This window comes from Aegilops tauschii, chromosome 6 (assembly GCF_002575655.3).
Source record: "Aegilops tauschii subsp. strangulata cultivar AL8/78 chromosome 6, Aet v6.0, whole genome shotgun sequence".
NCBI classification, from domain to species: Eukaryota; Viridiplantae; Streptophyta; class Magnoliopsida; order Poales; family Poaceae; genus Aegilops; species Aegilops tauschii.
In genome coordinates this window covers 454,065,737-454,137,825 of record NC_053040.3, presented here as the reverse complement: position 1 = coordinate 454,137,825, position 72,089 = coordinate 454,065,737, and the positions used below count along the sequence as shown (strand labels likewise).

The following is a 72,089-nucleotide window of genomic DNA, read 5'->3' as shown; positions in this document are numbered from 1 at the left end:
TGTGTTTCAGCATCAGAAATAGAAATATCGTTGGGATTCTCAGGTGTGTCAACAATAGGTTCACTAGAAGCATGCAAAGTCCTATCATTTTTCTTTTTCTTCTTTTTAGAAGGACTAGGTGTATCAACATTATTTCTCTGAGAATCCTGCTCAATTCTCTTAGGGTGGCCCTCAGGATACAAAGGTTCCTGAGTCACTTTACCCCCTCTAGTTGCAACTATAACAGCAAAGTCATTATTCTTACTATTCAATTCATTGAGCAAATCATTCTGAGCTTTAAGTACTTGTTCTACTTGAGTGGTAACCATTGAAGCATGTTTACTAATGAGTTTAAGTTCACCTTTAACTCTAGGCATATAATCACTCAAGTGTTCAAGCATATCGGAATTGTGTTTCAATTGTCTACCAACATAAGCATTGAAGTTTTCTTGTTTGACAATAAAATTATCAAACTCATCTAAGCATTGGCTAGCAGACTTATAACGAGGAATATCACCTTCATCAAATCTATAGAGAGAATTTACCTTTACTACCCGTGTCGGGTTATCAAGACCATGTGTTTCTTGAATAGGTGATGGATCAAAACTATGTATTTCTTCAACAGGTGGTAAATTAAGACCATGTATTTCTTCAACAGGAGGTAAATTCTTAACATCTTTAGCTTTTATACCTTTTTCCTTCATAGATTTCTTTGCCTCTTGCATATCTTCAGGACTGAGAAATAGAACACCCCTTTTCTTCGGAGTTGGCTTAGGAGTTGGTTCAGGAAGTTTCCAATTATTTTCATTGGTCAACATATTATTCAATAGAATCTCAGCTTGATCTGGTCTTGTTTCCCTGAAAACAGAACCAACACAATTATCCAGGTGGTCTCTGGAAGGATTGGTTAGTCCATTGTAAAAGATATCAAGTATTTTATTTTTCTTAAGAGGATGATCAGGCAAAGCATTAAGTAATTGGAGAAGCCTCCCCCAAGCTTGTGGGAGACTCTCTTCTTGAATTTGCACAAAATTATATATTTCCCTTAAAGCAGCTTGTTTCTTATGAGCGGGGAAATATTTAGCGGAGAAGTAATAAATCATATCCTGGGGACTACACACACAACCAGGATCAAGAGAGTTAAACCATATCTTAGCATCACCCTTTAACGAGAATGGAAATATTTGAAGGATATAGTAATATTGAGTTTTCTCATCATTAGTGAACAGGGTGGCTATATCATTTAATTTAGTAAGATGTGCCACAACAGTTTCAGATTCATAACCATAGAAAGGATCAGATTCAACCGAAGTAATTATATCAGGGTCGACAGAGAATTCATAATCCTTATCAGTAACAAAGATAGGTGAAGTAGCATAAGCAGGATCATATTTCATTCTAGCATTCAGAGTTTTTTGTTTCAGCTTAGCTAATAGTTTCTTAAGATCACTTCTATCATTGCAAGCAAGAAAGTCTCTAGCAGTTTCTTCATCCATAACATAGCCCTCAGGCACAACAGGTAATTCATATTTAGGAGGAGAATCTTCATCATCACTTTCATCAATATTATCAGTTTCAATAATTTCATTTTCTCTAGCCCAAGCAAGTTGTTCATCAAGAAATTCACCAAGTGGCACAGTAGTATCAAGCATAGAAGTAGTTTCATCATAAGTATCATGCATAGCAGAAGTGGCATCATCAATAACATGCGACATATCAGAATTAATAGCAGAAGCAGGTTTAGGTGTCGCAAGCTTACTCAAAACAGAAGGTGAATCAAGTGCAGAGCTAGATGGCAGTTCCTTACCTCCCCTCGTAGTTCAGGGATAACTTTTTTGTTTTCGCGTCTTTCAAGTTCTTCATAGTGACCAGCAGATATAAATCCCAAGTGACTCAAAGAATAGAGCTATGGTCCCTGGCAACGGCACCAGAAAATAGTCTTGATAACCCACAAGTATAGGGGATCGCAACAGTTTTCGAGGGTAGAGTATTCAACCCAAATTTATTGATTCAACACAAGGGGAGCCAAAGAATATTCTCAAGTATTAGCAACTGAGTTGTCAATTTAGCCACACCTGGATAAGTTAATATCTGTAGCAAAGTATTTAGTAGCAAAGTAGTATGATAGTAATGGTAGCAGTGGCAAAGGTAACAGTAGTAGTATTGTAGTGATTGTAACAGTAGCAACGGTAAAGTAACTAAGCGGAAAACAATATGTGAAAAGCTCGTACGCATTGGATCGGTGATGGAGAATTATGCCGGATGCGGTTCATCATGTAACAATCATAACATAGGGTGACACAGAACTAGCTCCAATTCATCAATGTAATGTAGGCATGTATTCCGAATATAGTCATACGTGGTTATGGAAAAGAACTTGCATGACATCTTTTGTCCTACCCTCCCGTGGCAGTGGGGTCCTAGTGTTAACTAAGGGATATTAAGGCCTCCTTTTAATAGAGTACCGGACTAAAGCATTAACACCTAGTGAATACATGGACTCCTCAAACTACGGTCATCACCGGGAGTGGTCCCGATTATTGTCACTTTGGGGTTGCCGGATCATAACACATAGTAAGTGACTATAGACTTGCAAAATAGGATCAAGAACTCACATATATTCATGAAAACATAATAGGTTCAGATCTGAAATCATGGCACTCGGGCCCTAGTGACAAGCATTAAGCATAGCAAAGTCATAGCAACATCAATCTGAGAACATAGTGGATACTAGGGATCAAACCCTAACAAAACTAACTTGATTACATGAAAGATCTCTTCCAACCCATCACCGTCCAGCAAGCCTACGATGAAATTACTCACGCACGGCGGTGAGCATCATGAAATTGGTGATGGAGGATGGTTGATGATGACGACGGCGACGGATTCCCCTCTCCGGAGCCCCGAACGGACTGCAGATCAGCCCTCCCAAGAGAGTTTAGGACTTGGCGGCGGCTCTGTATCGTAAAACGCGATGAATCCTTCTCTCTGATTTTTTTCTCCCCAAACACGAATATATAGAGTTGGAGTTTAGGTCGGTGGAGCTCCAGGGGGCCCACGAGGCAGGGGGCGCGCCCCCCACCCTCGTGGAAAGGGTGTGGGCCCCCTGGCCTTGATTCTTTCGCCAGTATTTTTTATTATTTCCAAAAATAATCTCCGTGAAGTTTCAGGTCATTCCGAGAACTTTTGTTTCTGCACATAAATAACACCATGGCAATTCTGCTGAAAACAGCGTCAGTCCGGGTTAGTTTCATTCAAATCATGCAAGTTAGAGTCCAAAACAAGGGAAAAGTGTTTGGAAAAGTAGATACGACAGAGACGTATCACAACTCCGCGGAACCGCTCCATTTCCATGTCTCTGGCCTGGTAGCAAATTCCGTCGATCACCTGCATCCTCAAGATATCATGTTGGTGATGTTCTACTTCGTCGGGGACGTCAACTCCGCCAAGGATGCGCTTGAGCCTGGCCACCACATCATCGGGATCGGGGTTGACATGGCCGCCGTGGGCAATGATGAAGCCGTAGGCTGCCTTTTGTCTTGACTGAATCGCAGAGGTCCTCTGCCCATTCCTTGCGGGGCATCAGGCTCTCGATGAGCACTGGTGGCGGCGGCTCTTCGGGTGGGTCGTCGATCATGCAGTCGAGCAGCTCTGGATCTTTTGCATGGTGGATGGCAAACTGCTCATCACACCTCCTCTGCAATATGTCGATTGTGCTCCCAAGGACTGTGACGCCCATATCGCTGCCGATGGGCCATGGTGCCTGCACCGGCCGATGAAGCGCTTGCTCCCCGACCTGCTCCGGCTCATTCTCCTCACGGAAGATGTAACACAGGTAGGCATCAACGTCGAAGCTTTGGTCGTTGCCTGGCATGCTTGGAATAACTAATGGTACATGGGTGAGGACTAGATCTTTGCATAGTGTCGCGGCGGTGCGTTGCCGCCTGGGTTATATGCAGCAAGCCGTTAGCTAGTGGCGGGAAACTAGTGAGGGAATAGGCATGGATTTTACAATTCACCCATGTGGAGCGCGGGAAGCATTCGCTGGAGCGCGGGAATCATTCGCTGGAGCGCGAAAAGACTAAGTGGAGCACACACACAACCAGAATACCATATCCAGTGCCACGTGTTATTTATCACACAAGTGTTAACATAAGGAAACATATGTGTAACTTACTAATCATCGCACATGAGTACTCGTAGACGCATCGTGTGCGATACTCTTAGCCACCGCAAGCAACTAATTTGCATTTTCAAAGTTTTTTGTACACACATAATCGCACACGAACTAACTGTATTAACCATCTGTGTTGTAATTTCTCATCGCAAACAGTTCATCAGAGTCGGTTGTTTGCCACGTATCACACACATCTTGTTAAGTTGAACCGTTTCTGTTGCGTTCGCTAATGGAAAACAGTTCGTCCGAGTGAACCGTATGCCCTATATCACACACACCTTGATCTGTCTAACCATTTATGTTGCACTCCCTAATAGGAAACGGTTCATCAGAGCGAACTGTATGCCGTCGCACACACATTGATATGGCTACCCATTTTTATTGTTCTGCCTCATCGCAAATAGTTCGAACGGGTTAACCGTGTGCCCTGCATCGCACATGCAACTAAAATCTGAACCGTGTTTGATGCATCCTCCATCGCAAACGTTTTGCACCTTTTTTGACGGTTTATTTACATCCCCATTCGTGATTAATGCATCGCACACAGTTTCGTCAAAGGGTCTCTGATCGTAGTTTCACGTTAGCAGCATCCTGTAGTAGTGAAGGTTTATTATTCATGCTAGCATTGTATTGATCGGAAACTTAAATACATGTGTGAATACATAAAAAAATAACGTGTCCCTAGTAAGCCTCTACTAGACTTGCTCGTTGATCAAAGATGGTTAAGGTTTCCTAACCATGGACATTGTCATTTGATAACGGGATCACAACATTAGGAGAATGATGTGATGGACAAGACCCATCCGTTAGCTTAGCACATGGATCGTTCACGTTTATTGCTATTGCTTTCTTCATGTCAAATACATATTCCTTCGATTATGAGATTATGCAACTCCCGGATACCGGAGGAATACCTTGCGTGCTATCAAACATCACAACGTAACTGGGTGATCATAAAGATGCTCTACAGGTATGTCCGAAGGTGTTTGCTGAGTTGACACAGATCGAGATTAGGATTTGTCACTACGAGTATCGGAGAGGTATCTCTGGGCCCTCTTGGTAATACACATCATAAGAAGCCTTGCAACCAAAGTGACTAATGAGATAGTTACAGGATTATGTATTACGGAACGAGTAAAGAGACTTGCCGGTAACGAGATTGAACTAGGTATTAAGATACCGACGATCGAATCACGGGCAAGTAACATACCGATGGACAAAGGGAATTACGTATGTTTTCATAACGGTTTGACCGATAAAGATCTTCATAGAATATGTATGAGCCAATATGGCATCCAGGTTCCGCTATTGGTTACTGACCAGAGAAGTGTCTCGGTCATGTCTACATAGTGCTTGAACCTGTAGGGTCCGCACGCTTAACGTTCGTTGACGATATAATGTTATATGAGTTATATGATTTGGTGACCAAATCTTGTTCGGAGTCCTGTATGAGATCATGGACATGACGAGGAGTCTCAAAATGGTCGAGAGGTAAAGATTTATATATAGGACGATGATATTCGGATATCGGAAGTGTTTCGGAGTGTACCGGGTGATTATCGGAGTACCGGAGGGTGTACCGGACACCCCCGGAGGGTACATAGACACACTCTCCCCCTCTCGTTGCTATGCATCTCCATGGATAGATCTTACGTGTGCGTAGAATTTTTTTTGTTTTCCATGCAATGTTTCCCAACATTAAGAACCTCATTGTCTACGGCTACTAGGCCAGGAGGGTCCACACGAACTCTGGATCGGGCAGGTACCCTTGAGTTGTGAGTTGATTTAGCTACCCTTGCGTGACCGAGCAACCTTTTCAGTCCCCTTTGATTGGGCCGTTGGGACGATTCGTCGAGCTAAGGATGTTCGCCATTGCATTGGAGCTTCCTACTTGTAATAGTGTTGGGATTTCCTTGAAGAGGAAGGGTGATGTAGTATAGTAGCAGATAGTATTTCCCTTAGTTAAGAACCAAGATTTATCAAAACAATAGGAGATGGCACACAGAAAATGTTGATAGTACCTGCACACACACACACAAAGTAAATGATTGCACCCAAGAATAGGCAAGGGGCGCCACTCCCCTTGTTCTTGCCAATTGCCAGTGTCACATCTCGTAGTGATAGATATAATAAATAAATAAATAACAGTGATGAATTATATGATTTGTTTTCATATAGAAGTGGTTGGACTCAGGGGCCAAAGCGCTCACTAGAGGCATCTCTCTCATAAATAGCATTGGTGGGTAAACAAATTACTATTGGGAAATTGATCGTAAAGCACGTACTTACGATGATCATCCATGGCATAATAAATATATAGGCATTACGTCTGTGACAAGTAGACCGTTAAACTTACTGACGCCTACTACTATTACTCCACCCCAAGAGCGCTATCTAGCATGCATCTCAAAGTATTAAATTCATGACAAACAGAGTAACGCATTAAGCAAGATGACATAAGGTAGACATAGTAACATCATGCAATATGTTCAAACTCCATCGTTTTACCCTTAATAGCAAAAATATAATATGTACCTTGCAATTCCTCATGTCACAGAGTAAGGACGCCGCAGGATTGAACCTACAACTATGCGCCACTCCCTCTGAATATCTAGTCATCAACTTGGCCAAAGAAAACTCATAGATTGGAAAGCATAAATAGATATAAAACTACACATAAATAAATCTCAGAAAAGACTCAAATACTTTCGATGAATAATCTGATCATAAACCCACAATTCATCGGATGCTAACAAACACACCATACAAGTTTACATTGGATTGATCTCAGACGAGATCGTTGTATCTAAGAGAGAGAGAGAGAGAGAGAGAGAGAGCTAGAGAGAGCCATCTAGCTACTGCTATGAACCCATAGATCATGTGGGAACTACTCACACATCATCATGGAGGCAGCATGGTTGACGCAGATTGCCTCCCCAATGCCCCCCGGGTAGAGTATTGGTGGAGGCCTCCACATAGGGTCACTGCAGAAGAATTATTTTGGGTGTCGCTTTGGGGGTTTAAGATTATTATGGAATTCATAGGCAAGGAATTAAGGTAAACAGACCCATGAGTGGGCCACAAGGCACTAGGGCGCGCCCCCTGCCTTGTGGATCCCTCGTGCATCTTCTGGTCTCCTCCTAAAGCTTCCAGGGTCTCTTTATGTCCAGAAAAAATCATCAAAAAGTTTTGTCGTGTTTGGACTTTGTTTGGTACGGATTTCTTGGAAAACAAAAAACATGCAGAAAACATGAAATTGCACTAGGCACTGAGTTAATAGGTTAGTCCACGAAAAGAATATAAAATGGTATATAAACTATATAAAAGTGATAATATAATAGCATGAAACGATCAAAAAATATACCTAGGAGACGTATCAGAGCTCTAGAAGAAACAATGGAGGGAGAAGTTGCGCATGAGTAAGGAAGAGGTGGAAGGGGTGAGGGACAGGTTGCCTCCACCCTGTTTTTATATATGCGATGATTGGTCGTGATACGATGGGACATTTTAGTCCTTGGTGTTTAATCCGCATGTTTGCTAGGCATCGTGTGTTGTGTAGGCGCATGAATCGAAGGAAAGTAACTAAATAGGTGCCACTAAAAGGGGAACTAGGGGCCGCTACAACTCCCTTGATTGGCCATGTCAAAGTGTGGAGCCACGGAACTCCCAAAAATTTCCAAAGGTCCTCGGAGAGTATACTTTGACTTTAAGGAATCAATCTCAGTACAAAAGACTTCGAATCCAGAATCCTCGGACAGAGGTCTACTTGAAAAAGACTAGAATGTTAAGAACTCACCTACGAAGTTGGCGACTAGAAGTTGAAGCTGTATCGAGGAAAAGGTCAATGTCCTCAACTTGAAGGCCAGTTCAGGGTCTACTAACGGTGTCCTAGATTAGGGGGTTCTCACCAAGTCGGCCAACCATTCAGGGGCTAGGCCGAGGAGATGTCAACAACCAAAGAATGGGCGATGATTGCCATGACCCTCGGCGTACTCAAGATGGAACCTTCTGAAGACTTGGCGCACACTTCAAGGCATATTCAAATATTCGGCATGCTTATCTATGGATGTAATAGACCATGTGTAATCCTAGGTACCCCCTGACCCCTATATAAGCCAAGGGGTTTAGTTAGTAGAGGCAAGACTTCTAGACTCATTCATACGATCTCCAGGTAGATCACCTGTACTTTGTACACCATCCACAAAAAATAAACAAGAGCAGGAGTAGGGTATTATCTATTCGAGAGGGCTCGAACTTGGGTAAACATTGTGTCCCTTTTCTTCCTGTTACCATCTAGCCTAGACCACCAGCTCAGGACCCCCTACCCGAGATCTGCCAGATTTAGCTCCGACACCGCCGGCTTCTCGGCGGCACCGGAGGAGAGGAGGAAGTGCCCGTCCTACTTCTTCTTCCTTGGCCTTCCACTGAGACTGGGAGCTCTCCCCTAGATTAGATCTTGGTGGAGCAATTTTCTGGCTCACGGGAATCTAAGTCCCCTTCACCTTTAAATAGGCCACGAGAGATCTGTGATTGCTAAAATCACGAAACATTTATGTCAGTTCCACAACGTCCATTCCAAGATTTGCAGAAGTATCATTTTAGTATTTTTCTTTCAACCCCTTTTTTTGGGCGCAAAATCTGGGTCATATCTGCCTCCGCAATTTATTTTCATACTATGCAATCTGATAAAATCTATGATTTTAAAGGCGGTTTAAAACTTCCTTCTTAAGCCTCCAAAAAAACTCGAGATTTTATCAGCTCGGAAAATACTATAAAATTGCGTACTTTTTATCCTGGAAAATTCCTGAAAAGCCCCAAAACACTAGAAAACAGAAAATATCTTTTGGCACTAGATTAATATGTGTTCAATTAAAATAATATAAAAATGCACCAAAAACATATATAATTTATGTGAATATAGCATAAATATGATGACCCACAAATATTAATACCTGACTCTTTACCTTCGTCGAGTTCCGAATCTTTAGAGTTGCATTTAGTTATTTCCAAAAGATCCAATCTAAATTCAATAGTCTTGTTCATAAAAGAACCAGTAAAAGAACTATCGAGCATGGATTGATAATCACGAGAAAGCCGAGCACAAAAACTCTGAATAATAATTTCTCTCAAGAGCTCATGATTGGGGCATGAATATAACATTGACTTAAGCCACCCCAAAGCTAGAGCGATACTTTCTCCTTCATAAGGCAAAAAACTATATATATAATTCCGATAACGATGAACTAGATGCATAGGATAATTTTTTGGTGAAATTCCAATTTCTATCAATTCCAATTCCAAGATCCAATATCATCGCATAGCCTATACCATGCCTATGATTTTCCCTTCAAATATAAAGGGAAAACCTTCTTCTTAGCTTCATCTCTGGGTAAACATGCAAGCTTAAATAATCCACAAATTTCACCTACATATATCAAATGCATATCAGGATGTTCGGTTCCATCTCCTGAATAAGGATTAGCTAGTAGTTGTTCTATCATACCCGAAGGAATTTCATGACCAAAATTATCAGTAGGTGCAGTATGTTGAGGGGTAACTAATTGTGGTTCCGGTCGAGGTGAAGATACCCCGAACAAACCCCTCAAAGGATAGTTCTCCGTAGTAACAAGTGACAATAAATTTCGGCATGTAGTAATAATTTTTTCCTTACCAAGAGCGCTTCACTCATCGGCAACGGCGCCAGAAAAGAGTCTTGATGACCCACAAGTATAGGGGATCAATCGTAGATCTTTCGATAAGTAAGAGTGTCGAACCCAACGAGGAGCAGAAGGAAATGACAACTTGTTTTCAGCAAGGTAGTTTTCTGCAAGCACTGAAATTGTTGGTAACAGATAGTTTGATAGCAAGATAATTTGTAACCAGCAAGTAACGGTAACTGTAAATAATATGCAGCAAGGTATCCCAATACTTTTGTGGCAAATGATAGGCCAAAACGGTCTCTTATGATAAGCAAAGTGTTCTTGAGGGTACACGGGAATTTCATCTAGTGACTTTCATCATGTTGATTCGATTTCTGTTCGCTACTTTGATAATTTGATATGTGGGTGGACCGGTGCTTAGGTGCCGTTCTTACTTGAACAAGCCTCCTACTTATGATTAACCCCCTCGCAAGCATCCGCAACTACGAGAAAAGTATTAAGATAAAATCTAACCATAGCATTAAACTTTTGGATCCAAATCGGTCCCTTATGGAATAGCGCATAAACTAGGGTTTAAGCTTCTGTCACTCTAGAAACCCATCATCTAATAACTAATCCACAATGTATTCCCTTAGGCCCAAATATGGTGAAGTGTCATGTAGTCGACGTTCACATGTCACCACTAAGGGAATCACAACATACATACCATCAAAATATCGAACACATATCAAGTTCACATGATTACTTGCAACAGGATTTCTCCCGTGACCTCAAGAACAAAAGTAACTACTCACAAATGATAATCATGCTCAAGATCAGAGGGGTATTAAATAGCATAATGGATTTAAACATATAATCTTCCACCAAATAAACCATATAGTAATCAACTACAAGTTGTAATCAACACTACTTGTCACCCACAACAAGCACCAATCTAAGTTTCCGGTGCAAAGATTGCTAGGTTTTGAGAGGAGATGGTGTTGTTGAAGATGTTGATGAAGATTGCCCTCCCCAAGATGGGAGAGTTGTTGGTGATGATGATGACGATGATCTCCCCCTCCGGGAGGGAAGTTCCCCCGACCAAATCGCTCCGCCGGAGGGCAAAAGTGCTCCTGCCCAAGTTCCGCCTCGAGACGGCGGCGCTTCGTCCCGAAAGTCCTCTCCTTTTTTTCTGGGTAAAATGACTTATATACCAGAAGAGGGGCACTGGAGGTGGGCCGAGGAGGGCACAACCCACCAGGGCACGCTTGGGCTCCCTGGCGCACCCAGGTGGGTTGTGCCCACCTGGTGGGCCCCTCTGGTGATTATTTGCTCCAATATTCCTCATATATTCCAAAATAATTCTCCGTAAATTTTCAGCTCATTTGGAAATGTCTCGAATAGGTAACTCTGACGTAGCTTTTCCAGTTCCAAAATTCCAGCTGCCGGCATTCTCCCTCTTTGTGTAAACCTTGCATATTATGAGAGAAAAGGCATTAGAATTACTCTGAAAAGCATTATTATGCAATAAAACATAGTAAATAATAGTAGGTAAACATGATGCAAAATGGACGTATCAGAATACTTCATAAATTATAGATATGTTGGACACGTATCAGCATTCGCCCAGGCCCACCCTCAAACCATCTCTAGCAGACCCCTTAAAATCGCAAACTATAAAACTAGGATACGGGTCAAAAAATGCATTTTAAGGGTTCATTTTAGCTACGGCCGAACAAATACTATAAAGCAAACTGTAAAACTAGGATAAAGAGCTGCTTCCTCTAGTCCGGCCGTTGCCGCCCTTCCCCCAGCCAGCCACGCCGGGCGCGCCCAACCCCATCGGCCGCGCCCGTCGCCCGCCAGCCGTGCCCCATCGCCCGTCAGCCACGACCCATCATCACGCTAGCCATGCCCAGCCTCGCCTGCCACGCCCTGTCGCCTTCGCCGTCCCGCCATGCTCTATTGCTAGTCGCGCCAGCCGAGCCGTGCCCCTTTCCCTGCCGCACCAGGAGGATTCCGGCGGCCAGGCTGAGGTCATGGGAGGCCACTGCGATGTCGAGGTCATCCAATTTGAACCAGCGGCGATCGATTGCGGTGTCTAGCGACCTTTTCCGGTTTGCGGTGATGAATTCCGGCGAGTTTAGGGCGGATTCTGGAAAACTCCACGGCGGCGTGTTGGCTCCGATGAGGTTTGACCAGTATACGGGGCCCCCTAGATTCGGCCTTCCAACCTCTGAACATAAGGGTTTTGGGCATGCATTTTTGGTGGCCCTTAAAAAATTTATGGTTGGACCACTTTTATAGTTTCTGTTCTGGACACTTTTTTCACCAAAACTGTAAAACGCAAAAATTATAAGGGTTTGACCCCTTATACGGGGTCTGGTAGAGATGCTCTTAGCATCCATCTAGGCAAGCCCCCAACCCGTCTGTGCAGGACCAGTGGCCGAAACAAATGACTCTGGCACATGTATTGACCAAAACTCCTAACAAGATGGCCCCACGCGCGACCTGGTGCTGCAGGTGCAAAGCAGGACCCAACTGGCGTGAGCGATCCATCCTGGCACGGGACCAATAGTGTTGACAGCTAGCCCCATGCAAGAGCCGGTGTTGCGGATGCAATGCAGTCACACTACCGGTGTGAACAAACCAACCTACACGAGCCGGTTGGCCACACACAAGCCGGTGTCGTAGGTGCGACGCAGACCCTGCCTGGCGTGAAGTAACTAGCCCGAGGAGGGCCGAATCACCGACATGCTGGTCCAACCTTACCATCACGTATGGGATAGCGTGCGAGACTATGCACGCGGGCACCCCACAAAACACACCATGATTTCGGCCCCAAGCATGGCCACGCCACCTGTCATGGACCCGGGAGGCCACCTGCCAGGGTGCGCGCCGTTTGGGCAGATCGAAGAATGCTAGGGAGGTTCCCTGGGGCACACCAGCGTGAAATGGACGGTGCGAAGGTTGTCCACGCCCGCGGAGGCTCCTAGTAGGAGGGTACTCTATCATACTTTGCATGAGTAATATTCGTGTGTCTACCATTGTATCGACTTCTGCCATTGTTCATCCTTAGTTATTCTTCCTCCATAGTTATTCTTACTCCATAATTTTAAGCCAAAACACAAGGAACATTTGGTAATGTATCGACTTCTACCATTGTTAATCCTTAGTTATTCGTACGCCATAATCTTATTATTTGTTACATCACATTAGAGGATAGTTGCAAGACATCTATCTTTAGCACTCTTTCTTGCAGAAACAAAGTATCAAAATCGGTCTAAAGCTGATAATGTTACACGCCCCTTCATCATAGCCCTCATTATGGCAGGCCTCAGCACATCATTCCCGAATGCATGTGGAAGTGGGGTATGTCGTGCTCGTTATTGTGCAAGTCTTTGCTTCGTAGCCTACAAAACAATGGACACAATATGGTGTATGACAAAATCAAACCTTATGGTGTTATCAAAAGAAATATATGGAAAGATAAGTCATTGTATATAGAATTCACATACGACTAGCAAATAGTTAGAGCATGAATTAAAGATGTGCCTTGTTCTATAGTTGAGATAGTTATCCAATGCTTACCAGGAACAAAAAGGAGTGACATCACAAGTAGAAAGCATAACATGTTTCCAAGCTTGAGGGCTCCCATATCTTTAGGAAGAAATGGTCAAAAAGGTGGGCAAACGAGCACTGATTATCTGAACTCCAAATAGACAACACAACCTTTTATAGCCATGGATGATGAGGGCTAGAGAAAAATAAATGCCAAAGGTAAGATTGTGTTATCCTATCTAACAGATATGCATGATGCATTAATGATGATATTCTATCCAAAATATGAGGCTCTATCTGCGTGATGCAATTATGTGTTGCATTTATTGGACGTGCATAGCACGCAACCATTCCCCCCAAATTGTTGATGCATGATGTAACATACGCGTAAGCATCAACCCCACTAAGCATGCTTAGCGCATGGAGGGCAAGCCCTGCAAACAAATGGGTCGGGAGCTCCTGTTGCTGCTATCACAAAAAAAGAAACGAGAACCAAAAAATGCCACTAGCAAGTGAAGTGCCTAGCTAGAACCCAAAAAATCATTGGAAAAACTTAAACTTTTTGCCCTATATATATATTTATATATATAGGTAAAACTGTGTCTATCATAGCTTACCACAGAATTAGTTAAGGCTTGATAAATATTTAACGGTTTAAAAGCTACTAAAAATATGAAATAAATAGGGGGCCTCATTCTAATATAATAAGATGATCCAACGATGTGATTGTGAAAAATATGCATTTATGTGTCCTCGGCAAAAAACAAGCATTTCAGCTCACTGTAGGATCAATATATACTGAAACATTTGTTCTTTTTGTCCAGGACACATCTAGTCATATTTTTCCAATCCCTCCATTGGATCATGTTATATTATAGGTGTGTTGGTTCAGTATTTTTTTAGGATTTTCGAGAACTTTTACACTGTCGAAAACCTTAACTTGTTATGTGGCAAGCTATTATAGGTGTGTTGGATCAATATATACAGGTGTCTGGGCACCTTCCCTAAAAACCGCCAGATTATACTTAGATGTGTGCAAGTGTAACTAGTACTAGAACTAATGGGCGAAGTCTTTATTAGGAAATAATTATTGTTGATTAATTCTTGATATGGGCGCACTTTTTATTAGGAAGTAATTATTGCTGATTATTGCTTGATATGGACGCAGTTATTATTAGGAAACAATTATTGCTTATTATTGCTTAATATGGACAGACTTATTATTAGGAAATCATTAGGTATATCATAACTGTGGAGTATAATGGTATGGTTACCTTTGGTATGGCTTCGTGGAATATACTTATCTATACCTTGTTCAAAGTACAAACTAGATACCTGCATTATATAGTTAGGAAACAAAACTAAAATATAATATTTTGAAAAATAAATTATTGGGTATATGCATATCTATGTATGTACATAATTACGTTAGTAGGACGTAATAGAAAATATAATTACCATAAAAATATTTTATGGTAAGTAAAATTACGAACGTAAAACATAGTGTATAATATAAAAAATGCAATTTTTCTAGTCTTATGATCTTTTTTTTCTTATGCCAAATTTTATGTAGTGAATAAATATGAAAATAACTATTTGTATTCCAAATGTAATTTATTTATAAATGATCATAAGATTACCTCGGGTGGAGAATAATTTATTCTGCACCCTTGGTGATGAATAATATATAGGGAAAAAACATCCTATCACCCGGAGTAGTTACCCCACATGTCTCATATACTATCATGTGGTATTATATATACTACTTTATCATTGTAAGTATGTTCATATATTATATATAAGATAATCCAATGTATTCAAAACGCGGTCCGTGCAGTAGTTGAACTGGATGGTGTTTTCAGATCGAACTACTCTCTAGTATCTTATTTGTAACTCCTCAACCGTTTGTTGGAATTGCGCAAATGACACACCTTTGGAAAGTTGTTGAAAATGCAAAAACTTTGATTGTTGATAATTTGTTTTCAAATTCCCCAAGTTTGAAAGAACATTTTAGTACAGTAAAACTTGTTTCGAACGAGTACACCAAATATTTGAATCGTTTATTAAAATAGATCATAAGATATACCATTGAAAATCTTATAACAGAAGCAAGTTAAATGTAGACATACTTTCAAACTCGTTTTTGTTTATGAGGAGTTTAAAAAATGACAAACATAATGTTGTTTTTTTTTGCTTTTTGAACATGCAAATCCTAGGTCTTTATAAACTTAGAACTTCCCCGTTCTTTTAATTTGAACTTATTTTTTGCTCCGAGTAAAGAACTTTATTTAAATTTCAAATAAACGTTGAATTGTGCCATTTTTTAAATGTGAACTTCTTTGTGTTATGCTTTAATCACGAGAAAATCTGAGTTTTTTTTATAAAGATCAAATTGCTCCATTTTTAATTTGAATTCTTAGTTTTATTGCTTGCTAATTGGGAAAAAATACAAACATAGAACCGCTCCATTATTTTAATTTGAACTTATAGTTTTCTTTTTTTTGTAATGTTCCTTTTTTATTTGAACTTCTCTAATTTGTCAACAAATGGGAAAACTTCGTTTTTATAACCAACTTTTAACATCTTTATTTATTGAAACCTCTTTCTCAATTTTTTCAAACTTCTACCTTTGTATTTTAGAAACATTGAAGTGTTGTAATTTTTTAATTTGAGCTTATTTTTAGAAACCTTTATGACATATCGTTGGAAAGCTTCTGAACAGAAGCAAAATTTTAAATTCTTTGTCGATTGTGAGAAATTTCAAAAATGCAAAAAAATCCATCAATATTTTTTGGTTTTGGACATGTAAATCGTAGGTTTATATAAACTTCAATCTTTTTTTTTATTTGAACTTCTTAGCTTTATTCGTAGAAAATAAGAAAAAAATGATTTTTAAGTAAACATTGAACCACCTTTTTTAATTGAACTTGATAGTTTTCTTCTAGAAACAGGAAAAATTTGAATTTTTTATATACATCAAATTACTCCATTTATTTAGTTTGAACTTCGTGATTTCATTCTTTACTAACGAGGAAAATCTGAGTGTGTTTTAAACACGGAACTGCTCCATTTGTTTAATTTGGACTTCTTGGTTTTATTACTTTTAGTAACAGACGGAATCCTCGTTCTTTAAGAAACATCAAACCGCTTCGTTATTTTAATTTGAACTTCTAGTTTTTAGGGAGAAAATCATTTTTATAAACTCTTTTGCAAGTCAAAGCTGACCCAGATCTATAGGACCTCGAATTAATGACTTAGAGAGTTTTAGAACTCAAATTTCATATTTTTGTTTTGTTTTATGACTAACTTGGCACACCTTCAACAGTTCTAGGACTAACTTGGCACACCTTCAACAGGTTTAGGACTTACAATCCATTTTATTGTCTTGTTCATAATCATGAAAAATATGTTTTTCGTTACAAATCATCGAAATCCTCTGTTATTTTAACTAGATGGTATCCCGCGTATTGTAGTGGAAACATGCGAAAATTAGTTACAATCTGTCATTTTGAGAAGATTTGGTTGCCATGAATTTGAATATGAGACAAAAGATTAAAAATACGTACGATTTGTTGTATTTGATTCTTGTATAGTGATAAAGTCTTTATTGAGTAGTATTTCTCATGCATGTTGAGAGAAATAAAATTAACAAGGTTAATAAAGTGGGATGTGTGCATGTTGGGAGAATTATTATAAGTGGCACGCGTCTCCCTTTATATCGGAACTTATCGTTTTCTCAAATTTTAACTCCTTTTTTGCTGCTCTGTTATTTCAATTTGAAGCTCTTTTTTCTTTCGTAAATATAAAATATTAGTTTTTAATAAACATCGAACTTATCATTTTTCTTAATTTAAACTTCTTTATTTTATTCTTTAGTGACTGGAAAAATCTGAGGTTTGTAATAAACATCCAACCCCTCCATTTATTTTAGTTTGAACTTCTAGTTTTTTTAGGAACGTGGAACATTTGACGTTTATAAAAAAAGAATAGGCTCACTACATTTATTTTTAATAGCGCTATTTTTCTATATGTGAACTTGTCCTTATTTTTATATTCGAACTTCTCACATGATTCCTATGTGAACTAGAGAAAGTAAGTGGTTGAAAAACACTATAAAAACTCTTTTGGCCATTTTCTCCCACACTTGTAGACACACCGTTTTTGACGCACAAACCCTTTGAACTCCTCGGATGTCTGCCTTTGAACTATAGCACACGATGAAGTGGAACTTCTCAATCATATTGTTTTTTCTCTACTCTATAGTGCTTCTCTTGAACATTTTTGTAATTAACTGCAGCCATGCTATGACCAAATTATGATGAAAAACAATTACAGAGGCATAAATACAAACAGGCGGTGTACACTGTATAAGCGACTATATCAACCATAACTTCCTTTTTGACTCCTACAGAAAACAATGAATCAAAGTAGTTTAGTTTGACAACCAAAATGGCGTAAGGACACATCTAAAACAGTACCATATTCAATTTTCACATGTCGCGGGTAGGCCCATAGCTCACCACTAGGTAGTACCAGGGTAAGTACTCGTACCTACTACTTTTTCAGCTTTGCACGCATTGTACTGATGTACTTACAGCACTCAATAGGGCAGGTTTTTTCGTATTGTTTTTACTAAATGACCACTAGAATACATATACGCATGTGTGTGCGATGTGTCGATGATAAACTGTCCCCACATGTCATTGTGTTTTTTTTTGAGAAAACGTCGGCTCTTTATTAATCACGCAATATACTTACATAGTATAAGTGCATCTAGTGCCACCCCTAGTTGGTTTCGGAGTATTGACGACAAACATGGTTGAGGGACTAATGTGTTTGTGAGAATTGCAGGATAACATAGGTAGTAGTCCCTCATTGATTCGGTTTACCTACAAGAGATGACCCCTAAAAATGTATGAACACATTGAAGACAATGGTGGTTCGTGAAAACATTCACGATGAAGATAATGACCTGTGAAGACATTCACTTGAAGACTATGAAGTGCGAAGACATAGTTTCTTTCGTAGTTTCCTTTTCTTCTTTCTTGAGTCATAGGAACCACCGTACTGTTAAGTTGGGTCCAAGTGAACAAAGTCAGATGACTGAAGTGATGCTCAACCAAAATCCTATGTCTTCGAGCGAAGACAATGAGAGCAAATCTTATCTAGAGTTGGATGAGTCAGCTTTGCTTGTAGCTAGCCCAAGCCAAGCTGCCACGTGTGTTTGAAATCCGACCGTTGGACACATGTTGGTTCCTTAGTGACCCAGGGTCATTTCGGACATATCATGTCGGGTTGCCTCCTGGCTATAAATAGCCCACCCCCTACACCATAAATTGGTGGCTGCTCAGAGTTAGTGCACGACTTCTGTCGTTTGAGAGCAACCCACCTCTGAAGCCCTTGAGAGAGAGATCCTTGCGAGGACAAAGCCCAGAACACCCAAAGCCAAAGAATGTTAGGCATCACTAAAGTCTTTCTGTCTGCGTGACCTGAAGACTTGTTACATATGAGGATTGTGCATCCTCCAGCCGGTTAGGCATCATGTTCTGAGCATCCAAGAGTCATTGTGGATCGCCAGTGAACGGAGTCTGTGAAGGTTTGGAAGTCAACCTTGAAGACTTACCAGAGTGATTGGGTGAGGACTGGGTGTCCTTAGCTCAAGGGGAATAAGGTGAAGACACAGTCTTCTGAGTTTAATCTTAGCCTCCCTAACTAGACGTACAGTTGTCAGAGCAACTGGAACCGGTCTACCAAATCCTTGTCTTCACCAAGCTACTGGTTCTATCCCTTACCTTCTTTACTTTTCAGTTTGTCTTTGTGAAGTCATTGCTTGCTTGCCTGATCTGTTTGACTTCACTGTGCGAAGACTATTACCTATTTAGCTTCACTCTTTCTTCCATTCCGATCAATACTCCCTAGCTGCTATTAGTCTTCATGATTTCACTGTATTTCTTACCTGACTATGGCTTGTCTAGTGTAGTTCATCTTCCGCTGCATATCATATAGGTTCGTTCTTACCGTTTGTCTTCAAAGACCTCGTGTTTTGAAGACTTTCATAAAAATCGCCTATTCACCCCCTCTAGTCGATAACTAGCACTTTCAATTGGTATCAGAGCAATGTCTCCCTTGTTCTGTGTGATTTGGTTTAACCACCTGGAGTTTTACCTATGTTGAGTGCAGGGATAATCAAGGTCTCCGCTGCGTGCCAAGTCTTCGATGGCACTGATTACCCCTATTGGAAGAATGAGATGCGTATGCATCTTGAAGCCATTGACATCGACCTATGGTATGTCGTCAGGACAGGTGTTCCCAAGGTCGGTGAAGGTGTCACCACTGCTGATGTCAAGAGGTTCATGCAATTGGACTTGACTGCCAAGAACATCATTTGTGGTCATCTGACCAAAGGATAGTATGGCCATGTGAGTGATCTGGAAACTGCGAAGCTAGTCTGGGACTGGCTGTCCAAAGCCAACGAAGGTGTCTCAACACAAAGAGACTCAAGGATTGATGTTCTTCGCAATCTCTTCAACGGCTTCAAGAGAAACGACAATGAGAATGTCTAGCTCACGTTTGATCGCCTTACTGATATCACCAATGAGCTTCACGCACTCGGCGCCACTGAGATCACCAAGCATGAAATTTTGAAGAAGCTACTGAGATCACTTGACAGCTCATTTGACACTTTGGCCCTGATGATTCAAGAACACCCTGACTTCAAAGATCTCGATCCGTCTGACATACTTGAGAGGCTCAACACACATGAGTTTGAGCTATCTGAGAAGAGAGATATATATGGCCCCAACTATGGCCGATCCCGTGCTTTGAAGGCAAAAGCTGTTTCCTCATCTGAAGAAGAATCTGACTGCAGTTCTGGTGATCCTGAAGACATTGGCAAAGAGCTAGCAATGCTTGTGAGAAACTTCCAAAAGTTCTCTAAGAAGAATCGCTTCGGAAAGTCTTCACGATCCAGCTAAAGAAATGATGAGGCTTTCTCTCGCGACCATAAGAAGAGAACATGCCACAAATGCAAGAAGCCGGGCCATTACATATCTGAGTGTCCTCAATGGGACAAGGAAACTAAGAAGAAAAAAAAGAGCAAGGAATATGATTCTGACGACAAGAAGAAGAAATCTTCAAAGTCTTCTTCAAAGTCTTCATCAAAGTCTTCGTCTCACAAGAAGAGCTCATCTGGCAAGGCTCGTGCGTTCATTGGCAAGGAGATGGATTCAGAGGAGGAGTCTGCTTCTGAGGAGGCGGAGGTGGAGTCTGAGAAGGAGTCTGGTTCAGGTGTGGCGAGCCTGGCTCTAGCATTGGCATTTGTTGCTAAGTCCATCTTCAACACTGAAGACAATGGTCACATTGTCGACGCTGAAGCCGATGATGAGGACGACTCTACTCCGACCTACTGCTTCATGGCACGAGGTGCCAAGGTAAACTCACGTGATGCTTACTTTCAAACCTCCAGTGAAGATGACTTTGAGTGTGAATCCAAACCTAGGTATAAAACTCTTGCTAAAATTGCAACTGAACAACAAACTGCTATGGAACAGATTCAAAAGTTGCTAGAAAAAAGTGATGACCTGTTGGACGCGGAAATGAATCGAACTCAGCCCTTAATCAAAGACATAAAAAATATTCGTGTTAAGTACGAGGAACTTGAAAGTCGTCATGAAACCCTCTCAGCCACTCATGAGAAGCTTTGCTACGATTATATTCAAAGGAAGCAAGATCTTGAGAAACTGAGAGTGTCTCGTGAAGATCTTCAAAAGGAGAACGATTCACTACTCTCCCAACAGATCAGTTCCGCTCAGGAAGATTTTGTGCCACCATGTTAAAAATGACTTGAGCGTGATAATGATGTCTCTGTTGCTGAATGTTCCACTGCTTCTGATGTTGCAATATCTTCAACTGCTGATGTGGTAACTAACCCCTCTACTGAGGATACCACTACTATTGCTAATGAGAATTCTGGGTTGAAGACATTGCTTGAAACATGCATGTACAAAAGCCTCAAAGGGCATCAGACACTATGTGATGTCCTCAAGAAACAGATTCTGAACCGAAACCCTGGGAAAGAGGGTGTTGAGTTTGAGAGGAAAATGAATGTTGATGGTTCTTACTGGAAGCCTGAGCAGTACCGCAAAACCACGTGGGTTGGTGCATAGGGCCCTTCACTGGACCCATCCACCTTATCTGGTTTCACCTGTGCTAACCGCATTATCATTGATGAATCCTTTGATTCAAATTATAAGCTGTTTAAGAATCAGAATGGTGAAGTGTTTGCCAGGTTTATTGGTACTAACTGCAGGAATGGGCCACCTTTGAAGAAGATCTGGGTGCCCAAAAATTTCTTGAGAAGCTTCCCGTGAATGTCATCATGACACCACCTGGGAAGAAGACAAACCCCAGACCAAAGGCTTCATATGGCCCAAAGGCTTCATACAGACAAAGGACCTCACAAGGTCACCCTAACGCTAATGTTTTGCAGGGAAACCATCATGATACTCATGAATATGAGCGTGTTTCTTCTAACCGCTATGTTCATAAATCAAAGAACTTTTCTACATATTCTTGTGAGTATTATTCACCTCCTGCAAGACTATTTGCTAGGGCTCCAAAGCCAAAGTTCTCAGATGCTACACTTAGACTCATTGCTTCTAAGCCACCCCTGAAAGATGTAGGTGGTTAAGAAGAATTAGCTTTCTCTTGCAGGGAAAGGTCTCCAGCCGGAAATGAAAGACGTCTGACGCCAATGCTGGGGACCTAAAACGTCTTGTGGGACGCAAGATAAACTGCCAAAATGGTCTTACCATATATTTCGTCACAGGGTTTCTTGACAAGCATCCTATCTTACCTAACAAGAATCTAAACTTTGATAGTATGCTTGTTCGTCAAATGTTTGCGCTTCACACTTCTCTTCGTGAAGCCTATCCCCCTAACTGCACTGTTGGATACATCATCGAAAGTGGCTGAATGGATCATGGATAGTGGATGCATTAACCACATGACTGGTGATCGAAGTCTTCTAATGGATTCAACCCTACGTCCATCCACTAAAAGCCACATCACGTTCGCCGACACTGGTAAAAGCAAGGTATTGGGCTTAGGTAGAGTTGCTATCTTAAAGGATCAACACATCGATAAAGTGATGCTTGTTGAATCCCTTGGTTACAACTTAATGTCTGTCTCAATGCTTTGTGGTCTCAACATGATTGTGATATTTGGAAAATATCATTGCCTTGTGCTTATGGAAATTGACAAATCCCTAGTCTTCGAAGGTTATCGAAGAGGTGATCTGTATATGGTAGATTTCTTCACAGGACCACAGCTTGCCGTATGTCTTCTAGCAAAAGCTTCAGAGTGTTGGCTTTGGCATCGGAGGCTAGGACATGCGGGCATGAGGAACTTGCACACTCTCGTGAAGAAGAAGCATATCATTAGCATCGAGGGCGTCAAGTTCAAGAAGGATCATCTATGTGGTGCTTGTGAAGCCGGCAAGATGACTAGGGCCAAGCATACCTCGAAGACAATGATGACTACATCATGTCCCTTCGAGCTGCTACACATGGACTTATTTGACCCTACTCACTACTCTACCCTTAATACCGCTGCACATATCTATGGCTTCGGCATTGTTGATGATTACTCAAGATACACCTGGGTGCATATAATTCTCTATAAGACTGAACTGCGGGATATCTTCAAATGATTCGCCAATCGCGCCATGACAAATTATGGAATCAAGATCAAGCACATTAGGAGTGACAATGGCACTGAATTCAAGAACACCGGCCTCGACACTTATCTTGATACATTGGGCATCACACATGAGTTCTCTGCTCCATACACCCTTCAACAGAATGGCATCATGGAGCGCAAGAACAGAACCCTCATTGAGATGGCACATACGATGCTTGATGAGTACAAGACTCCAAGAAAGTTCCGGCCTGAAGCCATTGATACAGCTTGCCACATCATCAACAGAGTTTATCTTCATAAGTTCTTCAAGAAGACATCCTATGAACTCCTGACTAGTAAGAAGCCAAATGTTAGCTATTTCAAGGTCTTTGGTGCCAGGTGCTGGATCAAGGATCCACATCACACTTCAAAATTTGCACCGAAAGCACATGAAGGTTTTGCGCTTGGTTACTGTTGGGGATATAAATATTGAGTATAAACCGCCCAAGAGGGGTCGGGTTATGCTCAGGACGGTTTACCAGTATTGAAGCCCATGAAGACATAGAAGATGGCGACTTATGAAGGAGACTTAGTAAGAAGGCCCAAAGCCCAAAGGCGGGTTAGGGCCCATAGATATAAACCGCCATTGATGTATGACTTGTACTGTAAGATAGGAAAGAGTAGATACCGAGCCGGACACGTTATGAGCCGGCCGAGATTCTGTGAACCGTGGGGCGTCAACCTGTGTATATAAAGGGACGACCCGATGGCGGTTTAGGGACAAGAAACAACAACTCGAGAGCCAGGCAAAGTGTATTCGCTCCCTGGTCATCGAAACCCTAGCAATACCAACCTCAAACTGGATTAGGGTTTTACCTTCACCGCAAGGGGCCGAACCAGTATAAACTCCCCGTGTCCTTTGTCCTGCTTAACCCTTTTAAGCTAATCTCGTTGCGATGGCTCCACGACTAAGTCCTCACACTAGGACATCTGCCGTGACAATTCCATGACAGTTAGCGCCCACCATTGGGCCAGCGCACGGTGGTTTCGAGTTCTTAAAGGGCAGCTTCGAAGGGATCAAGGGATACACCATGGGCCGGATGACCAAGAGTCGTCGCGGCAAGCTCTACATCGACAACGCAGGCTGGGGCCCCGAGGCCGGCTCAGTTGAGTATGGGTACCGGGTCCCCTTTGGTGGAATTCACATCTTCATCGGCAAGATCGGCGAGCCGGGCCCTGAGCCGGACATCTGCACCGACATCATCGAGACGGCTCAGCGTGCGAGACCCGCCCGAGTTCAGCCTGCCATGAAGCGTGCCTTCATGGGATCCATCCATGGAGCAGAATCTGAGAATAGAGCAGTATCTGGTGTGGAGACGGTCGTCTACTCCGATGGCGAGTCATCCACCGGTGAAACCGAGTCATTGTATCAACTGCAAGATGGCCGGCTTGGGGGCTGTTCCGATGGCGATAGCATTCCGGACCCCTAGGAGCCGCCGAACCGGGTTGCAATCTTCATGGCCGATACACAGCCAGTGCTGAATTCCTCAACTGCGGCGGCATTGATTTCCGGGTCAGCAGCGGCGACGGCAGCCGGGGCAGGAGGCCCTGCGCGCCCGCCGGCTCAAGTCTTGTCCGGTTTACTTGACGCTTTAGCAACGCTGATGACGACAGAGGTTAACCAGGCAAACCGAGATCAACATAATGCGGAGGTCGCAAAGTTGAGAGATCAGATAGCTCAAGCCAAGGAGGACCTGGCAGCTGAGGATGTGAGGATGGCCATGGTGCGGGCTGAGTTGGATGTTCAGGCACAGCGGATTCAATCGGAGGCTTACCGGCTCATGCTAGATCAAAACGCTTCAAATGACGTCATGAGGAGAAGGTATCTATCTCGCCGGCCGCCGGTTAACGATGCAAGGAATCTCTTTAACACGCCAGGAGCAGGAACTAGTAACCCGCCAGTGGTAGACCGGGTGGAGGCACCTAGGACGGGTTCAGCCACGCACGACGGATCCGCCTCGATAGAACAATATCCCGCCACAACACGTGCCAACACCATCGGGTCATTATTCTAACCCCTTGGATAACATGGTTGCTGCAATGTCACGATTAGCGGCTATCCCAGTTGAAGGCGAGTCTTCAGCGGCGGTCGAGACACGGAGGGCTAGAGAGCTCCTTCAGACAGCATTGGCTCAGCAGCAGGCTTATTCTTACAGTCGTGAAAGGATCCATTCCACCCGTCGCCCAAGCCGGAGCTACAGCAGGCATATTGATGAGCCGACTGTGTCAAGCAGTGGGCGGAACCGTAACCCGCCTTGTGGACATAACCCAGCGGGCGGTGGTGCTGATGCTCAGGATGTAGTGGATCAAGGTAGAGCACGTCGAGAGGCCGAGCTGGCGGCGCAATACGCGGCCCGTCAACCCACTCCGGTTTGTCCGGCAACTTCGGTGGAGCCAGGTGTGACTTTCAGGACTCTGGGTGAGACGTGTTTGGTTCCGGCTCTGTGTAACGTACGATTGCGCAAGGATTTCAAAGGTCCCCGTAAGGTGCCCAACTACACTGCAGATTTATCCCCCGAAGCATGGGTTGAGAGTTATGAGATGGCGATGGAACTGCTGTATGTTGATGAGGCTACATGCGCTAAGTACTTCACCATGATGTTGGAAGGAACGGCTCATACTTGGTTGAAGGGGTTCTCAGCCAATTCCATTGGATCATGGGCCAAGTTAAAAGCCCGGTTTATCCAGAATTTTAAGGATACATGCAAGCAGCCCATGTCAATTGTGGATTTAGCCTCATGTGTCCAAGAAGAGGGTGATTCGATAACCCATTGGGTGTGCCGGGTCTCAACAATCCTGCACTCATCGGATCGCATCAAAGCCGATTCAGTGGTCTTGACGTTGGAAAACAATTGTCGGTTCACGCCCCTGAAGCAGAAGTTAGGAGGGCTTAAACATCACTGCAATGACATGGGGACACTCATGGCGTCTCTGGTTAAGTATACTAACTCTGATGGTACCAAGGACCCCGAGTCGGACGATGAAAAGCGGGGAAAGGGAAAGAAGAGCAGCAGCACCAGAGGGCAGCAGCATAATCCGATGAGCCATGGAAACAACGGTAAGCGCAAGGCTGACAATAGTTTGGACTTCGTGGCTAACACCAATACGCAGAATAATGGTCAACGTCGCAAGGGTAAACCGCCCCCACAGACTGGAGGATCAGGCGTCAATCTTGAGCACCTGCTAAACCAGCCCTGCCCAAGACATGGTACACGAGAAAGACCATCTGGTCACCTCTGGAAGGATTGCTTCATTATGAAGGAGTACAAAAATTCCAATCTATTTCAAGGCAATCATGGACCGGGCGGCGGTTCAGGACCCGGCTCCCACGGACTGGGTTATGGCGGTGGCGGTTCAAGTTTTGGATTCCAAGGAAATCAGGGCAATCAAGGTAGCGAGGGTGGTTACAATCAGCAGAATTATCAGGGGAGTCAACAGCAGCAACAGTCGGGTTATCAGAGCAACCCGAAGTAGTTGAATAGTGGACAGTATCATGTCTTCACCACTAGCTTATGCAAGCGCGACCAGAAGCTTCATAAGAGGGCGGTGAACTCCGTTGAACCGGCAGTTTCCTGTTATTTACGCTGGTGTGAGCAGCCCGTCATGTGGAGTCAGGAAGATCACCCGCCCCAGGTTGATAATCTAGGTCACCTGGCGTTGGTAGTGGCACCTCAGGTTGGAGGGTCTAAGTTCACCAAGGTACTCATGGACGGAGGGAGCAGCATCAATATTCTGTATTATGAGACTTTCCGTCGCATGGGGTTGACAGATAAAAATCTTAAACCGTCGAACACTGTTTTTCATGGCGTGGTGCCTGGTAAGTCAGCATACCCAGTTGGTAAGATAGCTCTGGAAGTTGCTTTTGGAGATGATCATGACTCTAGATCAGAGACCTTGACCTTTGAAGTGGTGAAAATTAAGAGCCATTATCATGCTCTGTTCGGACGGCCGGCTTATGCTAAATTCATGGCCAGACACTGTTATGTTTATCTGCAGCTCAAGATGCCGGGTCACAAGGGGACCATCACAGTACACGGGAGCCAGAAGATAGCCTTGGAGTGGGAAGAGGGTGATGCAGCTTACGTTGAGTCTGTTTGTGCAACAGAGGAGTTGAAGTTTTACAAGGACAATGTTGATCCGGCGGATATGACTTCTTTGAAAAAGCCAACTACGGAGCATGATCCGTCCTTGAAGTTTAAATCAGCTGATGAGACCAAGCTAGTTGATTTCGTTCCTGGCGATTCATCCAAGCAGTTCACCATCAGCGCTAATCTGGATCCGAAATAGGAAAGCGCGCTCATCGAGTTCATCTGTGAGAACCGGGACATCTTTGCATGGAAACCTTCTGATATGCCAGTTGTACCGAGGGAACTCGCTGAGCACACTCTCAATATTGATCCCAAGTTTAAACCGGTCAAGCAATTTCTTCGTCGTTTCAATGAGGAAAGGCGTAAGGCCATTGGTGAGGAGGTAGCCCGACCCTTGGCGGTTGGGTTTATTCTTGAAGTTTTTCATCCTGAGTGGTTGGCTAACCCGGTGCTAGTACTTAAGAAGAACGGCACGTGGCGCATGTGTGTGGACTACACAGATTTAAACAAAGCTTGATCGGCTGATCCTTTTGCTCTCCCTTGTATTGATCAGATTATTGATGCTACAGCGGGTTGTGAGCGTTTGATTTTTTTGGATGCTTACTCTGGTTATCATCAGATCAAGATGGCAGTTAAGGACCAAGAGAAGACAGCTTTCATAACTTCCTTTGGAGCCTTCTGCTATGTGTCTATGCCTTTTGGGCTCAAGAGTGCCCGGGCGACTTACCAGCAATGTGTGCAGAATTGCCTTCATAATCAGATTGGGCGTAATGTTCATGCTTATGTGGATGACATTGTGGTGAATTCCAGAAAGAAGGAGACACTGATAGAAGATTTGAAGGAAACCTTTGATAATCTCCGGGTTTATAAGATGATGCTTAACCCGGCCAAGTGTGTTTTTGGTGTACCGGCATGCAAGCTCTTGGGCTTTCTGGTGTCTAACAGGGGTATTGAAGCTAATCCGGAGAATATCAAGGCCATTACTGCTCTGGCTAAACCGGCGTCTGTCAATGATGTGCAACGTGTGGCGGGTCGCAATGCGGCGTTATGCCGGTTTATAAGTCGGTTGGGAGAGAAGGCTATCCCTCTCTATCAGATGATGAAAAAGACAAATAATTTTGTCTGGAGTGATGCCGCTAACGCAACATTTGAGGACTTGAAGAAACAGCTGACTGAGTCGCCTGTTCTTGCTGCACCAATTGATAAGTAGCCGTTACTATTGTACGTGGCTGCTAACGCCTCGGCTGTCAGCGTAGCCATTGTGGTGGAACGGAAGGAAGCAGGCAAGGAATATCCGGTTCAAAGGCCGGTTTACTACATCAGCGAGGTGCTTATCGAGTCCAAGCAGAGGTATCCGCACTGGCAGAAATTTGTATATGGGGTATTCATGGCCAGTTGGAAGCTATAGCAATATTTTTTGGGTCATCCCATCACAGTGGTTAGTTCTGCTCCTTTGGGGGATATCATTCAGAATAGAGAGGCCACGGGTCGGATAGCCAATTGGGCCATTGAACTTGGTCCTCATGGTTTGAAATATATGCTTCGCACGGCCATCAAGTCTCAGGCACTGGTGGATTTCATCAATGACTGTACAGAGCTGCAGATGCCTGAAGAAAAGCCAGATAACACATATTGGACTATTCATTTTGATGGGTCCAGGCAATTGGAGGGCTCGGGGGCTGGTGTTGTGCTAGCTTCCCCCTCGAGGTGATAAATTCTGTTATGTCTCTGGTTGATGTTTCCTTGTACTAACAATGCAGCTGAATATGAGGCCTTGATCCATGGTCTTCGGATGGCTAAGGAGATGAACTTAAGCCGGGTAAGGTGCTTTGGTGATTCAGATTTGGTGGCTCAACAAGTCTCTGGTACTTGGGATTCTAAGGATCCACTTATGGTGGCTTATGGACGGGAGGTGGACATTATTGCTGGTCACTTCAAGGGTTATCAAGTTGAGCATGTTGATCGCAGGAAAAAAGAAGCGGCTGATGCTTTAAGCCGGCTGGGTTCTCAACGTAAACCAGTGCCGCCTAATGTTTTCCTTGGCGTTTTGCATAACCCATCGGTCAAGTTACCTACAGAGGAGGATTTGCCTATTCCTGAACAGGAAGCTCAGTTGGTGGCGGCTATTCATGGATCCCGGATTGGACAGTCCCTTATTTGGCTTATATGACCCGGGGCGAGTTACCAGAGGATGAAACCTTAGCCAAATAGATAACCCGGCGGTCTAAGTCAATGATAATTGTCAATGGAGAACTGCATCACTGCAGTGTTACAGGGGCTTTTCAACATTGTGTTTCTCGAGAAAAGGGCAGTGAAAGCCTGCGTGAGATTCATGAAGGAGACTATGGTCATCATGCCGGTTCAAAGTCTCTCATGGCTAAAGCTTTCCGTCATGGATTCTATTGGCTGACGGCTCATGCTGATGCTGAAGACCTGGTTAGTAGGTGTGATGGATGTCAGAAATTTTCATGACGAGCCCATGTGCCGGCTCAAGAATTGAGGATGATTCCAATTACTTGGCCGTTTGGGGGCTTGATATGGTTGGACCTTTTAAGAGGTCCAAGGATAAGAAGACCCACCTTTTGGTGGCGGTTGACAAATTTACAAAGTGGGTTGAGGCCGAGCCAGTCAGTAAGTGTGATGCAGCCACGACAGTTCAATTCATGAAGAAGGTGATCTTCCGTTTTGGCTTTCCACACAGCATTATAACAGATAATGGCACTAATCTCTCCAATGTGCTATGAAAGAATTTTGTCAATGTGAGCATATCCGGCTTGATGTGTCATCGGTCGCCCACCCCCAATCTAATGGTCAAGCTGAGAGAGCCAATCAAGAGATCCTGCGAGGCATCAAGCCCCCGGCTTATGGTTCCTTTACATAGGACGTCGGGTTGTTGGGTGTAGGAGTTACCTTCCGTGTTATGGAGCATTAATACCACCCCCAACAGATCCACGGGTTACATGCGTTTCTTCATGGTTTATGGAGCAGAGGCGGTTCTCCCTAGTGACAGCCGTCATGATTCACCTCGGACGACGCCTTATGTTGAAGCTGACAATGAAAAGGCACGTCAGGCAGCACTTGACCTATTAGATGAGGAGCGTGACATCACAGTGGCTCGTGCAGCGATTTATCAGCAGGATCTGCGCCGTTACCACAGCGCCGGGTTAAAACCAGAACTTTCAAAGAAGGCGATCTGGTGCTCCGGCTTATCCAGGATCAAACTGATATGCACAAGTTATCCCCACCTTGGGAAGGACCTTTTGTGGTCAGTAAGGATCTCAACAATGGGTCCTACTATCTTATCGATGTTCGAGAGCACAAAGACTCGCATAAATCGAAGGAGGAGACCCACCGGCCGTGGAACATTGCTCATCTTCGGCCCTACTATACCTGAGCCACTGGCTCTTATGATGTACATATTTTCACAATGTATATATTATGATCAATATAATAAACCGGCATCCCTGTTAAAACAGGGCCTCTGTCGTTTTCTCTTAAATAATGAGTTTTTGGTCACTTGGGGGCTTTTGCTTTATAGAGAAAAGTTATGATTACCCTTTGATCCGGCTTATAAGCCAATTGAAAAAAACAAATTTTTGGGGGCTTGCTACCCAGGTTAAAGGGACCAAAGAGAGTCTGCTGCAAAAGCACAACTCAAACATAGGTGCCCATTGAGCATAGCTTAGAAATATTGCTTGGGGCTCTTTTGTTCTAAAGAACAAGAGTTGCTATAACCCTTGCGATAGGCTTAAAAGCCAGGCTTGGAAGCCAGGTGTATTTACCTAAAACCCCGGGTTATCCTGCCTTTTTAAGTAAGCCACTCCGCCCAGGTATTCCTGGTATGACCCGCTGAATGTTTGACAAGTCAATCTTATGCAGACCCTGAACTTGTCAAAGTTAAAACGACGATTGGTTAAAGTGAGGTCCATATTATAAGGTTTGTAAAACTGTTTAACTCGGTGGCCTGGCAGCCCGTGAAAAGCCTCGATTTTTCGGCCTGGCAGCCCATGAAAAGCCTCGTTTTCGTGTGTTTTTATTTTGACAAGTCTTTTGAGGTTCATTCGATAAAGCTTATAAGGTTTTATTATCACACTTCGCCGGTGTTTATTAACCCGGCTTGGCTTTCGACTATAAGTCGTCAGTACATGATAAATTAAGATTCGGTGTTTATTAACCCGGCCTGGTTTCTGACTATAAGTCGCCAGTATGAGATAACATAATATCCGGTGTTTATTAACCCGGCCTGGCTCTCTTCATAAGTCGGCAATATATGATACATTACCAGTATTCTAAATTTGGGTTATCACCCTTACTACACTGGCTTGGTAAGCCAACCGTGTGATCCAATATCACAGGTATGATATATTTTAAATTATATGTGGTTATATCCAACCTTGGTTTGAACTATGTTAGTTTACCATAGTTTTATATTGAGCATTATAACCTGTCTAGCAGTAAACCGCCAGGGCACTTTTAATCTGTTGTATGCAGGAACAAATTCAAAATTGCTAAATATCATAAACATATGTGGCATATCTTAACTTGGGGGATTAGTAGTATCATGCAAAGCAATTATGCACGATGGCATAGCACATGAAGAGTTTTAAGCTAGCCTATTACAAGGCGTTTTGTGCCCAAAAGAATAATTGTTTTCAAACAAAGTCTTGCAGCAAGAAGATGCTAAACTGGCTCCAGTTCATGAGTCTTGGCTGGGCAGACTTGAAGGTTCTGGATCATCCTGTGCCGGCTCATCTTCCTCTTCTCTACCCAGTGGCTGGAAGTCAATGGTTGTCCAGTCAATCCCAGTTAAGGCTTTGAATACAGCTTCATCACTTATAAGTGGGGAGGGATCAACATCAGGGGCATAGGTATGCTTACGGATTGGAGGAATCAGAGTTGGAGCATCGTAGGGTTGGCGGATTAACTCTCTTGTTGTTGGCATCATAAATCGACTGATAATGAGAAAGCTCGGTCTCTCCAGCCAATTTGGTAGCCAATGGGCGCATTTCCTTTGTCAGGGCTCTGAGGTCTTCATTATCAAAATCTGACTCGTCCTCCTTTATGCTCGGATAGCCGTTTCCCACATCAGCCAGATCAAGATCAGGTATCCATGCTTTGGCCTGAGTTAGTGCGGTAAGAGCACCTGCCCTTGCAGCTGATCTCTTTAGCTCTTCAAACCGGGCAGGTATCATCGACAGCCTCACTAATGTTTCCTTGATCAAAGTTGGGGGCGGCTTGTTATGAGAAGCTATGCAGATGATCCGTTGTGCGCCGGTATATAATTGCTCTATAAGTGTATACGCAGCCTTCAATTTCTTCCGCATATCCTAGCCAAGATGAGAAATGTGAGATCCTGCATCATCAGAAACATCGGTAAACTGGCAGTTTATGAGATAATACATATCTAAAGATCATGAAGAAGTTATTTACCAAAAACGTCAGTAGTCATAGCATTTATTTGCTGCTTCAAGCCAGTTAGCTCCTCTGCCACCGGATTAAGGGCTACTTCAGTATCCTCAGCCCTCTTTAGCAGAGTTGTCTTTTCTGTATCCCAGCCTGCCCGCTCGCTCTTGAAGCTCTCCTTCAGTTTTTCCATTGCTGCTAAGGCACTGGTCAGTTCATCCTTGGCCTTGGAAGTCTCTGCTTGTTGTGATTTGATATTCTCTTGGAGGTCGGCAATTTGAGATTCCTTCTTGGCAGCTCAGCCTGCAGGAAACAAGAACGTTATGAGGTGACAGTGCATATTCAAAGTCCCAAGCACATAACAAGTAATATTCTTGGCACTTGGGGGCTAATGTCTATTTGCTTCTTCTCACAAATTTTTTACAAGTCCCAAGCTCAATACAAGTATTATTCTTGGCACTTGGGGGCTAATGCATATTTGCTCAAGTTAAAATTATAGATTTTTCTTCCATCAATCAGTTTGCTGGTCAATCGGTTTACAAAAGTGTTCAACAAGAATTTTGAGCCTTACAGCATAAAAGTCCCAGTTCATATTGGCATTATAAACCGGCCCTTGGGGGCTACTGGAGTTGATATTCTAAACCAGTAATAAGGGAAGAACACTTATGCAGAGTTAACAACATACCTCATATCGCTCCTTCATCATGTTCACTAAACCGGCTTCATAGTCACGGCTTGTGTACAAATGGTTTAAAAACCCAGAATGGATATCTTGGGCGCTGAGGTGGGTATAGCTTTCCAAATCCATTTTCCACTTGCCCTTGTCAACATCAGAGATTTCTTCTTTGGCACTGTGTTTTGACAGAGCAATGGGGTTGCCAGGAGTTGTGTAACCAAAGCCAGTAACCATAAAGTGGTTGAAACCGTAGATGTGCGGTTTGATGAGACTAACGGCTCGCAAAGAGAGCACCTGCCAAATGTGCTAGATGAAGCTTCTCCTAGTGAATCTATCAAGCATATGGGTACTGGAGAAATCATACCCACCGAGGAACAGGCTGAAGAAGAACTCATCATCTCAGCACCTAATCAACATGAAGACAATGCTCTGTCTGAAGACAATGGTGAAGCTGAAGATGACAATCAATAAGAGAAAAGTCTTCGCCTAGCACATCCTCGCGTAGCAAATGAAGTACAGATTGAGAAGATCATCGATAGTATCAATGCACCTGGTCCACTCACTCATTCAAGAGCAACACAGCTAGCAAACTTCTGTGGGCACTTTGCATTTGTCTCTATATCTGAACCCAAGAAAGTTGATGAAGCCTTCATGGAACCTGGATGGATTCAAGCTATGCAAGAAGAGCTTCAACAGTTTGAGCTGAATAATGTCTAGGAGCTAGTTAAGCGTCCTGATCCTCGCAAGCACAACATTATTGGCACCAATTGGATCTATCACAACAAGCAAGATGAGCATTGTCAAGTTGTCAGAAACAAGGTTCGTCTCATTGCCCAAGGTTACACACAAGTGGAAGGAATTGACTTCGATGTCAGCTTTGCTCCTGTGGCTAGGCTTGAAGCCATTCGTATACTGCTAGCATATGCTAATCACAACAACATTCTTCTGTACCAAATGGATGTGAAGGGTGCCTTCCTCAACGGCAAAATTGAAGAAGTATATGTTGCCCAACCTCCTGGTTTTGAAGATCCAAAGTGTCCTGATATGGTCTACAAACTCAACAAGGCACTGTATGGTCTCAAGCAAGCACCTCGCGCTTGGTATGACACACTCAAGGACTTCCTGAAGAGCAAAGGCTTCAAACATGGTTCTCTAGATCCCACTCTCTTCACGAAGACATATGATGGAGATTTAATTGTATGCCAAATCTATGTGGATGACATTATCTTCGGCTGCACAAACAAGAGATATAGTGATGAGTTTGGGCATATGATGCAAGAGCAATATCAGATGTCCATGATGGGAGAGCTGAAATTATTTCTGGGTCTTAAATCCGTCAACAGAGAAATGGCATCTTTATATCACCAGAAAAATACCTCGAAGATTGCCTGAAGAAGTTTGGAATGCAAGACTGCAAAGGGTACACGACGCCAATGCCAACCAAAGGCCAATTGGGCCCCGACGACAATGGTAAACAGTTCGATCAAAAGGTATACCGCTCCATGATTGGTTCCTTATTGTACTTATGTGCATCTAGGCCAGATATAATGCTTAGCATTTGCATGTGTGCCCGATTCCAAGCGGCACCAAAGGAATCGCATCACCTCGCTGTGAACCGAATTCTTTGATATTTGGCTCACACCCCAACGCTAGGATTATGGTATCCAAAGGGCTCAGAGTTTGATCTAGTTGGATTCTCATATGCTGATTATGCTGGTGACAAGGTTGATCGCAAGTCCACATTAGGCACATGTCACTTTCTTGGACGATTTCTTTTCTGTTGGTCTTCAAAGAAGCAGAACTGTGTATCACTCTCCACTGCTGAATCTGAATACATTGCTGCTGGATCTTGCTGCACTCAGCTTCTCCGGATGAAGCAAACTCTCAAGGAATATGGCATCAATATGAAGCATGTGCCACTCTACTGCGACAATCAAAGTGCCATCAAGATTGCTAACAATCCAGTTCAGCACTCGAAGACAAAGCACATTCAGATCCGTCATCACTTTCTCAGAGATCACATTATGAAGGAAACATTGATATCATTCATGTCAACACTGAAGAGCAATTGGCAGATATCTTCATGAAGCCCTTGGATGAGAAAAGGTTTTGCAAGCTGAGGTGCGCAACACACGCAGTAACGTATATCTTCAATTCATGAAGACTTACCCTCTGAGTGTGAATACATTAATGTGGAATTTGACTTCGGAGCGCCACGATAATTGTGCGTCGTGTCTGGGTCTAATATTTCCTATACGGTGGGTAACGCCACCACCACAGCTTCTTTAAGATTTTCATTTGGCGTCATGATTGCATTATCTACATATTTGGTTTGTCTTCAACATTGGTTTATCATCAAAGTTTATCTTTGCAATGTTGTTTTGGTCTCCACTGATATATACTCCCTCCGTTCCTAAATATAAGTATTTGTAGAGATTTCACTATGAACTACATACGGAGCAAAAATGGGTGAATCTACACTCTAAAATGCATCTATAAACATCCGTATGTGGTTCATAGTGGAATCTCTATTTAGGAACGGAGGGAGTATATATATAGGGCTGGACTATTCTGTTACCCGTAAAAAAAAATTGTTACTCCCTGGCCCTATAGAGGGCACGATGCACGAACCGGTAAAAAGAGAGAAAAGCAGCCCAGAAAAACGCAGGCCGCCAACTCCTCCCGAGCCTCCCCCTCCGCACGAACTCCGCCGCCTCCCTCCCGTGCACCGCCGCCGCCCACCAAACGCGCCGCCGCCTCCTAGCTCCCGCGCGCCGCTGCCTCCCTCCCCATGCGCCGCCACCTTCCCCCATGCGCCGCTGCCTCCCTTCCCATGCCGCCACCTTCCTTCCCGCGATGGGCGCCTCCCCCCCACGCGCCGCCGCCTACCTGCCCAAGACGGCGCTTCCCTCCCTACGCGGCTCCGCCTTCCTCCCCGCCACGGGCGCCTCCCTCCCCACGCGCCGGCCACCTTCGTCCTCGTCGCGCTCCGTCGTCTTCTTCCCCGAGATCCGGCAGTCTTCCTTCCTGAGATCCGGCCGCCTACCCCTTCCCCGAGGTCCAACGGCTGATGGAAGGACCACAACATCATCCGTACGAGGTTCGCCTGCAGTTCTAGATTAGGCAGGCTCCTTCTGTTTGCCTAACGAGCTCTCTCTATATATATAATGTTCTACAACAACAAATAGCCGCCTACTTTTTTTTGAATTGCTCGGGCAGAAGCAAAAGCTCCACGGTGTGGTGCAAAAATTCTGAAATTACTAGATCTGTGTTAGTATTTTGAAATTACTAGATCTTCTGGTAAAGGGGAGTTAAGCTCTACGGCCACTTGGATGTGGAATTGTGGATGCTCACGCTCCTCCACCAGGAAAGCTCCCAGGGAACCACGGGGATTGAGATTGTCATCTCTACCCTCGGCCACGAGGGCCAAGAGGCTGCCCGCACCCTCCTAAATGAAATGACACTTCTGACCAGCAGCTGGCCTGATGTCCGTACCTAGACCGTCGTACTTTTTATAATTTACTGTATGCCTGTACATGAAAAAGTCTCAACAATTCCGTTTCTTGTCTACACGATTTTGTGCTTGCTTATCACAAGTTCACGTTGAATGCTCAATGCAGTAGCTAGCTGAAGAAAAGGTATGGTTCTTTAGCTTTGGTCTTACCATTGTGGTGCTTGTGTTATTGCGTGGGAAAATGAAAGAAAGGAGGTTTTTTGCAAATCAATGAATGAGAATTGCTTTTTTCCCGCCCAATTTAGAGCTCCAGAAAAGTTCCGAGTTCAGAGTAGTTGTTTGGAGATGAACAATAAATAATTATAGTAAAACAACAAAAAATGGTAAAATAGTACGACAAAGTTCAATATGCTGATTCAAATTGTAGAAGCATGTAAGGAAGAGTAGTTATGCTCCATTACATAAATGATGTATTTGTTGGGGATCGTTGCAGAAATTAAAAAAATTCTACGCATCACCAAGATCAATCTATGGAGAGACTAGCAAGGAGAGAGAGGGGAGTGCATCTTCACAACCTTGAAGATCGCGACGCGGAAGCGTTACAAGAACGTGGATGAGGGAGTCGTACTCGCAGCGATTCAGATCGCGGTTGATTCCGATCTAAGCGCCGAACAACGGTGCCTCCGCGTTCAACACACGTGCAGCACGGGGACGCCTCCTCCTTCTTGATCCAGCAAGGGGGAAGGAGAAGTTGGGGAAGAACTCCGGCAACACGACGGCGTGGTGGTGGAGCTTGCAGTTCTCCGGCAGGGCTTCGCCAAGCTCAACGGAGGAGGAGGGGGTGTTGGAGAGGGGGAGGGCTGGGCCTTGGATGAGGTGCTGCTGCCCTCCCTCCTCCCCTCTATTTATAGGGCGAAGGGGGAAGGGGGCCGGCCCGTCTAGATGAGATCTAGAGGGGGGGCGACGGCCAAGGGGAGGGGGCTTGCCCCCCAAGCCAAGGGGGCGCCCCCTTTAGGGTTCCCCCCAACCCTAGGCGCATAGGCCCTAGGGGGATGGCGCCCAGCCCACTTAGGGGCTGGTTCCCTTCCACATACAGCCCATAGGGCCCTCCGGGGCAGGTGGACCCTCCTGGTTGACCCCCGGAACCCCTTCGGTGGTCCCGGTACAATACCGGCAAACCCCCGAATACTTCCGGTGACCGTATGACGACTTCCCATATATAAATCTTCACCTCCGGACCATTCCGGAACTCCTCGTGACGTCCGGGATCTCATCCGGGACTACGAACAACATTCGGTAACCGCATACTAATTCCCATAACAACTCTAGCGTCACCGAACCTTAAGTGTGTAGACCCTACGGGTTCGGGAACCATGTAGACATGACCAAGACATCTCTCCGGCCAATAACCAACAGCGGGATCTGGATATCCATGTTGGCTCCCACATGTTCCACGATGAGCTCATCGGATGAACCATGATGTCGGGGATTCAATCAATCCCGTACACAATTCACTTTGTCTACCGGTATGATACTTGCCCGAGATTCGATCGTCGGTATCCCTATACCTTGTTCAATCTCGTTACCGGGAAGTCTCTTTACCCGTTCGTGACACATCATCCCGTGATCATCTCCTTGGTCACATTGAGCTCATTATGATGATGTCCTACCGAGTGGGCCCAGAGATACCTCTCCGTCACACGGAGTGACAAATCCCTGTCTCGATTTGTGCCAACCCAACAGACACTTTCGGAGATACCTGTGGTGCACCTTTATAGCCACCCAGTTACGTTGTGATGTTTGGCACACCCAAAGCATTCCTAAAGTATCCGGGAGTTGCACAATCTCATGGTCTAAGGAAAAGATACTTGACATTAGAAAAGCTTTAGCAGACGAACTGTACGATCTTGTGCTACGCTTAGGATTGGGTCTTGTCCATCACATCATTCTCCTAATGATGTGATCCCGTTATCAACGACATCCAATGTCCATGGTCAGGAAACCGTAACCATCTATTGATCAACGAGCTAGTCAACTAGAGGCTCATAGGGACATGTTGTGGTCTATGTATTCACACATGTATTACGATTTCCGGATAACACAATTATAGCATGAACAATAGACAATTAGCATGAACAAGGAAATATAATAATAACCACTTTATTATTTTTTCTAGGGCATATTTCCAACAGTATTTGTGAAGTGTGATGGTTCTGACACACTATTTTGTTCTGATGCAAATGTAGCATGTAGGGAAAATAATAATTCTGACACTATTTTGTTCCTCTCTGAAGTGAGTCTCTGGCATGTATGGTTCTCCCCTTTGTACTACTTCCATTGTACTAACATATTCTTTGTTGGATTTCTAGGCATTACTGAGGAATGGTCTAACACGATTAGTAGCACAATTTTCTATTGCGGACAACACTACATAAATTAAAGATAACATGAGAGATTTTCCCAAACTATTTTTATGTTGGTTGTTACAATATTGTTTGAGTGAAGAACTGCATGAAAGTATGGCATAATGTAGGAGCTTTGATTTGCAAAAAAATAAGGCACCACCACCAGCCCGTCCACCTTGGTTGCTGGCAGCCGTCCAAGTTGAGTGTTGATGGTAGTCCACCTCGGTTGCTGGCAGCCATCCAAGCTGAGCACTGATGGTAGTCCCCTGCGTGCATCGACGCCACTTTCTCAAAGCAATCCTGTGAGAGAGTACAATTGGGGAAACCCCGAAAGTTCAACGAACAAAAAACTTGAAGTTCATAGGGTGAAAATCGGGGAAGTTTGAAAAAATGAGAATATTGGAAAACATCAATTTTGATGCTCTAGTTGACCTTATGCCTGCAGCCGAGTGTAGTTATTTTGATGTTCTGATTGACCTTATGCTTCAGCTGAGCTGAACTTCCTCCTATTCAAATGCTTGTAACTTTCAATTATGTTTTGTTCGAAAGCTACTTGCTGTAAAGTAGTATATGTGGTAGCTTTTCAGTATAGCTTCAAAAAAAAGTGGTTCAAGTCATCAATCTGTTTACAAGAAGATATGACAGGAAATCTTGATTGGAATTATGAGTGTGATGGTTTGAGTAAAATGGTGACTGGTGAAGATCATTCATGTTGATTACTTTTGACAAGAACGATAGGTCCACTAGATAAAATGTTGAATATTAGATAGCAGTGAAAAACAAAAGGTTTAGGAGTGATGCAAAAACTGAGACATGTGAAATTTAACATTCTCTAATTTATGTTCTATTATTTTCTTTAGTTTTAGTGTCTGAATTTGTGGATATACGTATTACAGCGGGCCAATATTTATTTCTTCAATTCTCTAACAAACAAGAGCTTTTTTCAGTTCATAAAAAAATCACATACAGTTTTCTCTAGCAATTCGTAATGCTTCTTTGGTGATGACGCCGTGCTGCACCGGCGCCGCCACACATCTCCGGTTTTCTCAAATATATTTTTTGTATGACCTGCAACAGTTCTTGAGTACGCACGAAAAAAAACTAGCAGATCGATTACTAAATTACTAAATTCATTTTTACTTCAGTTCAATTAATAAATTTACTTCGGTTCAAATTCTTATTATAGTTTCTGGTCAAATGTATTGTTTCAGTTCAGGCCTCTAGAGTAGCTGGTGGATCCAAGTGAAAGTGCCCATGAACCGTCATATCAGTTTCATTGTGAACTTATAAATGTTACTATACATGAACTTGGTTGTTCTTTTTACAAGAACTTGTACATTGCCTTGTCAGGTTGTGCGTGTACTAACCATAAGTCTACCCCAGTTGAGCAAAAAAATCTACATCAGTTCAGACTCAAAAATACTATAAGTTTAAGAGGAAGAAAAAATCAATGAGAGATAAAGCCGAGGTGGCTCACTAAAGAAACCCGAGAAAGCTGAGGTTTCGCTGCATATCAAACATGTATGCACATTTTGTGTTTAAACATGTTTTGGTCCATTGACAATTTGAACTTGCAACCTTACTATCTTGTACTACGGTCTAAAAAATTGTACTCATGCAGGTACTTGAAGGGTGCAGATTTGGCAGTGGTGTGGTTAGTTCAACAACAATACAATGACAGAAAGAACATCAGTTGAAAAAAAAATATGCACGAGATTTGGGAGCCAAACAACTGATATTTTGTTGTGTTTTAATTTTTTGGGTGCATGATTGAACAAAGAGAGAAAAATGATGTATGGTATATATACTGTTGTTGTAGGAGGTTCAAAGATTGTCGTGGAGTGAGTTCAAGAGTTTGGTTTCATGTGAAAAAATGTGATTTTTTTTGTCAGGATTTTGCATGATTGATAGCCATCAGTGGCAGTTGGCGAGCAGTTCAAGCCCGCATGCGCGAGCCGCCCATCGTCTTCCACACGTGATCTTGTTGCTTGATGATGCTTGACATGAACTGAACTAGCTGGATGGAATTGTTTTTGGGCAATGTGATGCAAATGAATATGGTAAACAAACTGGGAAGCCAGATTGTTTTAGAGGTGGAGTTTGTGCTTCAGTTGAGTTGTAGCAGATTGTGGGTGCTGGTTGTTTCAAGTGAAGGTGGTCGGGTATTACTTGTGTAGGACTGAATGAATCTTGTATGTAAAGGAAACTGGATCGAATAGTCGGCAGTATTAAGATTTAAAATTACATGAAACTGGAATAACATAGTAATAATTAGGTAAGTGTTGCGTGTCTAGTGGTATAGTGGGTACTGTAAAGAAATGAAATGGGTTTTCATCAAATAATGTAATTGACTTGGTTGCTTCCCGATCATGAAAAATGGTTTAATTAAAAATATTGATCAGTACAAGTAAAAAAGGTGGTCCGTTCGGAATAAAAGAAATGACAGAAATTCAAATTGTAAAAGTTCAAGCAAAAGGAAACCCCATGCAATTCAAATGGTAAAAGTACAAGTCATAAAATAAGAGAAGTCCAGAACATCGTTGTAAAAAAATGTTTAGTTCAAAAAAAACGAATAAAAACATTTTCTTTTTGAAAAAAATATCATTGAGTTCGATGATATAAACCATGCAAGTACAGGGGCGACGATACAATAACATTCAGTTCAACGATAGAAACCATGCAAGTTTGGGGCTAGGATACAGTAAACCGTTGAAAATTTACGAGAAAAATATTACCCAAAAAACAGAGCAAAGTCTAGTTAGTGAAAACACACTTAGTACAAACCGATGCAAGCATCAGTACAAGTACCCTTTTTCGGAACCATTCAAAATTACTCTACAAAAAATAGCTCAGTACAAACATACACATATATCAGTACGACTACTCTGTTTTTCATACGAGAAAACAGAAGGATCCGTCATGCCGTATTCACAATTACTCATAAACGTTTGCGAAGTAGAGAAAACATTCAACATTACTAAGTTTCGCATTTTTTATAGCTATCCAACGCTATATTATTTGCCCCATTTCGACAAACTTTTTTAAAAAACCGCGTTCAAAATCAAATTTGACCGTATTCGAATTCGTTTTTAAACCGTCAGGAATTAGAAAATAATTTCTATATGAAAAAATTGCGCATTTTCCATAGCTTTCCAACGCCATATCATTTGCGTCAATCCGACAAATCGTTTGCAAAAAAACACGAAAATACGTTTCGCCCAGAATTTTACCGTTTTTCAAATTACTTTTAAATAGTATATAATTTGAAAAAACAGTACATATATGGAAGATGCGGATTTTTACCAGCTTTCCAACACCATCTTATTTGCTTAATTCTGACAAACCGTTTGATAATTGAGTCCATAATACGATTCATATTTTCGGTTTTGAAAAAAACGTTTTTTTTCAAAACTGCTCTTACACCGTGATGATTTTGCAAAAAATTCCTATATATTTGTAATGTAGATATCAAGAGCTTTCCAACGATATATTACACGCTCCATTCCGACGAAAAGACGATCAGTTCGACAAGATGAAGATCATCAGTAGAACTGCCTGAAACCATCAGTTCAAGTAGGGTAATAGAATAATATCCTGTTTCACATAACAGAATAGCCCATATATGCACCCTAGTGACTCACTTATTCCAATCCCAAACCTTTCATTTGTACAGAACACAAATATAGACAAACTATTCATTCTATGCTGTCACAAACACACGGGGTGGCTCCCTTCCCTTTTTATTACCAGTACACACTGTCACTTCCTTTCTGTTGTGACATTTGGACTATTCCTTGCTGCCACTTCCATGCATGGCTTCACAATTTTGTCTTGACCAAGGTTCCCAACAGCAGAGCCGATGGATGAAAATGAAGAATTGGGACCATGCAACAACTGTAACCTCGCATTCGGCAGCCACACACGAAGAGCAACGGCGGTGTCTTCCTGTAGCTCTGCATAGTATTTTGTCACATCCCTAATTCTAGTAATGCCTAGTGCTAGTATCTGGTGTTGCATCATGTTCAAATTTTATGTAAAGCTGAAATGGGGATTGATCAAACCCTAGCACCAGAAAGAATTCAAATAGGTTTAAATAAAATCTGGTGCAAAGAACCCAAAATGTCATGGAAAATGTTCATGATTTCTAATAAAGGTGAAAACCTCTGCCAGAAATGATGAGCATATTTCTTGGCCATTTATGGATTTTTGAGCTAAATCATATTGTATTTGAATTGGAGCATTTAATGCCTATAAATATTTTAAATGCTTCAATACTTCTGAAAACAATTGGGGTCTGTTGGAAATAATTCAAATAGTGCCCACAATTGTTATCAGGATTTAACAAAATGAATTAGCATTTTTACTAATTCAAAGCAGAGGAAAGAAATAGAAAGCAGAAACAAATAAGAGAGAGAGAGAGAGAGGAAAGGACTGACCTGCCCTACCTGGCCCGTCCCTGTAGCCGGCCCAGCTCGCTGGCCCAGCCCACCTCCACCTCCCCTGTCGTCTTCCTCCCAAGGCCAGTAGGCAGGGCGTGTGGCCGCCGTGCGCGCACACGCGCGCGCCACCTCCACCCTGCTCGCCTGCCTCCTCGACGGCCTGGACGCCTCTGGCGTCGCCACGCACCCTCCCTCGACCGCTCTCCCTCTCCCCCGTTCCCCTCCTCTGTCTCGCTCTCTCACGCCCACCGAGCACGCCCGTCACCACCGTCGCCGTCCACCGTGGCTACCGAGACCCCCTCGTCCAACCACCGTATCCCCGAGCTCCGCCGTCCCTCTCTTCCTCTCCTCGTCGACGCAACTCCAGGAGCAGCAGAACACTGCCCCCGTCGTCTTCATCACCGCTTCTGTCCGGTGATCCCCGTGGTCGATTCGCCGTCGCAGACGCTTCCCCGAGCACGCTGGCCATCTCTACGGCACCGCTGTGAGCCCCCGAGCGTTTTCCCCCTCTCCCCGCCGTCAATCCCCTCCTCTAGCCAGTCTAGCCACCCGAGCCGAGAGCTCCGTGTCGCCGGCCATGGCGCCGCCGTGGCCAGGGCACCCAACGCTTGCGTCCGAGCACATGGTTGTGCTCCTACTGGTCCGTAGCTGCCGCCCCGCTGCTTAACTTGCTCCGCCACATGCTCTAGCCGCAGCTGCCGCACACACCGAACTCTGGCGGCCGCCCAAGTGCTCGCCGCCGGCGAACCAGGCCACCCCGCGACCTTCTGACACCTCCCCTGGATGCGGAAGAGCGTGGGCTACCTCCTGGTGGTTTCCGCGCGTCCAACCGCCGTCTGTAGCTCAAGTCCGGCGAGTTGCCGCCGCAGTTTTGGTTGTCGCCGGCGAAACTCCAGCGAGGACCGACGTGGCGCAGTCATTAGCGCTAATCCCTGCCAGCTCAGCCGCCCTTAGCCACTGACAATGGGCCCCGCAGCAGGTCAAAGTGCTAGTCAACGCGGGTTAGCACCAGGTGTCACTGACGTGTGGACCCCACACGTCAGGTTTGACCCTGGTCAGCGCTGCTGACCTGCTGACATAGGCATGACGCAGTGCTGACGCAATTAATCCTTTTCTGGATTAAAAATAATTCAGGAATTTCAGAAAATGCCCTAAACTTCTAAAATTCATAGAAATTCAACCGTAACTCCAAATGAAACAAATTATATATGGAAAATGATCATAAAAATCCAATCTATCCATCTGCACTGGTTTCATGCATGTTAGAGCAACTTAACATTGCTGTTTAGGACAAATCATGTAAATGGCATTTGAATTTCCACATATGGAGTTTGAATTTGAATCTTGGATTCAAACCAACTCCATTTAATATGTTGCTAGTTGCATTAGCTCAAAACACATTCATATTGCCATGTCATAGCATGCATCATATTGTGCATTGCATTGATCGTGTTTCTTCTCTGTTTGCCGGTATTTGTCCCCTCTCGGTAGACGATGTTCCGGCGTTGTGATCGTTGACACTAATGAAGACTCAATGCTATCTTCAGAAGTGCCAGGCAAGCAAAACCCCCTTGTTCATTCCGATACAATCCCACTCTCTCGCTCCTGCTCTCTTTTACTGCATTAGGACACAACGATTCATCTGTTACTTGCTGCGGTAGTTGAACCCCTTATCCTCTGCATGACCTGTCATTGCCACAGTAAATAGATGAAACCCACTAGCATGAGTAGGAGTTGTTTGAGCCCTGATGTGCCTACTCATTCATGCTTGTTTGTCATGCCTGCTATTGGTTAGAGTTGTGTCAGGTCTGATTCATCGGGAATGAATTGGAAAGTGGTGAACATGTCCTACTGTGTGAGAGCTAAGGGTGTGAACACGATTTGGTAAAGGTAGCGGTGAGAGGCCATGTAGGAGTACATGGTGGGTTGTCTCATTGAAACCGTCCTCAGGAACTGAGTTCTGTGTTTGTGATCCATGAACAGTTACTACCACACATTGGGTTCCGGTAACTCGACCCCCTCTCGGCTTATTAACCGCCTCGATCTCTGTCCAGGAGTTGCAACTAGTTTCTGGTGTTTGTAGGTAGTGTTAGTAGTCTACCGAGTGGCACCCGGTACAGGTGGGCTTGGGACAGACTAGGCACACGTGGCCTGGTGTACCGAGTGGCACCCGGATGGTGGGCTCGGGAACCCTGCACACATCGTTTGGGGCCGTGAGCGACACCCCGGCCGGATCTCCTTGCGGATGGAACCCGAATAGGTGATAAACCTGGATGAGAGACTTGTGTGGTTAGTCAGGTCGTGGCCGACTCCCTCGCCAGGCTTCCGCTTGAAGGTTGCCGAGGTACACGACGTGTACATGGTGGTAACTGGCGAGAGCGTGTGTGACGAAGTACACCCCTGCAGGGTTAATATGATCTATTCGAATAGCCGTGTCCGCGGTAAAGGACTTCTGGGTTGCCTATAACAGTTCATAGACAAGTGAAAGTGGATAGCCTAAAATGCGCAAGATAAGCGTGAGTGCTATGGATAGTGTTCTCATAGGGAGACGGGAGCGGATCCATAGTGGAGTATTGATATGGTGAATATGTGGACTCGTGTGCGCCACCTCAAAAGAGTTGCTTGCTGTCGTAGTTCAGGTTAGCCACTGAGTCAAAGCTGGCTTGCTGCAGTTAAACTCCACCACCCCTTTTGTTGATACCGATGCATATGTAGATAGTTCTGATGTAAGTCTTGCTGGGTACATTTGTACTCACGTTTGCTTATTTTATGTTTTGCAGAGAGACGTCAGTCTCACTAGTAGTTTCGTGTGGACTTCGACGTTTAGCTTGATACCTCAGCTACGATCTTGTGCCCTTGGCAGGATCTGGTAGATAGTCAGGCTTCTCAGCCTTTTTCATTTGTAGATGTCTGTACTCAGACATGTTAAGCTTCCGCATGTGCTTTGACTTGTATGCTCTGAATGTTGGGTCATGAGACCCATGTTTGTAATATCTGGCTCTTCGGAGCCTAATGGATAAATACTCTGAGTCGTAGAGTCTTGTTGTGATGCCATGTTGTATTTGCACATATCGAGCATATTGTGTGTATGATTGAAATGCTTGGTATGTGTGGGATCCGACAATCTAGTTGTTATCCTTAGCAGCCTCTCTTATGGGGAAATGTAGTCTAGTGCCTCCTTGAGCCATAGTAGTCCGCTACAGCCCGGTTCACCGGAGTCCTGCTAGCCCAGCACTACTGCTCTGGACACTTGACTGGCCGGCATGTGTTTCATATCGTTCCTGTGTCTGTCCCTTCGGGGAAATGTCACGCGGTGACATCCGGAGTCCTGCCTAGCCTGCTACAGCCCGGGTTCCCGGAGTCCTGTTAGCCCAGTGCTACAGCCCAGATTCGCACGCTGCTGACCGACACGTTCGATGTTGATTCATGTATGCCTGTCCCCATACGTTAGTGCCGCTTTGGGTTCACGACTAGCCATGTCGGCCCGGGTTCTCGGTCATATGGATGCTAGCGACATTGTCATATACGTGAGCCAAAAGGCGCAAACGGTCTCGGGCCATGGTAAGGCGACACCCGTGGGAGTACCATGCGTGAGGCCGCAAAGTGATATGAGGTGTTACAGGCTAGATCGGTGTGACTTGGAATCGGGGTCCCGACATATTTTTATCCATTAAGACACAAAAAGATGCGGATTAACATATTCATGTATGTTTCCATTTGCAGAGCATTTCAAAGAGGTGTTTTGTCCCTCGCATTTGGCAGCCACACATGGAGAGCAATGGTGGTGTCTTCCTCTAGCTGTGCATAGTACTTTCATCCACTGAGACAGAAAAAGATGAGGATCAACATATTCATGTATGTTTTCATTTGCAGATCATTTCAAAGAGGTGTTCCGTTCTACAAATGCCATATAATTAGATAGATGTTTTTTCAAATCCAGTGATCAAACAGTGCATAAAAAATAAAATGTATCACACATTATTGTTAAATTGTTTTTCATCATGATATTGCCATCGTCCTTCACAGAGACGTAATAAGCATTTGGTACTAAACAAATCTATTAAAGCACTATGTGATGGTTTTCGAAATAAAGACATTGTGCAACATCAGTGGCCAAATAACTCTTTAGGTTAATATCACCGGTTCATTCTCCTCAGTCACAAACCTTCAGCTAAATCCTTCTTGGTATGACAAGGACATTATATTGAACAGCCTCAAAAGCTAAAGCAGGTCTGAGCATCTCATATTGATAATGATGTTGTGCATGACTCCTATGATAATCAAAGTAAGCAACACTAAATCTTATCAGAAAAAAATATAGTTCTTTTATAATGATAAAATACTTCAACTATATATGATGGACCTCTTGTATGGTCGGTGAGAAAAAAGCCAAGCAAGAGAATACTGGGAGCAGGTTGTTGGTGTCTGAGGTCGGTCCACACCTAAATTCGTTGGGAAAGCCTGGCTTTTCTCTGTTTGCAAGATTTTTGTAAACATGAGTTGAAGAGCTTGTGATTATTCATAGTGAAGAAGCATACATCAAATCTATAAGAGTGCATTACTATTGGATTATTATGAGTACTTCTCATGTATTTGTTGGCAAAAGTTACATGTTTGGTGCGTATTAATTTACATCTTTATTCAATTGTCTCAACTTTGATTTTTCAATCTATGCAACTTTTGTCGCTTTGTTAACATCCTTCTCCATGAGTGACTTTTTGGCACTACTCAAAATACCTTTTGGCACTATTCAAAATATAGGGCTCATTCGAACTCGTCCTCCAAAGTGAGTTTCTGCCTTCTCCATGAGCTATTTGGTCTTTGTAACCAAAAAAAAGCATTCACAAAACATGATTAGAGCAATGCAAAATGGATGTCATGTCAGGTTCGAAGAAAACAACCACAGTTATGCTACCTTTCATAGATGCAACCGTCAGTGACAATTTCTGGTATTAGCAGCACATATGCAACAAAACATGGTAACAAACTATGTTCGGGCAATAACAAACAACTCAACCAAATTGAAACTAAAGTTAATGTTAACCAATACAACGAAGGTTCAGAGTAGGTAGGAACCTTCTGTAGACTGTAGTACTAAGGTCATCGTCTGAGCCACGCCGTGGGATCCACTCATCAATGCTATCATCAAGCACAAGAAAATAATTAGTTGTCTCGCAGGTAGTGAAAATACTCTTCTACCCTGCTAAGCCCTAATCTAGAAGGAATGAACACTGAACTGTGTAGTAAAATAATTTCATTCATCCATTGTTCTTGCAATAATTCGACAACTAATGAATAAAATACCTTTCTTGTACTCCTAATTCTTTCTTGTGGTTCGGTGCTTTATATATAAAGTGGGGCGAAAGCCTTTTTCGGTAATTCTTTCTACCGATTTCTACGATGGCATTAATATGAAATAAATAAATTATGTGTAAGCATGTTGCCATATCATTAATTTTAAACCCAGACATTTAGACCCACCTTAAACAAATAATCGAGTACACCCAGCACCATGAAAATGTTTCTCTTCCGTGGACTTATTTTTTGATCAACAGGAGCAGCCCCCCTCCCCCCGTTCCATTCCTCATAGAAAAACAAAACAACCATACCAAGTTTACCCAGATTAATTTTTTTGTCCTCTCCAAGTGTAGCAAAAAAGATAAACTAAAAACAAAATATGAAAGAGTTTGGCAGCATAAAACCAACCAAACAGACAAACCCAGCATGGATGCACCCACAAAAGACTACCAACATAAAGATCAGGCTGACAACAACACACACTACCCTATCAAAGAGAGACACTCTGCATTATCAAGATTTGCCTGTAACTTTTGTTGTGTATCTTGTAGCAGAAAAAACTTGCTTTTCATTATCCCCATTATTAACTCCTAGCAGAAGTGACTCATAGTACTATATTAGTACGAAAGCAGAGTCAGAGTTTACGTCCACTTAGTTGCCCTCGAAACCAGAGTATCAATAATATGGCATATTTAAGTCCAACAAAATATATTAGCCCATTAGAGCATGTGTAATGCTTTGCCTGTTATATGGTATACCACATGTGTAATTCTACCCAAAATCTTCATACTTCTTCCAAAATGCAATCTAAACCAAATTAATAACTATCTTAGAATTGTTTGTTATATTGAACATTAAGAGATTGCTCCACTAAACTATGAATGATACAATAGAATCGCATGCTCTAATTTAAAATATGATTTTTGGTTAAATGCTAAACCTGAGGAAAGAAAGGTGTAATAATTCCACTGCATATCCGTGCCCTGTTGTGCAGAAATATTCGGCTTCCCTAAAGTCGAAAACCAAAAATAGTATCATTTCTTGTCTACTATAATTTTGCAAGATCAGTTATTGGATCAGTAAGATCACTCACATTTCGCAAGACATTGTTCTTATTTTCTTAAAAAATTACCAATCATTTACATCACTTTGTTTTTGTAAATGTGCGCAGACCCTGTTGGAATGATGAAGCTTCTTTAATCTCATTATCTCTTGATTGAGGTCTCAGCACTGATACTGATGGCAACTGTGATGGTATTGTAGACCCTGAGTCCCTGATCCTAGCCAAGATACCGATGGTAACAGAGAAGCATCAGTTGTGATGAGTTAAAAAATACAAGTAAGTATGATCAGATAGCTCTGCAAGCGAACCTTGATGACTTCTCCGCATCGCAACTGATAGAAGAATTGATCTTGCAGCAGTAGCTTCCTTGCCTGACAAAGTTGGAGGTTGGTAGAGGATTAATGCCAAGAAGAGACACCAGCCCATCTAAGAGCTACATGCATGGAGAAAATCGATTAGGAGATCAACGATATCACACTGGCATATCGGAAAACAGGTTGCATGCAGAATACAAGACATGAATTAATGCATGGAACTGCATGGCAAAACTGAGTGAACGATGCCATCTTGGTACATCGCCTGGTGGCGTGGGCAAGCCGCCATGGCCGCCTTGGGAAGCTTCCACCTCGTTGTTGGTGTTGACAAAGAAAGTGGGGGAGGCTAGAGGACACCGCCGCTGCGCCACATGTAATCCTCCGGTGAGGATGGTGTCGTTGCCGCCATCATCGTTGTTGCTGGAGGCTATATGCCGCAACCCCTCCGCGCTCATCCATGAGAGGAAGTACAGCTGCGCGCCACGGCACATGGGAGACAAAGCACATCCACGGTGCTCCTCTCTGGCCGTGGTGGCAGACGGCTTGGGGAATTGACCACGGGTCGATGTCCCCATGTTCGTGATGTCCACAGGTGCCAAGAATTGTTCGAGAAGACGTCGCAACGGAGGAGATCGATGGCGCCGTGCGGCGGCGGAAGCTTGAGGTGTTGGTGCAGGGTAGGACGCGGTGTCCAGAATCGCTCGAGAAGACGTCGTAGCGGAGGAAATCGATGGCGTTGCACGGTGGCGGAAGCTTGAGGTGGTGGCACAGGCAGGGGTAGCGGCAGAAGCGTGGCTCAGGAGCGTCGAGCACCACACGCATTGGAGAGGGAGGGGGAGACGTGGGTGCGTGAGGCGGTAAGCTGTACAGAGAGGCGAGACGTGCGTGCGGACGTGCATGGTGGGTTTCAACCGGCTGGTTTTTCTCCAGAGGGGGAGTACGTGTGCTTTGGCTTTGCTTAACTGAATGGTCTTTTTACGGGAACCTGACTTACGCTAAAAAACGGTGGGAGGAGAGCACGAGGCGGGGAGCGAAACGAAGAGGTTGAACCATCACGACGTTCCATTCTCCTTTAACAGTAGAGATATATATAGGGCTGGACTATTGGGATATTCTGTTACCCATAACAGAATATTATTCTGTTACCCCCCTGCCCTATATAGGCGCGACGCACCGACCACCGTAGAATCCCCCCGACCCAGCCCGAACCCAACCCGCCTTCTTCCGCCGGAGGCAGCCATCGTGGGAGAGTGAGCGACGGCGGTAGCCAGAGCGAGGGAGCCCTCGGCGCCGGGACTAGCCGGCGATGGATCCGCCGCCGTCTCCTGCCTCCTTCCGTCGCCGGATTCATCGACGGGGCCGTGATCCGCCGTCTCCTGCCTCCTTCCATCACCGGATCCATCGGTGGGGCTGTGATCCGCCGTCTCCTGGCTCCCTCCGTCGTCGGATCCAACGACGGGACCGTGATCCGTCGTCTCCTGCCTCCCTCCGTCACCGGATCCAACGACGGGGCCGTGACCCGCCGTCTCCTGCCTCCCTCCGTCACCGGATCCAACGACGGGGCCGTGATCCGCCGCCTCCTGCCTCCCTCCGTCGCCGGGGCTCCTTCTCCGGGGCAGTGATCCCCGCAAGGTGCTGCCTCCCCGGACCTCTTCGCCAGACGTCCACCACAAGCAGGAGCTGCATCAATGGCACCGCCTCCCAAGAACATGCTAGTACGCCGCCCACGAGAGGAAGAAGAAGAAGTCAGTCCACTGGAGGTAATGTCTACTTCCCACGTTTGTGTCAGTACATCAGTTCATCAGTCCTGCTATGAAGAAGAACCTGATAGTACATTGCAAATGCTTGATCAGTTCATTACACCCCTGCCACTTGATGCACAATTTGGATGTCGAGGTTACCGTCAGTACCTCTAATATGCTAGCTTCAGTTCAAAACCAAAAAACATAAACTTATGCATCAGTCCAAGGAGCTACTAGGCTTTATATAAGGTTCAGCTACCACTGCAAGTTGTATGATGTTATTTCTAATAGTACATGCCGTGTAGTTGCGTCAGTTCGAACTAGTGAAAGAATGTTGTTGAAAAAAATATACACATGTTACACAGTAAGTTCAATGATACATAAACTAGGAGTACTTCTAGTGTAGTTGCATAAGTTATAGATGAACAAAAGAGAAGACATGCATCAGTTTTATATATATGCATATCCATACATCTCTGAAGTTCAATGTTCAGTTTACAAGCAATGCTAAAAAACAGTACATCAGTACATCAGTGTTGAACATGTACGGTTATACTGTTCGACTGAAAACGAAACCAGATACAAAATAGAGAACAACAGTTTAAATAACAACCAGCGATGCAAGTTCAACTTGTACATTGCCTTCAGTGCATGACATGTTACCCATAGCATGTATACGAGAAAAATGCAGAAAAGATTAATCCCAAAACTGTTGAATGTCATTGCAGAAGCGAGCAAGGCGGCACACGCAGCGAGCGTTTGATGAGCCAAGCAGATATGGGGCACCACCTGGTTGGGTAACACCAGAAATACCACCTGGATACTTGAACAATACAGGCAGATTTCAAGATACACCGGAATCATCAGAAGCACGGACAAGTTCTTCTATGCAGCAAACACCAATATCTGGGAATACAAGCTTTGTCACTCCTGGGTTGCAACAAGGCCAACAATATCCCCAACAACAAATGTTTTCCTTCCCTAGCGCATGCAGAAAGCCAAGGACAGGAAGCCGTGGATGGGTTGCAACAAGGCTTCCACCAGTCGCTCCGTCAACATCAATCATCCATGCTGCAAAAGTAGTTGCGACGGGAAGACCAGGCCAAAGAGACAGAAATTTTGGCCGCTCTAGCAGGTTCCAAAGTACAAGATATGAGCCATATAGACAGGAGCAACCTCACAACGAATCTGAGGGGAGACGGCCGTACAATGAGAGACGGAGATCTTCGTCAACATTGCTCCCTCTAAGAGATGCATTGCTGCATGTGGCAAGGGTGACACCACCCGCGCCCATACACCAGGGTGAACAGCAAACACCGGAGGCAGCACAGAGCTATACAGATGTAAGTATCCATATAGAAAAAAAACATACAAGCACAGTCCATACCATGGTACTGTGACCATCCCATCTAACATTTTCATAATTGCGTTTTTGTTTGCTCACTGTTGCATGCAGCCACCTAACATTGAAGCTTACGTTCTGCCAAGACTAGAGATGCGCTATGAAACTTTTGAAGAAGCAAAGAACTTCTACAACGTTTATGCGAAGCAAGCGGGTTTTGCTGTCAGGGAAGGCCCCAAGTTTAAGACCAGAGCCTACCTTTATTGCACGTGCTATGGAGTCTATGAATCGAAGGTGTCTAAAGCAAATAGACAGCGGAACAAAATGACAGCCAGGACTAACTGCAGGGCTAAAATGAGGCTGAAGAAGGAAAAGGATGGAACATTTGTCGTAAAAGAGATAGTCTGGGAACACAACCACATGCTACAGCTCACTCCGGAAATGCTTGTCTTCTTGCACTCCCACAAAAACTTTGACAAAACAATCTTGGAGTACGTCAAGTACCTGCAGTTCAAAGGCATTGAACACGTGAAAATCATGATCATACTGGGCGTTGATGACCCTGGTAGTTACTTCCTTAAAGTGAATGCCAAAGACCTGATTAACCTGTAAGTACAAACTTGTTCTCCTCCCATGAACCGCATCCGTCTTTTTCCTCTGTCAGTACAAACATATTACGCAACGCATGTCCTGACGCCAGTTCAACATGCATTTTTGAATGAACTTTTAATATGCAGGAAAGCAAAGAATTCAAGGATGGATGATGTGGACGATGTCCTAAAGATTGTCAACTTCTTTAGGGAGATGAAAGCTATAAACAGGGAATTCTTCTGTGACATGCAACTCGATGAGTCCGACAGAGTTAAGAACATATTCTGGGCGAATGCAAGCTGCCGAGGGGCCTATCAGGACTTCGGTGATTGCGTAACATTTGACACCACATATAAGACCAACAAGTACCATATGCCACTTGGGGTGTTTGTCGGTACTAACAAGCACTTACATACTACATTCTTTGGTTTCGCCCTGATAAGAGATGAGGATGCAGATTCATTCAGATGGCCGTTCAAGACATTTTTAAGGTGCATGAGAGGGAAGGCTCCTACATGCATCCTCACAGGTACAACCGTGAAAACCACCCCGAACCACCACCACCACCCCCTCCCCCAAAAAAATAAAAGGAAAATAAAACAGTAAAAAATGTTGTGTCAGTTCTATTGGTATATATGCACCACCATATGCTGACCACTCCATGTCTCTTTTCTCATTACCAGACCAGTGCCCGGCAATGGCTTTGGCGATCCCAGATGCTTTCGGGAACACAGTACACAAGCTGTGCCGCTGGCACATTCTGAAGAAGTACAGGGAACACCTCGCATACCTGTACTACCTACACGAAGACTTTAAGGATGAATTCACATCAATCCTCAACTGGCCCCTCATGCCAACTGAGTTTGAGGATGCCTGGAAAGGACTCGTGGATAGGTACAACCTCCATGATGATGCCACGATGGTGGCCATGTGGAACGAGCGTGAGAAATGGATATCAGCCTACTTCAAAGAAATTTTCTGCGCCAAAATGACATCCACACAGCGAAGTGAGAGCATGAACTATGTGCTCAAGAAGAACTTTGTAAGTGAGAGACAAAACCTACACCGGTTTGTCAGCCAGGTAAACTCCTGCATCAAAACCAGGAGGCAGACAGAGAACCAAGAGACAATGGGTAATAGGGTATAGCTCTATCACCTGCCGTGAGACAAAAAACATGCTTACTAAAGTAAAACTTTATTAGTTCGGCAAGTTTTTGCTGCGAGAAAACTAACAATTTGGTCATCATTCTTGCATGTGCAGAAGGAACAAAACACGCTGACCTTCTATGGGTTTGACACCCAAATGGCAAAGGTTTACTCACGAGCTGTGTATAGCGAGATCAGAAAAAGGCTAAAACTGAGCACACTCTTCACGGCGACAGAGACGGAAGAGCCCACAAAGTACCTTGTGCGCTACAACAACCTGCAAAAACTGTCTGCGTGGTCTCAGCACGCGTTCCAGGTGGTTGCAGACCCCGTGGGAGAAACATATAAGTGCGAGTGCAGGCTATGGGACCACACAGGTGAGGACTACAAAAAAAGGATGTTACATACTGTACTACTTTATTTGCAAAGTTTTTGTTCGAATGAAATGACAAAAAACATGCACCTCTTCCAAAAACAATACAGGTCTTTTCTGCGTGCATTTCATGTGCATGATGCAGACAATTAAGGCTGCCAGCGTTCCAGAGAAATACATCCTTAGGAGATACACCAAACGCCCGAACATCCAGCCAACATTCAACAGAAATGACTTGAGGACAGTAGCGTCAAACAAGGCATCCCAATACTGCATTGAAAGCTCACTGCTGACGCTGAACATGAGGGTGCACAGAAAAAGTTTGAGAAGCCAAGAGCAAATGGCGAGGTCATGAGTCGTCATCGAGAGACTTGAACAAGAACTCGACGCCATGCATTCTGCTGAAAATGGAGGTGTGGCGGACAATGAAGCCATTGAGAAGGATATTGCTACAATGTTATCCGAGATGAATCATATGGGAGCTGTTGACCTGTTCGACAACGAGGAAGAGGAGCAGCAGCAACCAGAGCTTGCCCATGTGCACACTCAAGAGCACCAACAAGCTCACATGCGAGATCATGAGCTTGATGGTGCTGTAGGCGAACGACATGACAACAGCACATCCTACGAGCAGCAGCATGAAAGAGTGATTAAACCACCCATATTCTCAAACACAAAGGGGAGGAAGAGCAAGACGCAAGCAACGAAAGCAGCAGCCAAAAAGCCGCCACGCCCCATCAAGCGTGTGGAATTTGGCCCGGACGGCAAACCTCTCGGGATAAGGGCATGCAGATTCTGCAACGTCATGAGCAACCATAACTACCGCACATGCCCACTCCGCACAAATGGCACTGTCAACAAGCACAAGCAGATTGGAGCCACCCAGGTTTCTACCAATGGAGACAACACGCGTAACAGCTACACTTGCCGCAAGTGTGGGGGAACTAACGGGCATAATGCCCGCACGTGCAAAGTGGGCAAGGAGGTCATTGGCGCTGAACAGACACAGGGCAAGGTGCAGAGTTCCAAAAAGTCAAATGAAGACAATGAAGAAGAAGAGTTTGACGAGAATGACGACCAATCAGACGAAGACAATGAAGAGAACAGTGTCGGGGACGGGGAAACTGAAACTGACAATGAAGCTGCCAAGGCTCAACCAGGAAAGGGCGCCAGCAAGGCACAACATTCGGGGCCAGTTAGGAGAAGCTCAAGACTGAACAACTGAACAATACATAGTGGTTATGCTGCTGCGTCAACTAAAAAATAAGCTTGTAGTCTCAGTTGCCTCGGCACACAATGAGGAAACATTTCAGAAACACTGTCGTTACCAAAACTTATTTAGCTTTATCGTCGATTTCTCGATCAGTACTATAGTTATGATATAATTTGTGATTTGTGCCCGCTGGACCAGTGATATTATTATGTAAACCATTTGATAATCCTTTTGAATGCAGTCACAAATACATTTGAAAAAACTTATCTGGATTTATCTGACGCAAACGCTACTGTCGACCAGTAACTCAGCAAAAATATGTTAAGGAAAATTTAAACTCTTATAGTACATCAGTACAGATAGTTCTCAGTCGTCAGTACAAAGGCAGAGTACACATCAGTACTGATATAATTTGTGATTTGTGCCCGCTGGAGCAGTGTAACACCCCCAAAATTTAACCATGATTTATTGATTTAAGTTTTGCCAGGAGATTTTTTTTTATTTTTCTAGATTTATCTTTGATTTCAGAACCTTTCTTTTCTTTGATATTGTGGAGTTTTTACCCCAAGTAAAAAAAACTTTTCAAAGATATTATTTGGACTTGTATACCCTCTCTTGAACATTTCTTTTATCAGTGAAAATTTCTATATGATTATTTTCCTTGAGCTCTATATCTTTAAAAATGATTTTTCTTAAGCTTTAGAGCCTCTTTTGCACTACAACCCTTTGATAGATTTATTTAAAAATCCCACCAAAATTTGGGGATGACATGTGATGTTCCTAGATCACTTTTGTGCAAAAATACCCTTTAGTCATTTGGAGATTTTGAGCTTTTCCCCAAGTTTTCAAATCTGGTCCAGTTTGCACTTTTGCACTACAACCTATTTAAATATTTCTTTAAAACTTACACCAAAATTTGGGGATGTTAGTAGGAGTATATTATTCAACTTTATGCAAAAACCCACTGGTGTTCTATGGAAAATTTGAGCAAAACATCCTCTTTTGCTCTCTGGACCAGATTGGCCTTTTCTACTGCAACTCCAATTTATTGCTCTGTTGCCCATGATTCTTCTTCTTGCTTATAGTCCACCCTACAAAACCCTTAAGTTCAGGAGAATGCACCCATGAGAGTATTTTTGGTCCATGAAACTACGCCTTTTCTTTCTGTCCAGAAATGGTTCTCTCAAAAACTTCCACTAGCAAGTTTCTGTTTTTGCCAAACTAACCTTGCCATCCTCCTTTTCATCTAAAGAGACTAGGATCTGGAGATTTTGGCCACCCCAAGAGTTGCCTAGATGCCCTTAGCATTCTGTCAAGCACCTTGTGTGCATGGTCAGATTTGACATAATTTTTAGTTTGCACACTGGACCTGCTTACTTTGCCTAACCACCATGTCCACTAACCTCCTTGCAAACAATAACCTAGACCTGCCAAACCTCACATGATGTGGAGCCCTCTGGCATGCCATGGCATTTTGCCGAACAGCTCGCATGCGTGCACTGGGCGCGCCTAGAGCGCACGTTTTGCACGCGCGCGCACCGAGTCGCCGCGTCCCACTGCCGTCGCCCCGCGCTCGTTCTGGCCCTTCCCCACTCGCAGCTGACACGCCCCAACTCCTCCCTCGCTGCAGAGCCGCTCCTGGAGCTCCACAGCACCGCCGTCAGGTCGGCCGTGGCCGCTAGCGGCCGGCCACAGCAGGCCCCTGCCCTGGACGGCGCCGCCCGAGCCACAGCCGTGCGCCAACTCGCCCTGAACAGCTCGAGCTCATCCCCTCACCCTGCCAGATCCCGCCAGCCATCGCCACGCGCCCCTGGCTATAGAACGGCGGTTCACCGTCGAGCTTATCCCCGGCCGCCGCGGAACCGACCTACTCGCGCTATAAATAGGACCCCCGAGCTCGCCTAGGCCCTCAGGCAACCTCAAGCCAACCCTCTGGAGCTCCCCTAGCCCGCAATCGACTGAGGAAGGCCGTGTTCCCCATCTCCGGCAGGTTCAGCCGCCACCAGTCCCCGGGTCCGCTCGTCGCAACCAGAGCCTTCCCCGTCCAACCAGTGCCACCATCCCCTTCCCTCGATCTCGCGGAGCCACCCAACACCTCAAATTTGCCGTCCGCCGCGGAGCTCGCCGCCGGCGACTCCCTCCATCCCCGCCACCTCCTCGACCACCGGGAGGACCGCCGTAGCCTGGCGGATCCATCCCCACCCTCAGAACTCCGCGAGGAGCTGCCGTTCGCCGGCTTTGATCGCCGGAGCCCCGCCTCTGTTCGGCCAGAGGAGGAAGGAGGCGGGGGCGACCGGTCAAACCTGACCAGTGGGCCCCCTGGACCCACTGTCAGCGACCCCGAGCCGGTCCACGCTGGCTAAGTGGACACGTAAAGCGCAGAGTACGTTTTCCCCTCGAACCGTTTTTCTTTTCTGTTTCTTTTATTTATTTATTTTAACAAAAAGTTGACTAAAATTTGACTGGCTATAACTTTTTAAATAAAACTCCAAATGAGTTGATTCTTTTTCCTACCTCTCTCAAATTTCATCTAGTTTATTTTCATATTTATTTGAAAAAAAATTCAGACAACTTTTTGTACTGTTTTGAAACTATGTGTTAATTTGAATATTTTCAAAAATAGGATTTTTGGAGAGAGGAGAAAACTTTCAAAAGTTCTGGAATGCACCCTGCCTCTCCACAACTTGAAGGCAAGCATTCTGAACCCTGGCATAATATTGTCGTGTGTTGTTTGATACGGTTACAACACCCCTCGTCTCGGAGTTTCCGTTATTTTATGCGATGATATGAACATACTCATAAGTGCATATTGATGATTCCGTGCTATTGGAATTTGATACGTTGTGATAGTAATCACCATCGTATGCCTTTCATGCATACCGGAAGGGATCCGGGAAAGCCTATGTCTTGGGTAGACACGGGCTTGTCTCTAGTCCTTCGTCGAGACGGTTGTGTCCGGTATGGCATGATGAGGTATGGTGAGTGGTGATTCTGTCCGTTGGTTGAAATATATCTGTTATGCTAATCATGCAGGGAATACTAAAACCTCCTGAGTCGACCATAGATCAAGTCTTGTTCCAGTAACCCCCATACTTGTTTCGTACTACCACTTGTCCCTGCCATAGGTAGGGTATGGCTCAGTAAGTTGTCAACCCCTTTCCTAGCACACACCGTACAGAGAGGCCATGCTGGAAGATACCGGCTGCATCCGATAGGCATGCCACCTGGTCCGGGGGCATGGGTGTTTCCGGTTGGGACCGAGAGGGGGCCACCCCTTAGAGCGCGCGATATAAATTTGGTCCCATGCTACGCGAGGTTGTAGCCTCCCCACTCAGAGTTTTGCTTAACAGGTGTCGTGGGTGATTCCAGACACCGGTAAGTTAGGCTGGTGTGTGCTGTCAGGTGTGTTTTCAATTGAAAGACCGTGGACGGAATTAGTCCGGATGGACTAAAGGAATCTGTTACTCGTGGGTAAAGAGTACACCCTGTGCAGAGGTTAAAACTATTCGAATAGCCGTGTCCATGGATAAGGACTACAGTCTGGGATGGGTCAAGTGTGGATCTTAGTGTCGGTCTTTGGAGGAGAAACTGTTAAACCAGAACATGGATCATGACTTGTGACTTATGATGATTATGATTATAATTATTATGGACTAACCATTTTTATTACTTGAATTATTGAGTATCCCTGGGACGGTTCTACCTCCTGGATATTCATTGTGATTATTTTCTTATAAGCCCTTTATGTGGTGTCGCTCAGACGCCCGACTGTGGCATGCTTGTTATTTGTTTACTTTATAAGCCCTTTATGTGGTGTCGCTCAGACGCCCGACTGTGGCATGCTTGTTATTTGTTTACTTTATAAGCCCTTTATGTGGTGTCGCTCAGACGCCCGACTGTGGCATGCTTGTTATTTGTTTACTTTATAAGCCCTTTATGTGGTGTCGCTCAGACGCCCGACTGTGGCATGCTTGTTATTTGTTTGCTTTATAAGCCCTTTATGTGGTGTCGCTCAGACGCCCGACTGTGGCATGCTTGTTATTTGTTTACCTTATAAGCCCTTTATGTGGTGTCGCACAGGCGCTCGACTGTGGCATGCTTGTTACTTATTTTACTTTATAAGCCCTTTATGTGGTGTCGCTCAGACGCCCGACTAAGGCACGCTTTCTGTTGTCGTCCTTTCGAGGCGTCGCTTCAGACACCCGATCGGTGCATTTTTATTTCTATTCTTGGATTGCATATTCATGTTTTATATGAACAACCTGCTTGTGTGCAACATGGGTTTTGATTTCATGACTGACGTTGTGATCATAGAATATTTCAGAGCATGATTATCGTTTGTTATATTATACATGTGTTCATAATGTTTGCGAGTACATTCAAAGTACTCACTGGCTTGTCCCTGGCTATTGTCTTGGCTAGATTTGTTGCTTGGAGAGGAGCGTTGCGATGTCAGCCCTGGAACCCACGCAATGGTGACAACAGCCTCGCGAAGATAGGAGTTAACCTAGTCAGCTGTTCCTGTGGGAAATGGAGTCCCATGGCCACTGATGAACCACAAACCGCTTCCGCCATCAACCACTAGAAACCAGTTGTTGTACTCATAGGCCAGAATGGTCTTGTACTAAATATTATGTATTTTGCTTGGAGTTTCTGTATCAAGTTGGTGCCTCGTCAGCTAACAGTAATCCTGGGGCTGGTGAGCGCAAGGGCCATTTTCTGGGAAATTGATATCCCGAAAATCCGGTCCTGACAAGCAGTGACATTATTATGTAAACCATTTGATAATCCTTTTGAATGCAGTCACAAATACATTTGTACTGACGAAAAACACTACTGTTGACCAGTAACTGAGCAAAACAAAATTGAAGGAAAATTTAAACTCTTATAGTACATCAGTACTGATAATTCTCAGTCGTCAGTACAAAGGCAGAGTAAAACAAACACACCCGTGAACACCTCAAAAAAACATCGTTTTGAAAAAACAAAGCTATGTCTGCTTCTGCCAGTCCCAATTCAGAAAGACCATCAGTACATAAAAATAATTACCTCAAACAAAAATGCGAATATAATACATTCTGTACTGATGAAAATCTAATTTATCTGTAAAAAAATACTCAGAGATTATCTTGATATAAACAATCCTTTAAAAAATACAAAAATTGTTTTAAAAAACATTAGCATCACACATAGTCTCACTGGTATTTGGTAAGTTCAATTACACTTCAATCACCAGTCCAAGTACCATAGTAGAGGAGTACAGACCTCCGTCATCACCAACCCTGACACGTGCAAGTGGGATAAGCAGCTGATAAGTACAGCTTGACAAAGACGAGTTAGTGCGACAGTAAAATGCCGTCATCACCACCCTTGAGATGTGCAAGTGGGATTTAGCAGGTCATAAGTACATATTGACAAGACTAGTCAGTGCAGCAGTAAAAACCATTTGACTTGGACGGTTACTTCTTCCAGGCCACCACCCGCGTCACCCACTGAGCGGTTGCCATAAGGGACTGCAAACGGCGATCCCACACCACTACACCCACTACACCCACACCCCCGACGAACCGCCTCCCACAAATCCCGTCGACGCACTGCAAAAAATCCCATTCTCTTCCATCTCTCCATCATCCCCACAAACCACCATTGCCGCTTCCATCTCCACTGCACACAAACCACGAACTTCTCTCTCACAAGCCCACAGCCGCCGGAGGAGGGCGATGGTGGAGGAACCGTCCACCAAGCGTCATCAAGACGAGCCGTCGGACAAGAGCAGCAACCTCGTCGACGTTCACGTCCCCGGCGAGAAGCGTGAGTACACCAAAACCCTCAGAGGGGTTGAGCTCCACGGCAAGGAGACGCTAGAGATCGTCTGCACCAGCGAACCAGACAAGGCCGACGAGGTGATCTCCAGGCTCTGGAGGAAGCTTGGCCGCATGCTTCGTAGGTTCGTCGGCGTTGGTGTGCACTACACCAACGAAGATGAACCTCCCCAGATGGCAGCAGTCCTGCAGTTGTGCGTCGACGACCTCTGCTTGGTGTACCACATCGCAGCGGCCACAAAATGGTGAGCCATCCTACTCATTTGCCCTGTTTGGTTTATCAGTTTTATTAGTACTGTATCCTGAAAATCTCATCAGACTTGTTTCCCAACTAGATGTACTAGTGTGGTTTGTGAAAAGTGGATGCACTACTGCATTTTCTCAAGTAGATACACAATAAATGTATTTTTGAACCTGATGCACTGGATTACTATTTGGAAAATCATGCGGAAGATTAATTTCTGAAGTTGATCGACTAGTGTAGTTTATGAACTTGATCCAATAGTGTAGTTATGTACTCGATGTATTGAAAAGATGTTTCTAAACTTGATGTAGTGAAGTATTTTCTGAATTTGATCTAATGTTATTTTCATAAGAAAATAAACTAAGGACTTGGTAAAGCACTGGTTATGTGTTATCCTATTCAACAAAAGTAAACTAAACTACTACCAAAGCAGAACATACCACATTGACTGAAACTATGTATAATCCAAAAAGAAGAATAACATGATGTACTTAATTTAATTTCAGAACTTTGTTTACTAGTTTTTGAAGTACATTCATCGATTATTTATGCTACATAAACATCTACTTCATGGATTCATCACTTGTAAAACAAAACAAAAATGAATAATTCAAACATCAAAAGTAATGCTAATTTTCAAAAATGTCTCTCCCCTTGCAGGCCCAAGCACCTGAACGAGTTGCTGCACCATGAGACGTTGTTCACATTTGCCGGTTTCAGCATTGAAAGCGACAAAGAGAAGCTAAAGTTGTCCAGTTTGGAGATCAACCCCAACAAGTTCATCGATATTCAGCGCCAGTGGAGAGTTCCATACACGGAAAAGAGTACGACTCCTTGACTGATGTTGCAGCCAGCGTCATCCACCCATTCTACAAAGCCATGAAGAAGAACATCAACACGCAGGAAGACTACAAACTGTGGGGGACCAGCCCGCTGCCAGACAACCTCATCGAGTACGCAGGAGTAGATGCGTACGCCACGTACAAGTCATGGAGCATGATCGACTACATCACAGATGGTTCGGAATATGCAAAACAGCGGGAGGATGCGAAATTCTACGACCACGCCTATTGCCCCTTTTAGGGATGAAGATACATCAGAGACTGCCTTCGTTTTACTTCCGCTTGTGGTTATTCTGTCCCCCCCCCCACACGCACCCACACACCCCCTAAAGATAGATAATGGAGGCAAGTCATGTTACGGACTCGCCTCTGCATGCGACGCCGTGGCACGCCGCGTCGTCGCCTGCTACGGCTCGTTCCTGGCTCGGCCTCGCCGGGATGGGGGAGGGGGGTCCCGACCCCCCTCCCCCCTGCTCAGCCTCGCGCTAACGCGGCAGTGCGCTCGTTTGACAAGCGCAGTGCGATTATTCTGTTTCCCCCCCCCCCCCACACGAACCCACACAACCCTAAGATAGATAATTGGGGCAAGTCCATACAAGGAAGATGTGTCAGTACAACTATGCACCGAGGGGCAGTGCGGTTATTCTGTTCCCCCCGCCACACGCACCCACACACCCCTAAGATAGATAATGGGGGCAAGTCATGTTACGGACTCGCCTCCGCATGCGACGCCGCGGCACGCCGCGTCCTCGCCTGCTACGGCTCGTTCCTGGCTCGGCCTCGCCAGGATGTGGGAGGGGGGGTCCCGACCCCCCCCCCCCCCGGCTCGGCCTCGCGCTAACGCGGCAGTGCGCTCGTTTGACAGGCGCAGTGCGGTTATTCTGTCCCCCCCCCCCACATGCACCCACACACCCCTAAGATAGATAATGGGGGCAAGTCCATACAAGGAAGATGTGTCAGTACAACTATGCACCGAGGGGCATGCGGTTATTCTGTGCCCGCCCACACGCACCCACACACCACCTAAAGATAGATAATGGGGGCAAGTCATGTTACAGACTCGCCTCCGCATGCGACACCGCAGCACGCCGCGTCGTCGCCTGCTGCGGATCATTCCTGGCTCAGCCTCGCCGGGATGGGGGAGGGGGGTCCCGACCCCCACTCCCCCCCGGCTCGGCCTCGCGCTAACGCGGCAGTGCGCTCGTTTGACAGGCGCAGAGCGGTTATTCTGTTCCCCCCCCCCCCCCCACACGCACTCACACAACCCTCAGATAGATAATGGGGGCAAGTCCATACAAGGAAGATGTGTAAGTACAACTATGCACCGAGGGGCAGTGCGGTTATTCTGTTTCCCCCCGCCCCCAAACGCACCCACACACCCCTAAGATAGATAATGGGGGCAAGTCATGTTACGGACTCGCCTTCGCATGCGACGCTGCGGCACGCCGCGTCGTCGCGTGCTACGGCTCGTTCCTGGCTCGGCCTCGCCGGGATGGGGGAGGGGGGTGCCGACACCCCCTCCCCCCCCCCCCGGCTCGGCCTCGCGCTAACGCGGCAGTGCGCTCGTTTGACAAGCGCACTGCGGTGATTCTGTTTCACCCCCACACGCACCCACACAACTTAAGATAGATAATGGGGGCAAGTCCATACAAGGAAGATGTGTCAGTACAACTATGCACCGAGGGGCAGTGCGGTTATTCTGTCCCCCCCCCCACACACACACACACCCCCTAAAGATAGATAATGGGGGCAACTCATGTTACGGACTCGCCTCCGCATGCGACGCCGCGGCACGCCGCGTCGTCGCCTGCTACGGCTCGTTCCTGGCCCGACCCCCCCCCCACCCCAAGGCTCGGCCTCGCGCTAACGCGGCAGTGCGCTCGTTTGACAGGCGCTGTGCGGTTATTCTGTTCCCCCCACACGCACCCACACACCCCTAAGACAGATAATGGGGGCAAGTCCATACAAGGAAGATGTGTCAGTACAACTATGCACCGAGGGGCAGTGCGGTTATTCTGTCCCCCCCCCCCACGCACCCACACACCCCCTAAAGATAGATAATGGGGGCAAGTCATGATACGGACTCGCCTCCGCATGCGACGCCGTGGCACGCCGCGTCGTCGCCTGCTACGGCTCGTTCTTGGCTCGGCCTCGCCGGGATGGGGGAAGGGGGTCCCGACCCCCCGGCTCGGCCTCACGCTAACGCGGCAGTGCGCTCGTTTCACAGGCGCAGTGCGGTTATTCTGTTTCACCCCCACACGAACCCACACAACCCTGAGATAGATAACGGGGGCAAGTCCATACAAGGAAGATGTGTCAGTACAACTATGCACCGAGGGGCAATGCGGTTATTCTGTCCCCCCCCCCCCCCCCACACACACGCAAACACACACCCCTAAGATAGATAATGGGGGCAAGTCATGTTACGGACTCGCCTCCGCATGCGACGCCGCGGCACGCCGCGTCGTCGCCTGCTACGGCTCGTTCCTGGCTCGGCCTCGCCGGGATGGGGGAGGGGGGTCCCGACCCCCCCCCCCCGGCTCGGCCTCGCGCTAACGCGGCAGTGCGCTCGTTTGACAGGCGCAGTGCGGTTATTCTGTCCCCCCCCCCACACGCACCCACACACCCCTAAGATAGATAATGGGGGCAAGTACATACAAGGAAGATTTGTAAGTACAACTATGCACCGAGGGGCAGTGCGGTTATTCTGTGCCCCCCACACGCACCCACACACCCCTAAGATAGATAATGGGGGCAAGTCATGTTACGGACTCGCCTCCGCATGCGACGCCGCGGCACGCCGCGTCGTCCCCTAATACGGCTCATTCCTGGCTCGGCCTCGCCGGGATGGGGGAGGGGGGTCCCGAACCCCCTCCCCCCAGCTCGGCCTCGCGCTAACGCGGCAGTGCGCTCGTTTGACTGGCGCAGTGCGGTTATTCAGTTCCCCCCCACACGCACCCACACACCCCTAAGATAGATAATGGGGGCAGGTCCATACTAGGAAGATGTGTCAGTACAACTATGCACCGAGGGGTAGTGAGGTTATTCTGTGCCCCCCCCCACACGCACCCACACACCCCCTAAAGATAGATAATGGGGGCAAGTCATGTTACGGACTCGCCTCCGTATGCAACGCCGCGGCACGCCGCGTCGTCGCCTGCTACGGCTCGTTCCTGGCTCGGCCTCGCCGGGATGGGGGAGCGGGGTCCCGACCCCCCTCCCCCCGGCTCGGCCTCACGCTAACGCGGCAGTGCGCTCGTTTGACAGGCGCAGTGCGGTTATTCTGTCCCCCCCACACGCACCCACACACCCCTAAGGTAGATAATGGGGGCAAGTCCATACAAGGAAGATGTCTTTGTACAACTATGCGCCGAGGGGCAGTGCGGTTATTCTGTTTCCCCCCACACGCACCCACACACCCCCTAAAGATAGATAATGGGGGCAAGTCCATACAAGGAAGATGTGTCAGTACAACTATGCACCGAGGCGCAGTGCGGTTATTCTGTTCCCCCCCCCCAACGTGCACCCACACACCCCTAAGGTAGATAATGGGGGCAAGTCCATACAAGGAACATGTGTCAGTACAACTATGCACCGAGGGGCAGTGCGGTTATTCTGTTACCCCCCCCCCCACACACACACACACACATGCACCCACACACCCCCTAAAGATAGATAATGGGGGCAAGTCATGTTACGGACTCGCCTTCACATGCGACGCCGCGTCGTCGCGTGCTACGGCTCGATCCTGGCTTGGCCTCGCAGGGATGGGGGAGGGGGGTGCCGACACCCCCTCCCCCCCGGCTCGGCCTCTTGCTAACGCGGCAGTGCGCTCGTTTGACAAGCGCACTGCGGTGATTCTGTTTCCCCCCCACACGCACCCACACAACTTAAGATAGATAATGGGGGCAAGTCCATACAAGGAAGATGTGTCAGTACAACTATGCACCGAGGGGCAGTGCGGTTATTCTGTCCCCCCCCCCACACACACACCCACACACCCCCTAAAGATAGATAATGGGGGCAACTCATGTTACGGACTCGCCTCCACAAGCGACGCCGCGGAACGCCGCGTCGTCGCCTGCTACGGCTCGTTCCTGGCCCGACCCCCCCCCCCACCCCCAAGGCTCGGCCTCGCGCTAACGCGGCAGTGCGCTCGTTTGACAGGCGCAGTGCGGTTATTCTGTTCCCCCCACACGCACCCACACACCCCTAAGATAGATAATGGGGGCAAGTCCATACAAGGAAGATGTGTCAGTACAACTATGCACCGAGGGGCAGTGCGGTTATTCTGTCCCCCCCCCCCCACGCACCCACACACCCCCTAAAGATAGATAATGGGGGCAAGTCATGATACGGACTCACCTCCGCATGCGACGCCGTGGCACGCCGCGTCGTCGCCTGCTACGGCTCGTTCTTGGCTTGGCCTCGCCGGGATGGGGGAGGGGGTGTCCCGACCCCCCTGACCCGGCTCGGCCTCACGCTAACGCGGCAGTGCACTCGTTTGACAGGCGCAGTGCGCTTATTCTGTTTCACCGCCACATGAACCCACATAACCCTAAGATAGATAATGGGGGCAAGTCCATACAAGGAAGATGTGTCAGTACAACTATGCATCAAGGGGCAGTGCGGTTATTCTGTTGCCCCCCCCCCCCACACGCAAACACACACCCCTAAGATAGATAATGGGGGCAAGTCATGTTACGGACTCGCCTCCGCATGCAACGCCGCGGCACGCCGCGTCGTCGCCTGCTACGGCTCGTTCCTGGCTCGGCCTCGCCGGGATGGGGGAGGGGAGGTCCCGACCCCCCCCCCCCCCCGGCTCGGCCTCACGCTAACGCGGCAGTGCGCTCGTTTGACAGGCGCAGTGCGGTTATTCTGTTCCCCGCCCACACGCACCCACACACCCCAAAGATAGATAATGGGGGCAAGTACATACAAGGAAGATGTGTAAGTACAACTATGCACCGAGGGGCAGTGACGTTATTCTGTGCCCCCCACACGCACCCACACACCCCCTAAAGATAGATAATGGGGGCAAGTCATGTTACAGACTCGCCTCCGCATGCGACACCGCGGCACGCCGCGTCGTCACCTACTACGGCTCGTTCCTGGCTCGGCCTCGCCGGGATGAGGGAGGGGGGTCCCGACCCCCCCTCCTCCCCGGCTCGGCCTCGCGCTAACGCGGCAGTGCGCTCGTTTGACAGGCGCAGTGCGGTTATTCTGTTCCCCCCCACACGCACCCACACAACCCTCAGAAAGATAATGGGGGCAAGTCCATACAAGAAAGATGTGTCAGTACAACTATGCACCGAGGGGCAGTGCGGTTATTCTGTTACCCCCCCCCCCCCACACACACACACACATGCACCCACACACCCCCTAAAGATAGATAATGGGGGCAAGTCATGTTACGGACTCGCCTTCGCATGCGACGCCGCGTCGTCGCGTGCTACGGCTCGATCCTGGCTCGGCCTCGCAGGGATGGGGGAGGGGGGTGCCGACACCCCCTCCCCCCCGGCTCGGCCTCTTGCTAACGCGGCAGTGCGCTCGTTTGACAAGCGCACTGCGGTGATTCTGTTTCCCCCCCACACGCACCCACACAACTTAAGATAGATAATGGGGGCAAGTCCATACAAGGAAGATGTGTCAGTACAACTATGCACCGAGGGGCAGTGCGGTTATTCTGTCCCCCCCCCCCCCCACACACACACCCACACACCCCCTAAAGATAGATAATGGGGGCAACTCATGTTACGGACTCGCCTCCACAAGCGACGCCGCGGAACGCCGCGTCGTCGCCTGCTACGGCTCGTTCCTGGCCCGACCCCCCCCCCACCCCCAAGGCTCGGCCTCGCGCTAACGCGGCAGTGCGCTCGTTTGACAGGCGCAGTGCGGTTATTCTGTTCCCCCCACACGCACCCACACACCCCTAAGATAGATAATGGGGGCAAGTCCATACAAGGAATATGTGTCAGTACAACTATGCACCGAGGGGCAGTGCGGTTATTCTGTCCCCCCCCCCCACGCACCCACACACCCCCTAAAGATAGATAATGGGGGCAAGTCATGATACGGACTCACCTCCGCATGCGACGCCGTGGCACGCCGCGTCGTCGCCCGCTACGGCTCGTTCTTGGCTTGGCCTCGCCGGGATGGGGGAGGGGGTGTCCCGACCCCCCTGACCCGGCTCGGCCTCACGCTAACGCGGCAGTGCGCTCGTTTGACAGGCGCAGTGCGCTTATTCTGTTTCACCGCCACATGAACCCACATAACCCTAAGATAGATAATGGGGGCAAGTCCATACAAGGAAGATGTGTCAGTACAACTATGCATCAAGGGGCAGTGCGGTTATTCTGTTGCCCCCCCCCCACACGCAAACACACACCCCTAAGATAGATAATGGGGGCAAGTCATGTTACGGACTCGCCTCCGCATGCAACGCCGCGGCACGCCGCGTCGTCGCCTGCTACGGCTCGTTCCTGGCTCGGCCTCGCCGGGATGGGGGAGGGGAGGTCCCGACCCCCCCCCCCCCGGCTCGGCCTCACGCTAACGCGGCAGTGCGCTCGTTTGACAGGCGCAGTGCGGTTATTCTGTTCCCCGCCCACACGCACCCACACACCCCAAAGATAGATAATGGGGGCAAGTACATACAAGGAAGATGTGTAAGTACAACTATGCACCGAGGGGCAGTGACGTTATTCTGCGCCCCCCACACGCACCCACACACCCCCTAAAGATAGATAATGGGGGCAAGTCATGTTACAGACTCGCCTCCGCATGCGACACCGCGGCACGCCGCGTCGTCACCTACTACGGCTCGTTCCTGGCTCGGCCTCGCCGGGATGAGGGAGGGGGGTCCCGACCCCCCCTCCTCCCCGGCTCGGCCTCGCGCTAACGCGGCAGTGCGCTCGTTTGACAGGCGCAGTGCGGTTATTCTGTTCCCCCCCACACGCACCCACACAACCCTCAGAAAGATAATGGGGGCAAGTCCATACAAGGAAGATGTGTCAGTACAACTATGCACCGAGGGGCAGTGCGGTTATTCTGTTTCCCCCCCGCCCCCACACGCACCCACACACCCCTAAGATAGATAATGGGGGCAAGTCATGTTACGGACTCGCCTCCACATGCGACGCCGCGGCACGCCGCGTCGTCCCCTGATACGGCTCGTTCCTGGCTCGGCCTCGCCGGGATGGGGGAGGGGGTCCCGACCCCCCTCCCCCGGCTCGGCCTCGCGCTAACGCGGCAGTGCGCTCGTTTGACAGGCGCAGTGCGGTTATTCTGTTCCCCCCCCCCACACGCACCCACACACCCCTAAGATAGATAATGGGGGCAAGTCCATACAAGGAAGATGTGTCAGTACAACTATGCACCGAGGCGCAGTGCGGTTATTCTGTTCCCCCCCTACATGCACCCACACACCACTAAGATAGATAATGGGGGCAAGTCCATACAAGGAACATGTGTCAGTACAATTATGCACCGAGGGGCAGTGCGGTTATTCTGTTACCCCCCCCCCCACACGCACCCACACACCCCCTAAAGATAGATAATGGGGGCAAGTCATGTTACGGACTCGCCTTCGCATGCGACGCCGCGGCACGCCGCGTCATCGCGTGCTACGGCTCGTTCCTGGCTCGGCCTCGCCGGGATGGGGGAGTGGGGTGCCGACACCCCCTCCCCCCCCCCCCCCCGGCTCGGCCTCGCGCTAACGCGGCAGTGCGCTCGTTTGACAAGCGCAGTGCGGTGATTCTGTTTCCCCCCCCCCCACACACGCACCCACACACCCTTAAGATAGATAATGGGGGCAAGTCCATACAAGAAAGATGTGTCAGTACAACTATGCACCGAGGGGCAGTGCGGTTATTCTGTCCCCCCCCCCCACACACACACACACCCACACACCCCCTAAAGATATATAATGGGGGCAACTCATGTTACGGACTCGCCTCCGCATGCGACGCCGCGGCACGCCGCATCGTCGCCTGCTACGACTTGTTCCTGGCCCGACCCCCCCCCCCACCCCCAAGGCTCGGCCTCGCGCTAACGCGGCAGTGCGCTCGTTTGACAAGCGCAGTGCGGTTATTCTGTTCCCCCCCCCCCCACACACGCACCCACACACCCCTAAGATAGATAATGGGGGCAAGTCCATACAAGGAAGATGTGTCAGTACAACTATGCACCGAGGGGTAGTGCGGTTATTCTGTGCCCCCCCCCCACACGCACCAAACACCCCCTAAAGATAGATAATGGGGGCAAGTCATGTTACGGACTCGCCTCCGTATGCAACGCCGTGGCACGCCGCGTCGTCGCCTGCTACGGCTCGTTCCTGGCTCTGCCTCGCCGGGATGGGGGAGGGGGGGTCCCGACCCCCCTCCCCCCGGCTCGGCCTCGCGCTAACGCGGCAGTGCGCTCGTTTGACAGGCGCAGTGCGGTTATTCTGTTTCCCCCTCCCCCCCACACGCACCCACACACCCCTAAGGTAGATAATGGGGGCAAGTCCATACAAGGAAGATGTGTCAGTACAACTATGCACC

The 72,089-nt window shown here is 46.1% G+C and overlaps 2 protein-coding genes and 1 long non-coding RNA gene across 3 annotated transcripts; 2 read left to right on the top strand and 1 right to left on the bottom strand.

Moving 5' to 3' along the window:
• Positions 1–12,874: 12,874 nt before the first annotated feature.
• LOC120965935 (uncharacterized) lies at positions 12,875–13,546 on the bottom strand. The gene is made up of 2 exons (XR_005758904.2): positions 13,387–13,546; positions 12,875–13,208 (listed from the first exon to the last, which is right to left on the bottom strand). It is a non-coding gene; the product is annotated as an uncharacterized lncRNA (long non-coding RNA).
• A 22,571-nt stretch (positions 13,547–36,117) lies between these two features.
• LOC109769002 (protein FAR-RED IMPAIRED RESPONSE 1-like) lies at positions 36,118–55,783 on the top strand. Its single transcript, XM_073502155.1, has 7 exons — positions 36,118–36,278; positions 36,568–36,748; positions 53,433–53,926; positions 54,056–54,438; positions 54,593–54,990; positions 55,171–55,464; positions 55,574–55,783. The coding sequence occupies exons 1-7, from the start codon at positions 36,118–36,120 to the stop codon at positions 55,781–55,783; spliced, it is 2,121 nt and encodes a 706-aa protein (XP_073358256.1).
• A 6,578-nt stretch (positions 55,784–62,361) lies between these two features.
• LOC141026173 (uncharacterized) lies at positions 62,362–63,790 on the top strand. The gene is made up of 3 exons (XM_073502154.1): positions 62,362–62,708; positions 63,368–63,462; positions 63,558–63,790. The coding sequence occupies exons 1-3, from the start codon at positions 62,362–62,364 to the stop codon at positions 63,788–63,790; spliced, it is 675 nt and encodes a 224-aa protein (XP_073358255.1).
• Positions 63,791–72,089: the final 8,299 nt, after the last annotated feature.

Coding starts and splice junctions, on each gene's coding strand:
- LOC109769002 (XM_073502155.1), top strand. CDS start 36,118: ATGGGCGCCTCCCCCCCACGCGCCGCCGCCTACCTGCCCAAGACGGCG. Junction 36,749..53,432: donor TGACCAGCAGCTGGCCTGAT/GTCCGTACCTAG, acceptor TGTTGCATGCAG/CCACCTAACATTGAAGCTTA. Junction 54,991..55,170: donor TACACCGGTTTGTCAGCCAG/GTAAACTCCTGC, acceptor TTGCATGTGCAG/AAGGAACAAAACACGCTGAC.
- LOC141026173 (XM_073502154.1), top strand. CDS start 62,362: ATGGTGGAGGAACCGTCCACCAAGCGTCATCAAGACGAGCCGTCGGAC. Junction 62,709..63,367: donor ATCGCAGCGGCCACAAAATG/GTGAGCCATCCT, acceptor CTCCCCTTGCAG/GCCCAAGCACCTGAACGAGT. Junction 63,463..63,557: donor AGAGAAGCTAAAGTTGTCCA/GTTTGGAGATCA, acceptor CTGATGTTGCAG/CCAGCGTCATCCACCCATTC.